The 70,654-nt window shown below is 38.2% G+C and overlaps 5 protein-coding genes and 3 long non-coding RNA genes across 17 annotated transcripts; 3 read left to right on the top strand and 5 right to left on the bottom strand.

Annotated features, from left to right (window-relative positions):
• Positions 1 to 3,713: 3,713 nt before the first annotated feature.
• Positions 3,714 to 5,521, bottom strand: LOC108266979 (cartilage intermediate layer protein 1). 2 transcript variants are annotated; one of them, XM_017470824.3, is made up of 6 exons: positions 5,403 to 5,521; positions 5,274 to 5,313; positions 4,910 to 4,943; positions 4,779 to 4,802; positions 4,451 to 4,625; positions 3,714 to 4,114 (listed from the first exon to the last, which is right to left on the bottom strand). In XM_017470824.3, the coding sequence occupies exons 2-6, from the start codon at positions 5,283 to 5,285 to the stop codon at positions 3,946 to 3,948; spliced, it is 414 nt and encodes a 137-aa protein (XP_017326313.1). In that variant the 5' UTR covers positions 5,286 to 5,313; positions 5,403 to 5,521; the 3' UTR covers positions 3,714 to 3,945. The 2 variants fall into 2 exon arrangements, with proteins under 2 accessions (XP_017326313.1, XP_017326314.1); XM_017470825.2 differs by having other exon boundaries at positions 4,451 to 4,622; positions 5,403 to 5,511.
• Positions 5,522 to 9,484: 3,963 nt separating this feature from the next.
• On the top strand, positions 9,485 to 11,221 carry LOC108266982 (uncharacterized). Of its 5 annotated transcripts, none has more exons than XR_001812996.3 (5): positions 9,485 to 9,707; positions 10,136 to 10,162; positions 10,276 to 10,336; positions 10,613 to 10,717; positions 10,936 to 11,221. It is a non-coding gene; the product is annotated as an uncharacterized LOC108266982 (long non-coding RNA). The 5 variants fall into 5 exon arrangements; XR_008396602.1 differs by lacking the exon at positions 9,485 to 9,707 and adding an exon at positions 9,804 to 9,837; XR_008396603.1 differs by lacking the exon at positions 10,136 to 10,162 and having other exon boundaries at positions 9,689 to 9,707.
• Positions 11,222 to 26,893: 15,672 nt separating this feature from the next.
• Positions 26,894 to 29,161, bottom strand: LOC108266980 (cartilage intermediate layer protein 1-like). The gene is made up of 6 exons (XM_017470826.3): positions 29,109 to 29,161; positions 28,980 to 29,019; positions 28,625 to 28,658; positions 28,481 to 28,516; positions 28,153 to 28,324; positions 26,894 to 27,400 (listed from the first exon to the last, which is right to left on the bottom strand). Exons 2-6 carry the CDS (start codon positions 28,989 to 28,991, stop codon positions 27,277 to 27,279), a joined length of 378 nt encoding a protein of 125 aa, XP_017326315.1. The 5' UTR covers positions 28,992 to 29,019; positions 29,109 to 29,161; the 3' UTR covers positions 26,894 to 27,276.
• Positions 29,162 to 37,741: 8,580 nt separating this feature from the next.
• On the bottom strand, positions 37,742 to 39,438 carry LOC128632931 (cartilage intermediate layer protein 1-like). 3 transcript variants are annotated; one of them, XM_053681110.1, is made up of 6 exons: positions 39,375 to 39,438; positions 39,246 to 39,285; positions 38,887 to 38,920; positions 38,762 to 38,785; positions 38,434 to 38,608; positions 37,742 to 38,174 (listed from the first exon to the last, which is right to left on the bottom strand). In XM_053681110.1, the coding sequence occupies exons 2-6, from the start codon at positions 39,255 to 39,257 to the stop codon at positions 38,048 to 38,050; spliced, it is 372 nt and encodes a 123-aa protein (XP_053537085.1). In that variant the 5' UTR covers positions 39,258 to 39,285; positions 39,375 to 39,438; the 3' UTR covers positions 37,742 to 38,047. The 3 variants fall into 3 exon arrangements, with proteins under 3 accessions (XP_053537085.1, XP_053537084.1, XP_053537086.1); XM_053681109.1 differs by lacking the exon at positions 39,375 to 39,438 and having other exon boundaries at positions 39,246 to 39,373; XM_053681111.1 differs by lacking the exon at positions 39,375 to 39,438 and having other exon boundaries at positions 38,434 to 38,605; positions 39,246 to 39,367.
• A 1,616-nt stretch (positions 39,439 to 41,054) lies between these two features.
• On the top strand, positions 41,055 to 41,770 carry LOC128632932 (uncharacterized). Its single transcript, XR_008396605.1, has 2 exons — positions 41,055 to 41,266; positions 41,485 to 41,770. It is a non-coding gene; the product is annotated as an uncharacterized LOC128632932 (long non-coding RNA).
• A 1,547-nt stretch (positions 41,771 to 43,317) lies between these two features.
• LOC108276650 (uncharacterized) lies at positions 43,318 to 54,381 on the bottom strand. Its single transcript, XM_053680617.1, has 10 exons — positions 54,296 to 54,381; positions 53,939 to 53,972; positions 53,808 to 53,831; positions 53,480 to 53,657; positions 52,469 to 52,591; positions 45,322 to 45,343; positions 44,958 to 44,991; positions 44,833 to 44,856; positions 44,505 to 44,679; positions 43,318 to 43,757 (listed from the first exon to the last, which is right to left on the bottom strand). The coding sequence occupies exons 1-10, from the start codon at positions 54,305 to 54,307 to the stop codon at positions 43,640 to 43,642; spliced, it is 744 nt and encodes a 247-aa protein (XP_053536592.1). The 5' UTR covers positions 54,308 to 54,381; the 3' UTR covers positions 43,318 to 43,639.
• Positions 54,382 to 60,548: 6,167 nt separating this feature from the next.
• Positions 60,549 to 61,401, top strand: LOC108276589 (uncharacterized). The gene is made up of 3 exons (XR_008396604.1): positions 60,549 to 60,680; positions 60,793 to 60,897; positions 61,116 to 61,401. It is a non-coding gene; the product is annotated as an uncharacterized LOC108276589 (long non-coding RNA).
• A 1,409-nt stretch (positions 61,402 to 62,810) lies between these two features.
• On the bottom strand, positions 62,811 to 65,014 carry LOC128632930 (cartilage intermediate layer protein 1). 3 transcript variants are annotated; one of them, XM_053681107.1, is made up of 6 exons: positions 64,943 to 65,014; positions 64,814 to 64,853; positions 64,458 to 64,491; positions 64,326 to 64,349; positions 63,998 to 64,169; positions 62,811 to 63,269 (listed from the first exon to the last, which is right to left on the bottom strand). In XM_053681107.1, exons 2-6 carry the CDS (start codon positions 64,823 to 64,825, stop codon positions 63,143 to 63,145), a joined length of 369 nt encoding a protein of 122 aa, XP_053537082.1. In that variant the 5' UTR covers positions 64,826 to 64,853; positions 64,943 to 65,014; the 3' UTR covers positions 62,811 to 63,142. The 3 variants fall into 3 exon arrangements, with proteins under 3 accessions (XP_053537082.1, XP_053537081.1, XP_053537080.1); XM_053681106.1 differs by having other exon boundaries at positions 62,812 to 63,269; positions 63,998 to 64,172; positions 64,943 to 65,012; XM_053681105.1 differs by having other exon boundaries at positions 62,812 to 63,269; positions 63,998 to 64,175; positions 64,943 to 65,011.
• Positions 65,015 to 70,654: the final 5,640 nt, after the last annotated feature.

Genomic DNA, 70,654 nt, shown 5'->3' with positions numbered 1-70,654 from the left:
GTTTCATCAGCATGAAAGTGATAATGAAGGCAGAGCGATCGCAGCAGACGTCCAATTGGAGATAAATAATATTGAAAAGTAAAGGGCGTAAAACTGATCCCTGAGGAACACCAGTGAGTTCAGAGTTAATGTCAGACCTGTAACCACTCATAGAAATAAACTGGGAACGGTCAGTAAAATAGGATTTAAGCCAGTTTTAAACTGTCCCTGACAAAAAAAAAAAAAAAAAAAAAAAAAAGGGAAGTAAATCTAATACAGGCGGCTACAGGAAGCCAGTGGAGGGATCGTAGCAATGGGGTGGTGCGGGAGAACTTAGGAAGGTTGAAAACAAGTCGAGCAGCTGCATTCTGGATCAGTTGCAGAGGTTGAATGGTGCTCAGAGGAAGACCTGCTAGGAGTGAGATGCAGTAGTTCAATCTCAAAATGACAAGAGAATGAACCAGCACCCAAGTGGCCTGCATGAATAGAAATGGATGAGTCCTTCTGATGTTGTAAAGGAGAAATTGCAGATTAGCAATGTGAGAGGAAAAGGACAGTTGATTGTCCATGGTTACCCCAAGGTTTTGTGCAGTAACCGAAGGTGGGATCAGAGAGTTGTCCAGGGAGATCACAAGATCCTGACATGGTGAGGAATCACCCTGGATGAACAGTAGTTTAGTTTTGCTGGGATTAAATTTCAGCTGATGAGCTGCCATCCATGATTAGATGTCTGGCAGACATGCTGAGATCTGAGCAGAAACAAGAGGATCTGAGGGAGGGAAGGAGAGGATGAGTTGAGGGTATCCGCATAGTAGTTGTATGAGAACCCATGTGATGATAAGACCTCACCAAGAGATTGAGTATAAAGAGAGAACAGAAGAAGACCAAGTACTCAGCTTTGTTGGACACCAGTAGAGAGTCTGCAGGGAGCAGATGTGGATCCCCTCCATGTCACATGGTATGAGCAACCTTCCAGGTAGGAAGCAAACCACTGCCATACTGCACCATGAATTCCGAGATTCATGAGGGGGGACAAAAGAGTCTTGTGGTTGACTGTGTCAAACGCTGCTGAAAGGTCCAGGAGGATGAGGACTAATGACAGTTTGGCATGTAATTTCTCAGTGACAGCCAAAAGGGCAGTTTCTGTGGAATGTGGCGCTTTGAAGCCAGACTGGTTAGTATATTGGAGGTTGTTCTGTGAGAGATCGAGAGACAATTGATTGTAGACAGTGCTTCCAAGGATTTTAGAAAGACAGTTCTCTCTTAGTGATACCGCTCGGTAGTTGCCAATGTCAGAGGGATCCAGAGTGGGTTTCTTCAGGATGGGAATAACCCTTCCTCTATTACATCATCAGAACTATGACATTTGTGTTCAATTTCAGACAGATGTCATAAAATTAAGCATTTCAATGCATGGTGCACACATAAAGAAGTGAATATCTATAGAGTATTGCTGATCACGTTCCAAAAATATATATTCACAAAAATTGTGACCCTATAATATTTGCTGCTATCACAGATGCCATGCTTATTATGAAGTTCAGAGATTGGTTTGGCATGATTATGTTAAATGAGTAAGCTCATTGGAGTGGTTACTGTTGATAAGACTAAGGAAATGTACAAGCTTCATCTTGAATCAATTAACCCTCCATTTAATAAATATTCTTACATTCAGTGCACACATCGTCCCACAATGTAATTTTAACTGGTACTACCACCCTGCTATGTCTACAATTATTTCAGGAGTAAGGGTCTGTTGTTGTTTTTTTCACAGTGTGTGGAGACAAGTACAAACATCTGGAATATCATGCTGAACAGATTCACAGATGCTATTACTTGCACAGTGTTTCACTTTACAGCTTTTAAATGCAACTGGCCTTTTTAGGAAAATCTTTAGAGAATTGTTTCTCATTTATGCAGCCAGTAAATATTTTTTAAAAATTGTACTGTACACATGCGTCAATCAAAATGAAAGCCTCCATGATGTGCTTCCAAACCAAGCTCCACAAAACAAACTCACATTTTAAGAGGGATGTGGTTTCTAGCTGCTGGATTTTTATACATCTAAGTCAATCCTAAAATCGTTTTTTTTTTTTTTTTTTATACTAACTTGTGCCCTGGTGTATGAGTGCATTATGCAGCCTAGTGAGGGCTAGTGGACTCAGATATACTCACAGTATAACCTTTAAAATGTGCTTGTTACAGTGCAGCTGTTGAATTTTGAGTATTTATCCCCAAAGAAGAGGGCCCTAGGCCTCTACAGCTGTTCCTCTTCTCTTTTTAGGCCCACAGCTGCAGCCTGCTGAATAGAATCTGGTTGTAGCTGGTTCTCCTCCATTAAAAAACAGATTAATCATTTTTCCAACCATCAATAAGAGAGGATTTTTGAGCATGTCCAACAGAAGTGGACACTCATAACATTCTGCCATGTTATGTTTGCGGTAGTTTGAGGAAACATTAACAATGTTGATTTTTTTAAGCCTGTTTAATACTGGTGTGTACATGTGGACCTAACATTGTACACATATTGTATAAAAGCTGAATCTAACTAGAATGAGCATAAAAGTGCTCCTTGTGGTTCGACCAGCACTCGACATTCTGCTTCTAAACTGCTGAAAAGTCAAAGCATTTAACCACATCATACTTAATGGAGAGAACAAAGCCAAACCAGTAAATAAATCACTCTTCATGAGAGTTCACAAGAGAAAACAAGACCTAAAGCATCAATGGTCAGAGATTTATGATAGCTGTTCTATGGTTTTCTCTGTTCTCTTAGTTCCTTAAGGGTTTCCTAATTGCCATTCTCATTGGGGTCCCAGGCAACCTATAGCCTCCAAGCTTGGTGCCAAGCAAAACAGATAATTAAAAACATAAATTAATATGTGTATAATTTATATTTACAGCATTTGGCAGACACCCCTTTAAGGAGTGATGTTTATATAACTGCGGGTTAAGGGCCTTGCTCAAGGACTCCGCAGCAGGAGCAGCTTGGCAGTGCTGGGATTTGAACACACAACCTTTTTTTTTATTAACAAGAAAACTATGTAAACCATAAGCTATTGTCTTCACAGTCACCAGATCTCAACCCATTTGAGCACCAGTGAGAGAATTTGGACTGACATGTTAGAAAAACCATTAACAAAACACCAACTGAGGAAATATCTTTTGGAAGAGTAGCGTTAGTCCCTCAGGTACAGTTTCAAACACTTATAAATATCAATAACAAGTCACATTGAAGATATCCTTGCAGCTTGTGGTGGCCCAAAACATTTTTTTCCTTTAAATTGTCATCCATATTGTATATATATTATGTACCATATTACACACACACACACACACACACACACACACACACACACACACACACACACGTTTGTCTCACTGTCCTTGTAAGGGCCGTTCTTTGACATGTTTATTAATACAGCTAATTAATGCTTTGCCTGCACCTAAACCTAACCATAACTTTAGTATACAAAAGGGAAAAAAAATATATTTTTATTGTTGCTGCAAAAAAAACATTTCCCTCATAAGGACCAGCTAAATGTCCCCACAAAGTCAAAAATGTCTCATATTCCTATCCTTCTGGGTACATCCCTAGCAAGATATAAAAACATAAGCTCCCCAGCCACACACATACCCCTATACTTATCAAAACTTGGGAAAAAAATGTATAAAGCACTGACACTTCCATTAATCAAACTATAGTTTTGCAGAGTAACTGGCTAGATAAGGTATGCTTTAAATCCCATATGTTTACATTCTTTAATTCATAACAAGAACAGCATACAAAGAACATGCTACAGTCAATAACCTAATCACCAAGTGTCTAAGAAAACAAGTGAAAAAGTTAATCATCTCAAAAACAAGAAACACTCAGTGACATTTTAGACATTTTAAAAAAGAAAAACAGCCTTTTAAATTGTATAATAAAATGGCTGAAGAAACAAGCATGCATGTGTGCAGTATCTAAGTAAAAGTTGTATTTGGCTGGGCTGGGATCTCCTCCACTGCAAACAATATAGGCTTGACTATGGGCCAAGGGCATGGGCATCCAAAACGCACCTTATAGTCCAAGCAGCATTCTCCATTCTTTTGTTGAGAATTGACACAGGCAAATCCAGAAACTGTGTCATACCTGATGGAGACAGAGAATTCAGTGACAGAGAAAGATTTGGGAAAACCCAAACTAATTAATCAAATAAATCAATTATCAAAATATTTTAATATGAAAGTTTTATGATTTAGAAGGTGTTTAATTGTTGTTGTTTTGTTTATATATATATATATATATATATATATATATATATATATATATATATATATATATATATATATATATATATATATATATATATATATATATATATATATATATATATATATAAAATCTAGTATCCAGCATGTCTGTTGTTTTATTTCTTAATTTATTCATATTGGTACAAATCTACTGCACAATGCATTCTAGACTTACACTTGAAACACTTGTCCAATGCTTTCTGCAGGAACTCCAGTGAGTGTTGCAGCCTGAATGGTCAGAGGTTTGGAACAGATCTTTTTTGGATACTCTGCTCTCAAGTCGTTCAAGGTTTCATAATCTCCATTCCCAGTGGGATTGTCCCGGTCAAACCACTGAGTGTAACAAACTGCTACAAGAGGAAGTCAATAAAAAGAAAGCCTTCAAGTCTTTTTCAAGTAATAGTCAGATGCATCATATTCCATATATGCATTATGTGAAAGCGCTTTACTCCCTGCATATATGTAACAGACACTGTGATGTCAAGCCATCTTGTAAAACTTACGCCTTTTTTCCAGATCTTGGGCTCCTTGAGAAATAAAAGTAAAAATCAAAAAGTAGATAAAAGTAGAAAAAAATTAATATCATTTCAGGTTCAGTTGATGAGACTAATTACGTACTCTTCATCTTGCTTACCAGCATGTGTAGCAATCAAAATCACACCAAAGATCTATGACGAAATCCAATGACATTATTCAGTTAGTAAAGTGAGTAAACACACCATTAAAACATTACATTTTAGGACCAGTAATATACAGTACTGTGCAAAAGCACATGTAAAGAAATGCTGGAAAGATGTCGTCAAATATATTGAAATTAAACATTTCTACATAAAAAAATCTACTATAAAGTGCAGTGAACAGTAATAAACTAAACAAAGTGGATATTTGGTGTAACAGACCTTTGCTTTTTTTTAAAAAAAAAAATGCATCAGTAGTCTCAGGTATATATATAAAAGACAAACAATGTGTTAATGTGGAAGTGAAAAAATGAGACTTACCAAAAGCTTCATGTTGCCTGTAAGTTAGAATCGAAAGCTCCTGGGAAAACACATACACAAACAAATGTACAGTGCAGTTTAAGAGGGCTTGTTGGAGTCACTACTTTAAAAGATGGTATTTGTGCTTACCAATGCTGTAAATACACTGGAAAGTTTGCAGTCTGTCTTATGTCTGTAGAATAACAAGTCTACTGAGGCTTTTCTTATATACCTGTGAAGGGACAAAAGGCTCCACATTCTCCACACCCACCACATTCACATGGAATATTTCAGTTGTCAGTAACAACACAAACACTTTTTACTGGGTCTAAATTAAGTACAAACAGTACCATAAAGGTACCATTAATTTAGCCTAAAGCAAAGTGAATATGATCTCCTTTTTTCCATGTCATTTTAGGGCTTTCTTTTCAAAGTTCACAATCAGGAAGTAAAATGATCTGTGATGTCTGAACAATGGTCAGGAATAAGACTTAAAACCCATTCATCTGTTCATTTTTCACTCCCAGAAACATTAGACACATGGTTATGGTTACCAAAGATTTCTAAGAACACAGCATACACTCTTAAAACAGATGTGTTAAAAAAATAACACATCATGTGTACATTTTTAAAGCACCCGCATGTCTAGTTATGGACAATACATTTTGTGTTGCTTTCAACACAATCAGTGTGCTAGTACATTTAACACGTGCTGTGTGTTAGTACATTTCCACACAAAGATGTGTTCAAATTAACACAAAATAATATAGAGATGTGTTGTTTATATTTTCTTGCCTACAATTATCCTAAAATGCTATTTGTTTGAATGCTAAAATTCTACTAAAATGCTCACAAAATAAACAAACAATTAAATGAAATACAGGTGACATTTATTGAATTCATAAAAACATTTAACAGATATAAGACTTGGAGTTGATTCATCTTCTTACCAATCTCCCTGCCATCTGGGAAGACAAGAGTCCCAATCCCTTCCATTTGAAAAGCAAAACGAGTGTTGGTTAGTTATTAAAATTGGTTACCTACAAAATATGGAAAAGTGTCTTCAACTGTGGAAATGTGTTACAGAATCCCAAATTGTGTAATTTTGGAAAAGTGACCTCCACTGACCTAAAGAATGAAATGGTGCTGTAGCATCACCAGGAAAATCTAGCTAACTTGAGAACATTTATTCGCACAACCTAATTAAGTCAACCAACATTACAGAGATAGTGGAAAGCATTACAACTTAAACCTCAACCTCTCTTTTTGTCACATTAACCTTGGGAAGAACTTTTGACCTCAACATTACTGAGCTAGCTAAGTTCTGTTAGCTACTGACTATCTGCACCTGTTAACCAGCATTAACATTCACCCAATACATGAAGAAATACGGCTCTAATCGATCCTCTTAATGCTAATTACTACAGCTTGCCTTCTCCAAAATGCTTGCTAAATGTAGTTAACGTTAACCCACTCTCTGTATTACATCATGGTGAATAGCTGTAATGCTATGTTATTGTTAATCTGCAAAAAGGTCATGGGAATATCTGCTACCACTGGTGTGTGAGTGTGTGTGTGTGTGAATGCGTGAATGAGAACCAGTGTAAAGCACTTTGGAGCCACTAAGGTTAAAAAAGCGTTATATAAGTGCAGACCATAAGACCAATATCTAACATTACCGGGAGCTGTATGCTAAAGTAATGTTATCAGCTCAGGTGAGTATCTATGTTAGCATCACTCATCCCTACTGTGATTGGTGACAGCTTCCAGACAGCTAACCCTAGCTCGGAGCCTCAGTTAAGATGCAGACCCAGAGAATTATAGAATAATAGTCCATATTTCACAGCCAACCTAAACACATGACACTAGTAGCATAACGCCGGCATGGAGGAAGCAGTACATGATATTCACTATTGAAGCCGTTGTGATGGGTAAAGTTAATTATCACTCGCTGAGTTACTGTTTTACAGTGAATACATTTTTGAGAACTCTCTGCCTAAATATCACAAACTCGGCCAGGCATTTTCAGCAGAATTAATGCTAAATATTGATGAATGCCAACTTATAATAAGTACTGAACTCGTCAACATTTTTTTCCAGTAAATATATTTCCAATGAGGCTATTTACATGAAATTTTCAACAGACATCAGTATTAGCTCAAGGAATCCACACATATAAAGAAATCCAAACATTAAAGTCCATAAATGAAGTTATATGCAACAAAGAGGAATGACACAGGAAAAAAGTATTGAACTGAAATTTATTTAATACTTAATGAGAGGCCTTTGTTTGTAATGACAGCTTCAAGATTCTTCCTGTATGAAGAAATTAATCGGCTGCAGTATTCCGGTGTGATTTTGGCCCATTCTTCTACACATATTGTCTTTGAATCTTGTTCAATTTGATTCAAGTCATGTGATTGACTGGGCCATTCCAATGCCTTGATTGTTTTTCTCTGAAACCAACTGAGAGTTTCCTTTGCTGTATGCTTTGGATCGTTGTCCTGCTGGAAGGTCCACCCACATCTCATCTTCATCATCCTGGTGGATGGCAGCAGATTCTTTTCATGAATCTCCCAGTAAAGGGCTCCATTCACTGTTACTTCAATTATATGAAGTCTGCCAGGACCATGCACTGAAAAACAGCCACACACCATGATGCTTCCACCTCCAAACTTCACAGCTGGTATAATTTTCTTAGGGTGATGTGCAGTGCCATTTCTTCTCCAAACATGGTGTGTAGTATGACAGCCAAAAAGTTCAATTTTGCTCTCGTCTGACCAGACTACACTCCCAGTATTTCATAGGCTAGTCCAAACGAGTTGTAGCAAACTTTAAACGAGCTTCAACATGCCTTTTCTTTAGTAATGGAGTCTTGTGGGGTGAGCGTGAGTAGTGGAGTGCATTGCCTATTGTTTTCTCGGTGATGATGGCACCTGCTGCCTCTAAGTGTTTCTGGAGCTCTTTCTGAGTGGTCCTTGGTTCTTGGGCTACTCTTCTGACTATTCTTTTGACTCCCTGGTCAGAAATCTTGAGGAGCTCCTGTGCGTGGCCGATTGATGACGGAGTGATGTTGCTTCCACTTGCGGATAATGGCCCCAATGGTGCTTACTGGAAGATTCAGAAGTTTTGAAATACGTCTGTATTCGATTCCATCAATATGTTTCACAACAATAAGGTTGTGAAGGTCTTGGGAGAGATCTTTCCATTTTACCCATCATGAGATGTTTCATGTGTGACATCTTGGTAATGAAAAGTCTTTTTATAGACCATCAATTTACTAACCCAGCTGATATTAATTTGCACAGATGGGGGTATAATTACTTATGGATTTCAGCTGGTTCCTTGCCTTACCTTGCCTTTGAGAACTGCTTTTTCTTAGCGTGTTAAATACTTTTTTCCTGTGTCATTCCAGTTTATTACACATGACTTTATTTATGGATGCAACTTTAATGTTCTTGTTACGAAACGGGACTGGAGGCGGATGCAGGTGCAGGTCACAGTCTTTATTAGACACAAGCTCAAGGTTAGAGTAAACGCGGTCTTCACCGGGAAACGAGAACATTCAAGGGATGGGAAAACAAACGCAACTACTGATCCAAACAATACTCACAAGGATCAACCAAAGACACGGTATAATACTGAGCGAAGTGCTCAGTCACCCAGGCATTTAAATAAAGAACATCATTAACTCAAAGCATGGACACCTGGGGCAAATTAAAGTCACTTAACACAAAATGCTCAATCAGGAAGCGAGCGAACAAAAAACTAGCGAACGTGAATTGTCCGGAGCCGAGCCAGTGCCCTCTGCTGGCCGTGGCGTAACAGTTGTGAATTCTTTATATTTCTGGATTTCTTGAGTTAATACTGATGTCTGGTGAAACTTTCATGTGAATAACCTCATTGGAAATATATTTACTGAAATTATAATTACATTAAATTATATATGTTAAAATACTTATTTCCACCACTATACCTGTGGTCATTTCATTTCCTCACACCAGGACTCCGACTCTACTTTCACAATCAAAAGGTCAACAAACATTCACTTTGAAGCGAGTTCAGAGTTGAATGATGACATCGGCAGCGCAGTCCGCAACATGATTGGACAGTAAATTAACACGTGTGTTGGTCACTTGTTTTTCTTTTTTTTAACACATTTATTGGATAATTTAACACAACATGTGTAGAAATAGACCAAGCCTTGAGACCAAGCCTTGAGACCTTATTAGTTGAGTCTGGATTTTGACTTTTCTTGTTTTCAACCTCATCTTTTTGCCAGTCGTTTGGATTGTTTGCCTGATCGCCTGACCTCTGCCTGTCTGTTTATTGATTTCTGCCTGACCCTTTGGACTTGCTCTTTTAGGTTTAAATTATTAACTTGCACTTGCTTCCATCTCAGCCTCTGTTACGTGACAGGCTTGTTGTGTGAGAAAGCATAAGGGAGGCATAGAGGTATGACTACTCCATCGGGACTGATTTAAGACACCTGCAGGATATGAAATTACGGTCATGTCTTGTTATGTATGATGTATATAATAGGCTTGTGACCTGAAGTTGAAATGAAGTAGTTCTCACAGTGCTGGTATTACAGTAGATTTTCATCATATATGTATTTCCTTTCCTGTTAATCATGTGATCATTTATGATAATTCATGTTAATTTTATCTTTATTTGACCAATAATCGTGAAGTCCTTTGCTTACCTATAACCAATCACGAAACACAAGCTCTGTGCAGTGAACTATTTAATTGCATGAAACACTTGTTGGAGTTGGTTGTTGGAGTTCTTATCTCCAGCTGTTACAATAATACTCTGTTGTTACATATTACTCTGGGGTCGACTTTGTCTCTGTGAGTTTAACTTTTATTTCTCTTCCAAAGGTAACATTTTCCACCACAGCTACTTAGGTAGAACCATTCATATTAGAAATGTGATACTTTGCTAATGTTAAAAAATACTTTGACTACTAATGTGAGAGGTGAGTTTACTGATTTAAAGTTATGTTTCTTTCTCTTTTTAGGGATCATAAAAAATGAAGGCGATTTTCAGTTGTCTGGTTGTCTTACTCTTTATAAATTACAGTAGGTTATTAAACTCATGTTATGGATGTGTTGGAAAAGGCTGTTCAGGTAGACAAGAGAAATGTGGCTCTGGTTGTCTGGTTGTCTTACTCTTCATAAATTACTATAAATTAACATAACATTATATTTTATAATAATTAATTAATATAAATTATTATAAAAGTTGGTTATTTAACTCACAGTCTATCAATTTTTTTTTCTAATTAGATATTTTTGTATTATTAAGTACTGAAATGCAAAAATCCTCCAGCTGCTCTTGTATTTGGTCTGTTTCAGGTGAGGCTTTGAGGTGTTATGGATGTGTTGGAAAAGGCTGTTCAGGTAGACAAGAGAAATGTGGCTCTCTTTTGCGAAATCCTGTCTGTGCCACCATAGATGCCCGTAAGAACTTTTAGTATAATATTCTCAATCGAAGAAAAATATGACTTATAAAACATGAACCTGCAAATATATATCTCAATGTTTTAAACACCCAGGTCTTTTTAATAACCCACTGATTCATGAAACCATCCTAGGATGCATGGGCACTCTGATAATTCAGTTGTGGGAATAAAAACACCACATTTTTATTTATAACAATTTTATTTGTCTTCCAACAGCAAGATTTTATATGAAAGGATGCATGAGTGAGTACATCTGTAGGGAGCAACAGCAGGCTCCCGGTACCACTGCTACCTGCTGCAGTAACGACTTCTGCAACCGCTAAGAAGGACATCACCCATGGTCCCTTTATGACCATCACTAGCCAAGATGTGAAAATCCATTAATCATTCATATTTCATCTGTATAAAATATAATGTGTACATTTCAGGCATCTGCATTAATTGATTTGTTTTGTTAAATAATGGGAATTTTTATTTCCATTAAATAAAAGAATTAACTGCAGCTGTTAGAAATTCCAGTTTGTTTTATCTAGCACTGTTATAAAAGAAATTCAATAAGACATAAATGAATTTAATAAGACATCACCAATATAAGATATGTCTTTATCTAAATTTCTTCATTAGTGATTATTTTATTTGTGGTAATGATTTTCACAGAAAAGGCAGATTAAAGGTAGTTTTCTTTTTTCTTTTTTAATTAAAAATGTAATGAAAACCTGTCTTTTTTTCATAGGGCAGTTTTACTTGCACCAATGAAAATCTTTCAAATTGAGTTATCTGCAGAAATCAGGTCAAATATTAAATTACTGACAGACGTGTTTGTTTCCTGAATACAAGGGATTTCTAAGAACACAGCTTACTCACCTGTCATTAAATTTCAACATTACCATATCAGTATAATGCAGTAGTGGTGTAGTTTGTGAGAAATTGCTTACATTGTGGAACTCAAAACAGGGTTATTAAACTTCACAAAACCTTTACTTTTGTCATGTGGATAGAACCCTTAACAACCAAACAGTATTTGATGATGTAGAATGATTCAGTTCTATCTGTGTTGTATTTAACAGAGTTTTGATAGCTGGATTATTAAAACATTGATGTTCCCTATCTCAAAATGGCTCTTCACCCAGATAGAAACTTATAATACTGAGCTCACAATTTTTCAACTATTTCACCAGAACCACGATGAATGTGAAAGTATTAAGTATTGTCTGCATAAGAGTTGCTGGTGAATTTGCTGTTTTGGTTGTATGATAGGCCTAAAAATAAAGTAAAAATAATTAGGCCTACAGTATGTAGGATTTGTTTGTATAGTGGGCCTAATAATAGGTATATCACCAGCAGCTTCACACAGATCATTTAAAATCTGAAATGAGAAATTGAGCATGCAGGCTTCTGTTCAATAGCCCCAGTGTTTAGTAACCCCCATAATTTCCGTTTCTGCCATTTACAGGTCAAGTAATGTGCATGGCTTTTAACTGCCAAAATGAAATATCATGTTGTCTTGGCCAACCTGTAACTGTTCCCACACTTCCTGTCCTTCCAAACAAGGTACACAAAGAACAACACTCTGTCCACAGCTTCCCCTCCAGACTAACAGTGGATCCTGTTGTTCCAGGTTATAGTGACAAAGGAGACCCAGACAAAGAGGCATTTCATGTGAAGAGCAGACAGTAGCTGACTAACTTTAGTTTAAACAAAAGCTTTCCAGTGTGACAAGAGTTACTCAAAAGCTTGGTCACTGAACATTTAATGGCCATCATCAAATCTCTACAAACTGATTCAGAGAAAATAACTATTGTTATAGAGGCATTTCATTTCAGGCAAAAAATGTGTTTGTCAAATAAGTTTGCAAACTCAAGGACATTTTAACGTCTATTTCCACTCCTTCTTTAAAATAACTGGTGAATCATTGGGTGCGGTAGTAATTACCAGAAGCAGAAGACATGTCACTGCTCCACATCTACCGAAACATAGCCACGTACCAAATTCCTTGTGCATTACCCTCACCAAAGACCAAAGACTTCCTCGTTTTGTTCGCATTTCATCTGAAGAACTTCAGATATGGTTTTTCTCAATGACCATGTGGTTATGTGGTCATGCTGCACTTTTCCTTCTGTTCAGGTCAGAAATTATAGATCCTTTAAATAAGTATGTAACTGTGATTTATACATTTTTTTTTTTCAGTTAGTAAGCCACAGTTTCCTTTGATCTTTGTCAGTAAACACACAAAAAGGCTTACATAAAAACTAATGCAACTAAATTAATGTGCAGTGTAGTCAGTAACAAAGAAAACAGGCAGCGCTGTCCTAATGTCACCTTCTCCTTTTTTTCCCCCTCATGTCTGTACACAGAGGGGAAAATCTTTTACATTAACTTCTTCCAACTTTTCCTAATAGATAGTCAGGTAAAATGCTTCAGGTTTCTATGTAAGTGAGCACAGTCTGGAAAGTGGAACATAAAAGCCAAGCTCTAGGAGACAAGATAATTGAAACTAATCTGCATCAGTGTGCTTCCTTAATTCCTTATTTAGCCAGGAATTATTGAGAGAAGGCTTCCAGCTTCCAGTATTTAGTTAACCATAGCCAACATAAACAGATCGTTTGTTTCGCCAGACTTTGGAGTGTGTGAAGGGTAACCCAAATAGATTTAAAGTACATGCTGGGAACAAAGTGAGTCAATTGGCCAAAGATCATATGGTGAAAGCATTTCAGCTTGGCATAAAAATATTTACTTTTGTCTCTAATATCTCTGAATAGATTACAAAAATCCCAATCATCTGAACAAAATCCAAATAAGTAAACTAGCACTAGGTTTCAGATTAAGGATATAGCCAGAGTCACCGTAAAAATAAAAAAAAAAAGTTAATTTAAAGCTAAGGAATTCTTCTTTGGTGCCCTACTAACTTTAATCCTTCTCTGAAAGCCTTTTAATATTCATGTCTGCAGAGAAAACTTGATTTGTAATTTTATTACTAATACTTTTTTTTTTGTTCTGCCTAATATGTTGCAAATACAGTTCCCATATAATAGAGGCTCAAACAGTCATTAGCTTCCGTGAATTGTATCCATTTGTAATTTACAATGTGTTTAAGGGGCTTGGTCGATAGACACTTCTATTTGAGTTAATGAACTAAAACCATGGGAAGGATCTCTGAAGAATGCTGTAACCTTTTCATAGGCATTGAGCTTTACACATTATCATTTTGTACAGAAAACCCTTGTGTTCATTACTAAAGACAATGTCTTCAGCACAGAACTGAAGGCCATGAAAAAAATTCTGTCTACATTGTGGGACTGAGCATGCTGGAATGTTTTGAGATATGCTCAAATAACATCCATCATTTTTGTGTCTACATTGTCATATTATTTGACTTAATAGAACCATTCTGTATAATGCTTTCTGTACATAAATAGCCTACATTTGACTATAAATACCTGTGAGTCATTAGTTTTAAGTGTCATTTGGGGTGTTTTTCTTTTCCTGTCTCATGTTGAGTTCACCTATAAAACTTGTTGCTGCCATAGGCTTGTGTGATTCCAGGCTGTGCTGAGGTCCTGAACCTGACATCATCATTCAGGCATGAATAAGCTAGCCTGTATATCTGGGAGATAAAATGTTGCAATGCTGAAAAAAATATTAGCACTTTAAAATAAATAAATAAATAAATAAATAAATAAATTTGGCATGTACTGCTGATGTAAGCACAGTCTAGAGAACAGAATAGAAACTGCAGAATCACACTGACTATTATTCTGATAATGAACATCGTTTCAACACACTTGGTACTGTTTTACTTTACAGTATATAGCTGAGGAAGAGTAATGATTTATAATCCCACTATCACCCAGAAGAAGATCTGTTCTTTTTTGAGTCTGGTTTGAGTCTTATGTTCCTAGTGTTGTCTTACAGGGATCTAAATCTACACCTAAGCTCTGCAAAGCTAGTTTGTGACAGTATCTATTTTTTGTTGTTTTTTAAAAAAGAATTATATAAATAAAATGAATTGAACTGAACATTATATTTAATGTATTCTGTCATGATATTACTGTGCAGTTTTAGGAACTATTATTATTATTATTATTATTATTATTATTATTATTATTATTATTATTATTATTATTATTATTTTACTTCAGCCCATGTGCTACCACTATAAGTTTAGATGCATGTGAGACTTGGTCCAAGTCTCCAGATTAACATCCCAAACCCAAAACATGGTTTAAAGAGGGAAAAATAGATTTAAACAATAATTTATAGTTTCCATGTCCAAGAAATTGTTTATATGTAGTCTAAAATGTGATGTGTTTACAATGTGATAAAAAGAAACTTTCCTCTGTTGCCAAACAGCTACCAGATTCCAGTGCCCACTAGTGGCATATCAGTAACCTTGGATAAAGGTCAAATTATGTAGGTATATATTGAGGGGAACATTGGATTAAGCAAAATGTGGAACAGCCAGTGTGAAAACACATTGATAAATCTGTTAAGATGTCAGTTCATTTTTAAACAACTCCAATAATAATAATAATGCATGTTAATGATGCATGTATGGAAAATGATTTGATTTCATACCTGTACTAATGAGTTAATCATTTAATCTGTTATTTATTTCTTTATTACCATTAATTAATCCCTCATTACTCCATAGTCCCACATTTATGTGGGTAAACAGAATTCTACTGCATTTGATTCTTGCTGTTTAGGCTTGTTGTGTGAGAAAGCATAAGGGAGGCATAGAGGTATGACTACTCCATCGGGACTGATTTAAGACACCTGCAGGATATGAAATTACGGTCATGTCTTGTTATGTATGATGTATATAATAGGCTTGTGACCTGAAGTTGAAATGAAGTAGTTCTCACAGTGCTGGTATTACAGTAGATTTTCACCACATATGTATTTCTTTTCCTGTTAATCATGTGATCATTTATGATAATTCATGTTAATTTTATCTTTATTTGACCAATAATCATGAACATTTCAGGCTACTGTAAGGTATGTGGGGCATATAATGATTAGATTTCATCTTAAAACACTTTGATTTGTCCTTATATTAAAATTGACATAGAAATCAGAATTTCTTAAACCTAAGACTGATGTAAAAACATTATTTTCTTTTAGCTTATGCGATACACTAGGACATGTTACACACATTTTACATACATACATACACATTTCCAAACCTCCCACAAAATAAAAATCAATTAAAATAGTGCCACAATACCAACCATGCGAATAATACCAGCATATATATACACAGTATCTCACAAAAGTGAGTACACTCCTCACATTTTTGTAAATATTTGATTGTATCTTTTCATGAGACAACACTGAAGAAATGACACTTTGCTACAATGTAAAGTAGTGAGTGTACAGCTTGTGTAACAGTGTAAATTTGCTGTCCCCTCAAAATAACTCAACACACAGGCATTAATGTCTAAACCGCTGGCAATAAAAGTGAGTACACCCCTAAGTGAAAATGTCAATATTTTGTGTGGCCACCATTATTTTCCAGTACTGCCTTAACCCTCTTGGGCATGCAGTTCACCAGCGCTTCACAGGTTGCCACTGGAGTCCTCTTCCACTCCTCCATGACGGCATCACAGAGCTGGTGGATGTTAGAGAACTTGTGCTCCTCTACCTTCTGTTTGATGATGCCCCACAGATACTCAATAGGGTTTAGGTCTGGAGACATGCTTGGCCAGTCCATCACCTTCACCCTCAGCTTCTTTAGCAAGGCAGTGGTCGTCTTGGAGGTGTGTTTGGGGTCGTTATCATGCTGGAATACTGCCCTGCGGCCCAGTCTCCGAAGGCATTCCGAAGTACATGTTGGCATTCATGGTTCCCTCAATGAACTGTAGCTCCCCAATGCCGGCAGCACTCATGCAGCCCCAGACCATGACACTCCCACCACCATGCTTGACTGTAGGCAAGACACGCTTGTCTTTGTACTCCTCACCTGGTTGCCACCACACATGCTTGACACCATCTGAACCAAATAAGTTTATCTTGGTCTCATCAGACCACAGGACATGGTTCCAGTAATCCATGTCCTTAGTCTGCTTGTCTTCAGCAATCTGCTTGCGGGCTTTCTTGTGCATCATCTTTAGAAGAGGCTTCCTCTGCGACGACAGCCATGCAGACCAATTTGATGCAGTGTGCAGCATATGGTCTGAGCACTGACAGGCTGACACCCCACCCCTTCAACCTCTGCAGCAATGCTGACAGCACTCATACGTCTATTTCCCAAAGACAACCTCTGGATATGATGCTGAGCAAGTGCATTCAACTTCTTTAGTCGACCATGGCGAGGCCTGTTCTGAATGGAACCTGTCCTGTTAAACTGCTGTATGGTCTTGGCCACCGTGCTGCAGCTCAGTGTCAGGGTCTTGGCAATCTTCTTATAGCCTAGGCCATCTTTATGTAGAGCAGCAATTCTTTTTTTTCCCGCATCAAGTTCAAGGCTCTGATGCTCACCTACAAGATCTTGTCAGGAACAGCACCCTCCTACCTCAACTCCCTCCTGAAGGCCTACGTTCCCTCTTGCAATCTGCGATCGATTAGCGACCGACGTTTAGCAGTTCCAACTCAGCGTGGCATAAGGTCCCTTTCCAGAACCTTCACACTAACTGTTCCTCAGTGGTGGATTGCACTTCCAATCTCAATCCGGACCGCAGAATCTCTCACCATGTTCAAAAAACAGCTAAAGACCCATCTCTTCTATGAACACCTAACCAACTCATAAAAAAAAAAAAAAAAAAAAAAAAAAAACACTTACACCTCTACTCTGCACTTTGCTTCTTCTGGAATTCAATTAATAGATCTTGTATGGTAGCACTTCTTGTATTGTTCTCTGCTTGATATATCACTTTGCTTGTATCTTTCTCATTTGTAAGTCGCTTTGAATAAAAGCGTCTGCTAAGTGAATAAATGTAATGTAATGTTTTAGGATCTTGGAAGATGTTTAGACGGACCTTGAACAGAAGAACATGTTTGTGTCTCTGTAAGCAGATAAACATTCTGTACTGATCTCAGTGACATGACATGGCCTTCTTAGGCGTTATCCTCACATGAGAATGAAACAGAACAAGAACAAACTTATTACCAAGTAAAAATGAGTAATTTCCCTCACTACTACTAATGTGAGGGGTGAGTTTACTGATTTAAAGTTATGTTTCTTTCTCTTTTTAGGTATCATAAAAAAATGAAGGCGATTTTCAGTTGTCTGGTTGTCTTACTCTTCATAAATTACAGTAGGTTATTAAACTCATGTTATGGATGTGTTGGAAAAGGGTGTTCAGGTAGACAAGAGAAATGTGGCTCTCTTTTGCAAAATCCTGTCTGTGCCATCATAGATGCCCGTAAGAACTTTTAGTATGATATTCTCAATTGAAGAAAAATATGACTTATAAAATATGAACCTGCAAATATATATCTCAATGTTTTAAACACCCAGGTCTTTTGAATAACCCACTGATTCATGAACCCATCCTAGGATGCATGGGCACTCTGATAATTCAGTTGTGGGAATAAAAACACCACATTTTTATTTATAACAATTTTATTTGTCTTCCAACGGTGAGATTTTATATGAAAGGATGCATGAGTGAGTAAATCTGTAGGGAGCAACAGCAGGCTCCCGGTACCACTGCTACCTGCTGCAGTACCGACTTCTGCAACCACTAAGGACATCACCCATGGTCCCTTTATGACCATCACTAGCCAAGAAGTTAAAATCCATTAATCATTCATATTTCATCTGTGTAAAATATAATGTGTACATTTCAGGCATCTGCATTAATTGATTTATTTTGTTGAATAATGGGAATTTTTGTTTCAATTAAATAAAAGAATTAACTGCAGCCGTTAGAAATTCCAGTTTGTTTTATCTAGCCCTATTATAAAAGAAATTCAATAAGACATAAATGAATTTAATAAGACATCACCAATATAAGATATGTCTTTATCTAAATATCTTCATTAGTGATTATTTTACTTGTGGTAATGATTTTCACAGAAAAGGCAGATTAAAGGTAGTTTTCTTTTTTTTCTTTTTTAATTAAAAATGTAATGAAAACCTGTCTTTTTTTCATGTAACCCTGTTCCCTGAGAAGGGAACGAGATGTTGCATTTAGTATAACAGTATGGGAGCGCCCTTGCGCGCGTGACCGGTATCTGAAGCTTGTGTAAAATCATGCCTCTATTTATAGGCCTGCCATGATCAGGTGACGAAGCAATTAAGCGCCTGTGAACCATGCCGCCAGCCTCTATTATCTGAAGCGAAGACGCAATTCACAGGTCTGCCCTGGTATGACAAAGCTATGCAACGTCTCGTTCCCTTCTCAGGGAACAGGGTTACATGCATAACCCCAACGTTCCCTTTCAAAGGGAACTTTGACGTTGCATTTAGCATAACAGTATGGGAACGGGAATACCCACCCTGTCATACAGAGGGTACGGCCTGTTCAAAAAGACCCAAGCCCAACGGTCACTGCAAGACACTCGAGGCCGGGGTGGAATGAATATCCAGGCTGTAATAATGGATGAATATGTGTGGCATATACCATCCTGCAGCAGCAGACACATCCTGCAAGGATATCCCTTTGGACAAAGCCTTCAAGGAGGCGACCGCCCTAGTGGAATGAGCTCTTATGCCCAGAGGCGTGGCAAGACCGCGCGCCTCATAAGTCATAGAGATTGCTTCCACTATCCAATTAGAGTTGCGCTGCTTTGACACAGCATCACCTTTACTGTCACCACAAAAAGCAGACCAGCAGCTGCTCCGACTTACTCCACTGGCCGGAGCGGTGGACGTAAGTACAGAGAGCCCTTACTGGACACAGCAGGTGCAGCCTTTCTTGTTCCGGTGTGAGGAATGGAGGAGGGCAGAAAGTCTGCAACACCACAGGGTGAGTAGCCGATGTAGGCACTTTAGGAATACAATCCGGCCTAGGATACAGGAAGGCCTTGGCTAATCCAGGAGCAAAGTCAAGGCAGGAAGGGGCAACAGAGAGAGCTTGTAGATCTCCCACTCGCTTGAGAGATGTCAGGGCCAGTAGAAGAGCTACCTTTAGAGTCAGAAGCTTCTCAGAGGCTGACTCTAAGGGCTCAAATGGGGCCCCTGACAGACCTTCCAAGACCACAGAAAGGTCCCAGGAAGGTATGCGTGGCCTGCAGATGGGCCTCAGCCATCTGACACCACGCATGAAGCTTGAAGTTAGAGGATGTTGCCCCAAAGAGGCTCCATCAACAGGGGCGTGGCTGGCCGAAACGGCGGCCACGTAAACCCTGATTGTAGAAGGAGCCAACCCTGCTAAGAAACGTTCTTGTAAGAACTCCAGGACTGTAGCTATTGCGCAGTTCACTGGGTCTAGCTGATGTTCCTCACACCACAAGACAAAAAGCCACCACTTGAGCGCATACAATTTCCTTGTGGATGGTGCTCTAACGTTTAACATGGTCTTTACAGCCTCAGGAGTGAGGGCGAACCACAGCAGCCAGTGTGTCGTCTCCTCGGAGGCGAGCACATCCACTTCTGCTTGTCCAAACCTCCGCCATATGGACTCCACCACTTGTGGATGGAGCCTACAACCCTTGGGCCTCAGCCCCTCCCTCGACAGGATGCCTGCACCTACATTCTGGCTGCCCGGAATGTACATTGCACTCACTGACAAGAACTTTCCCTCTGCCCAGAGAAGGATTAGTTGCACCTGCCTGAACAGGGGGTGTGAACATAACCCTCCCTGGTGGTTGATATATGAGACCACTGCTGTGTTGTCTGACACAACTAGCACATGGTGACCTCTCAACTGAGGAAGAAATAATTTCAGTGCTAGGAATATGGCCCGCATCTCTAGGCGTTTTATATGCCACTCCAGATGAGGGCTGCTCCAAAGACCATGAGCTGGACAGCCATTTAAGACTGCACCCCAGCCTGTTAGGGATTCGTCTGTCATTACCATCTTGCGGTAAGGAGACACCCCTAGAGTGTGACCCGAGGCTAGAAACTGCGGGAACCTCCAAATACTCAGAGCACGTAGGCATCACCACGTGACACTGATTACTCTGAGAGGTTTCATGCTCAGATGAAACCCCCGACTTTTCAGCCACCACTGAAACGGTCTCATGTGCAATAGGCCCAACGGTATGACGTTAGCTGCTGCTGCCATAAGGCCCAACAGTCTCTCATAGAGACTGGAGGGGATGCCCAGACCTAGCTTTATCTTGCTTAAAGTTGATAGGATCGATCCTATGCGTGTTGGGGATAGAAACGCCCTCATCGTAGTAGAATCCCATATAACACCTAGAAAAGTTGTCCTCTGCACTGGAGAAAGCATACTTTTCTTGAGGTTCAACCTGAGCCCCAAGCTCCTCACGTGGGCGAGAACAACATCTCAATGTTGAACCGCCTGTTCCCTGGATTGTGTTACAATTAACCAGTAGTCCAGGTAGTTTAGTACATGGTTGCCCTGGAGTCACAAGGGAGCCAGAGCAGCATCCATGCCCTTTGTGAAGGTGTGAGGGGATAAAGCTAGCCCGAAGGGAAGAACCTGAAATTGGTATGTGTTATCTACAAATGCAAACCTCAGGAACTTCCTGGGACTGGGTGATGTTCCTATGTGGAAATATGCATCTTTCAGATCTATCGTCACAAACCAGTACTCGGACTGAATCTGTGGCATGATAAGTTTGAGCGTCAGCATCTTGAACCTGTATGTCTGAAGAGTACGGTTCAGATGACGCAGATCTAAAATCGGCCACATACTCCCATCTTTTTTGCGGACCAGGAAATAACGGCTGTAAAACCTCCCTCTTTTAGGGAACGGGGTACAAGTTCTATGGCCCCTTTGTCCAAAAGGGAACCTACTTCCTGCGCTAACATTGGGCTCTGCTCTGTGCTGACAACTGTGGTGAGCACACCTCTGAACTTGGGGGTCAAGCTCTGAACTGGATCTGGTAACCCTTTTCTATGGTAGACAGAACCCATGGAGACACAGTTGGCAGTAGTTTCCATGCTGCCAAATGGTCTTTCAGTGATGTTAGCTTTTCCATATTTCGTTGGAGGGAAAGCATCAGATTTCTGTCTCCCTGTGACAGCTCGCTGACCAGAGATGGCTGAAAATGTGGGATGGCTAGGGCAGGCCCTACAGTAGCACTGGGGGCTAACTGCCCTAACAACCTCATGTCCCCTGATACGTCCCTCTGTGGCCGATCATGACCGTTCCTTCCTAGCCTGCTTTGCTTTTATGATCATTCTTAGATCAGGCCTCTTAGCAGGCTGTGGCTGTGGCCGCCCGATCCCCCTGGATTTCTGCGGGGGTAGGCGAGCCGCCACACTCGCCTTCTGCGCCTACCTTGCACTAGCACTGGCCCGGGCTCCACTCGTGGAGACCCGGGTGAACTCTACATGACGGGGAAGGAACTGGCTAGATGCCGCCATTTGCAGTTTTGCCTCGTGACACCTGTTGGCGATGGCATTAACCGTGCCGCCAAACAGGCCGGAAGTTTTAACAGGGGCGTTCAGCAAGGAGACCTTATCTTTGTCCCCCATCCCTGAGAGGTTGAGCCATAGGTGCCTCTCCGCCACAAGCAGGCTACCCATTGAACGGCTGATATGATGGGCCGTTTGTTTGGTCACCCGGAGAGATAAATCTGTGGCGCGGCGCAGCACTGCCACTGCCTCGGGCCCAGTATCGAGCTCACTCAGGAGGTCTGCTTGGTAGGCCTGCAACAATGCCATTGTATGCAGTGACCTACAAGCAAGACCTGCTGCCACATAGGCTTTACCCACCAATGCCGAGGTGGCCTTACATGACTTAGAAGGTAAAGTTGGCCTCCCTAAATTACCTGCCATTGATGGAGAGAGGTGGCTCGCAAGCACCTCCTCCACCTTTGGTATCGCTAAATAGCCGTGCTGCTCACTCCCCATGATGGCTGAGTAATCAGACATCACAGGGTTATAAACACGGCTAGTGTATGGTGTTCTCCAGAAGCTTGATATCTCATCATGCACTTCCGGAAAAAAGGGGAGTTTTCTGCGGTGCGAGGGAGCTTTATATTTATTTTTACTGGAGAGGAAGTGCTCATCCAGCCTGCTATGAGCCACTTCCTCTTCCCCGGGCCAGTCTATATTCAATTTTTCAACTGCCCTAGTGATCACCTCAAGCAGCTCATTATATGCTTGAGAGCTGCTGTCGGTTTTTGGTGTAATGGCACCCTTTACCGACTCCTTGGAGTCAGCAAGGGTGTTTTGGCTTTCCATAGGGTCCATAGGAGAGCCAGACCCAGAAGACAGAGCAAGAGATCTCCGGCTCCACTTCCAGATCCATACAAGAATCCCACGACCTTAGCCGGCTGGCTGCCTTGGCAGCGGCTAGCCCAGATCCACGAGGCTCTGAAACTCAACTCCCTTTGGACAAGAAGAGAGCGAGCCGAGAGCGTAGCTACCTAATCGTGAAATGTGCACAATGCTGACAGTCAGAAACCTCAAGGGCTGCTGTAACTACAGCATGGAAACTACTCCAGGTCAAACACTTCACACAGAAAGCGTGTCCGTCTCCTCCTGCGATGAAACGGGAGCAAGGCATAAGACACTTTCTGAAATCTTTTTTGCTCATTATTTCGCTCTACAAAAGGGATAGAAAAGTTTAGAGATTTTGAAAAAATATAGAGTAGAAATGAAGCGATTTTTGTCATACAAACAACAAACATGCAGTTTTGCTGAAGATAATAAGGCTGGTGGCGTGGTTCACAGGTGCCATATATATATCATGCGACGCGCTTAATTGCCACGTCACCTGATCATTGCAGGCCTATAAGTAGAGGCATGATTTTACACAAGCTTCAGATACCGGTCACGCACACAAGGGCGCTCCCATACTGTTATGCTAAATGCAACAGCGAAGTTCCCTTTGAAAGGGAACTCTTTCAAATTGAGTTATCGGCAGAAATCAGGTCCAATAGTAAACTATTGACAGACGTGTTTGTTTCCTGAAAAGGTTAATATAAGGGATTTCTAAGAACACAGCATACTCATGATCGATCAATGACCGACGCTTAGTAGTGCCTACTCAGTGTGGCTCAAGGTCCCTTTCCAGAACCTTCACACTAACTGTTCCTCAGTGGTGGAATGAACTTCCAACCTCAATCCGGACCACAGAATCTGTCACTATCTTCAAAAAACAGCCTAAGACCCACCTCTTCCGTGAACATCTTTAAAAAACCCTAAAAAAAAAATAAAAAAATAAAAAAATAAACCTACTCTGGCACTTACACCTCTACTCTGTGCACTTTACTTCTTCTAGAACTCAATTAATAGATCTTGTAAAGTAGCATTACTTGTATTGTTCTCTGCTTGATATGTCGCTTTGCTTGTATTTTCTCATTTGTAAGTTGCTTTAGATAAAAGCATTTGATAAATGAATAAATTTATGTATGTATAAATGTATCTATCTATCTGTCAAAAACATATCATAGATCAGGTTATATATAGACAAATTGTATATAGAATATAGATCATCATTATACCTGGTCTCCTCCAATATGGGGGGAGAGGCATCCCAAAGGATAGGGGAGGCCTGGGGAGGTAGTTACTGGGTTGCTGTAGTTACAAAAGGTTGAGAAGCACTGGTCTAGAGGATACAAAATGTGATGCATTGCTAAAGAAAAATATTATCACTTTAACCATTTGCACATACAGATGATGTAAACAGTCTAGAGACCAAAGAAACTAGAAACTGTAGAATCACACTGACTATGACTATGACTACGGGGTTGTCCATTAATTGTAGGGTTGCCAGTTCGATTCCCGGCCCACATGACTCCACTTAGCCCAAGTGTCCTTGGGCAACACACTGAACCCCAAGTTGCTCCCGATGGCAAGTTAGCGCTTTGCATGGCAGCTCTGCTACCATTGGTGTAGCACTGGCTTAGCACTCCCTTAGCACTAGCTATGTACCTAAATCGGTTAAATTAGCAGTTATTAAACCCCTGCTTAAAAAACTCGACCTTGACCCCTCTCAACTGTCCAGCTATAGACCTATATCAAATCTCCCCTTCATCTCCAAGATCTTAGAAAAGGTTATTAGCACAGCAGTTATGGTCATACTTACATAAGAATAACATTGATGAAAAGTATCAGTCAGGATTTAGACCTCATCATAGCACAGAGACAGCGCTGGTTATAGTAGTAAACGACCTACTACTGGCCTCTGATCAGGGTTGTGTCTTGCTCCTTGTGTTACTTGACCTTAGTGCAGTTTTTGATACTATAGATCATACTATTCTCCTTGACAGATTAGAAAATGTTGTTGGCATTAAGGGAACAGTCCTCTCCTGGTTCAGGTCTTATTTGACCGATCATTATCAGTTTGTAGATGTAAATGGAGACTTCTCAACACATACCGAGGTAAATTTTGGTGTTCCACAAGGTTCTGTTTTTGGCCCACTGCTTTTTACTTTATATATGCTACGTCTAGGTCAAATTATTCGTAAACATGGAATTAGCTTCCACTGTTATGCTGATGATTCACAGTTTTATGTTTCAGCAAAGCCAGAGGACAGACAGCAACTTAATAAAGTTGAGGAATGTGTAAAGGACATTAGATGTTGGATGCTAATTAACTTTCTTTTACCTAATTCTGATAAGACAGAAGTACTTGGATTAGGACCACGTGTAAATAGAAGTAAGCTTTCTGATCACATGGTTACTCTGGATGGTCATTCTCTTTCATCATATGCAGCAGTAAAAGACCTTGGTGTGATTATTGACTCCAGCCTATCTTTCGATGCTCATGTAGATAATATTACTAGGATAGCCTTCTTTCATCTCAGAAATATTTCTAAGATAAGAAATATATTGTCATTACTTGATGCAGAAATATTAGTTCATGTTTTCGTCACCTCTAGACTAGATTACAGTAATGCTTTACTGTCTGGATGTTCCAGTAGGTGCATAAACAAACTCCAGTTAGACCAGAATGCAGCTGCTAGAGTCCTAACTAGAACCAGAAGATACAACCACATCACCCCGATCTTATCAACACCGCATGGGCTCCCAGTCAAATCTCGCATTGATTATTAAAGTACTATTATTAACATATAAAACACTAAATGGTCTCGCGCCACAGTATCTAAGCGACCTTTTGGTTTTCTATGATCCGCCACGCCTACTTAGATCAAAAGATGCAGGCTATTTGACAGTACCTCGAATAGCGAAGGCTACAGCACAGGGAAGAGCTTTCTCTTATAGAGCCCCACAGTTATGGAACAGTCTTCCAATTAGTGTTCGGGACTCAGACACAGTCTCAGTGTTTAAGTCTAGGCTTCAAACGCATTTGTTTACTCAAGCCTACCATGACTAGACTTTCTGTTATGCTAAGCACAGTCCTAATAATCTTTTCTCTCCCTCTCTCCTTATGTCGAGCCACACATGATTTTATGGAGATACTAGAGATCCTGATCCTTTCTGCTCTCCGGACCTGCCTGATCCGTTTCAGATGTCCTACCTCTGGACGGAGCTCTCATCTACACCAATTCTAGATTGCTGGGACTACGGCTGCTTCTAGGGCCAAACAGACTTCATATAAAACCACAATTAACTTTTTCACACTAACTGTTGTTACCCAGATGAGGATGGGTTCCCTTCTGAGTCTAGTTCCTCTCAAGGTTTCTTCCGCTTAACATCTTATGGAGTTTTTCCTTGCCACCGTCACCAGCGGCTTGCTCGATTGGGATAAATTCAAACTTTTAATATCTGTATACCGTGTTTATATATTTCTATAAAGCTGCTTTGAGACAATGTCTATTGTAAAAAGCGCTATACAAATAAAATTGAATTGAATTGGTGTGTGAGTGTGTGTGTGTGAATGGGTGAATGAGACACAGTGTAAAGCACTTTGGATAAAAGTTCTATATAAGTGCAGTCCATTTACTATGATGCTGATACTGAACATCCTTTCAGCACACTTAGTACTGTTTGATTTTAAGGTATATAATGTGGACAAGTAACGATTTATAATCCCAATATCTGTTCACACAGAATAGGATGTGTTCCCTTTCAAAGTTGATTCTTCTCATTGTTTTAAATTCTTATTGTCTCAGGGAGTTGTAATGCCACTGTTGTAGCAAGATAAAAACATAAGCTGCCCTGCCACACACACACACACACACACACACACACACACACACATACACACACACACACTATACTTATCAAAACCAGAAAAAAATTATAAAGCACTGACACTTCCATTAATTAAAACTATAGTTTTGAAAAGTAACTGACTAGATAAAGTTGATTTAAATCCCATATGTTTGCATTCTTTAATTCGTAATGAGAAAAGCATACAAAGAACATGCTACAGTCAATAACCTAATCACCAAGTGTCTAAGAATACAAGTGAAAAAGTTAATCATCTCAAAAACAAGATATACTCAGTGACATTTTAGACATTTTTAAAAGAAAAACAGCCTTTTAAATTGTATAATAAAATGGCTGAAGAAACAAGCATGCATGTGTGCAGTATCTAGGCAAAAGTTCTAGTCTGGGATCTACTACACATCAGTCATGTCTGAGGGCCAAAAGCATGGGCATCCAAAGCGCACCTTATAGTCCAAGCAGCATTCTCCATTCTTTTGTTGAGAATTGACACAGACAAATCCAGAAACTGTGTCATACCTGATGGAGACAGAGAAAGATGGGGAAATGCCAAACTAATGAATCAAATAAATCACTTTTCAAAATATTTTAATATGAAAATTTTATGATTTAGAAGGTGTTTAATTGTTGTTTTTTTATAACAGCAACTTTATATAATAGTTCCAGCTCCAAGGTCCTAATACATTATTATTTCAATACATTATTTCTATGGACTCCCTACATAAACAGATTTTTTTCATAATTGTTGGTATGGAGAGATTTTCTGTGAGGAGACTTAATATAGCAGAGTCTGCAGTGTCATCATTTGTTACAGTCAGGAGTAAATCTCTAACTTTATATTTTCTAACAGGAAAGTCTTCAATACAGAGGGCTTAACAGCTGTATCTCAATTATGTCACAAGAAGTGTTTGTTTTTTTTTGTCTTTTTTTGACAAAAAGGGAGGCAGAAGAGACACTGACAGTTTATTGCTATTGTAAGTGGCAGCAGGAATTAACTAACTTACTAAAAACTCAATAATAAAAAAATAGAGTTAAATTTATGTGGCATTAGAGGACCAAAACACTTTGGGACATGCTGTTATTGGAAAAGAATTAGCTTTCGGTGGTAACAGTAACGCCACTTCACATTTAACTGCATCAAATGACCTTGTTGTATACTGTGTGTGTATGTATATATATATATAATCTAGTATCCAGCATGTCTGTTGTGTTTTATTTCTTAATTTATTCACATTGGTGAAGATCTACTGCACAATGCATTCTAGACTTACACTTCAAACACTTGTCCAATGCGTTCTGCAGGAACTTCAGTGAGTGTTGCAGCCTGAATGGTCAGAGGTTCGGAACAGATGTTTTTTGGATACTCTGCTCTCAAGTCTTGCAAGGTTTCGTTATCTCCATTCCCATTGGGATTGTCCAGGTCAAACCACTGAGTGTAACAAACTGCAACAAGAGGAAGTCAATAAAAAGAAAGCCTTCAAGTCTTTTTCAGGTAATAGTCGCATGCATCATACTCCATATATGCAGAATGTGAAAGGGCTTTACTCCCTGCATATATGTAACAGACACTGTGATGTCATGCCATCTTGTAAAACTTACGCTTTCTTCCCGGACCTTGGACCAGATCTTCGGCTCCTTGAGAAATAAAAGTAAAAATAGAAAATTAGATAAAAGTAGAAAAAAACTAAATATCATTTCAGGTTCAGTTGATGAGACTAATTACATACTCTTCATCTTGCTTACCAGTATGTGTAGCAATCAGAATCACACCAAAGATCTATGACAAAATCCAATGACATTATTCAGTTAGTAAAGTGAGTAAACACACCATTAAAACATTACATTTTAGGACCAGTAATATACAGTACTGTGCAAAAGCACATGTAAAGAAATGCTGGAAAGATGCGTCAAATATATTGAAATTAAACATTTCTACATAAGAAAATCTACTGTAAACAGCAGTGAACAGTAATAAACTAAACAAAGTGGATATTTGGTGTAACAGACCTTTGCTTTAAAAAAAAAATGCATCAGTAGTCTCAGGTATATATAAAAGACAAACAATGTGTTAATGTGGAAGTGAAAAAATGAGACTTACCAAAAGCTTCATGTTGCCTGTAAGTTAGAATCGAAAGCTCCTGGGAAAAAACATACATAAACAAATGTACAGTGCAATTTAAGAGGGCTTGTTGGAGACACTACATTAAAAAATGGTATTTGTGCTTACCAATGCTGTAAATACACTGGAAAGTTTGCAGTCTGTCTTATGTCTGTAGAATGACAAGTCTACTGAGGCTTCTCTTATATACCTGTGAAGGGACAAAAGGCTCCACATTCACCACACCCACCACATTCACATGGAATATTTCAGAGGTCATTAACAACACGGACCCTTTTTACTGGGTCTAAATAAGTACAAACAGTACCATAAAGGTACCATTAATTTAGTAATAAGACTTATAACCCATTCATCTGTTCCTTTTTCACTATCAGAAATGCTCACAAAATAAACAAAAAATTTAATGAAATACAGGTGACATTTATTGAATTCATAAAAATATTTAACAGATATAAGAATTGGAGTTGATTTATCTTCTTACCAATCTCCCTGCCATCTGGGAAGACAAGAGTCCCAATCCCTTCCATTTGAAAAGCAAAAAGAGTGTTGGTTAGTCACTAAAATTGGTTAGCTACAAAATATGGAAAAGTGTCTTCAACTGTGGAAATGTGTTACAGAATCCCAAACTGTGTAATTTTGGAAAAGTGACCTCCACTGATCTAAAGAATGAAATGGTGCTATAGCCTCACCAGGAAAATCTAGCTTACTTGCGAACATTTATTCGCACAACCTAATTAAGTCAGCCAACTTTACAGAGATCGTGGAAAGCATTACAACCTAAACCTCAACCTCTCTTTTTGTCACATTAACCTTGTGAAGAACTTTTGACCTCAACAGATACTAACATATCTGCACCTGTTAACCAGCATTAACATTCATCTAATACATGATGAAACACGGCTCTAACCGATCCTCTTAATGCTAATTACTACAGCTTGCCTTCTCCAAAATGCTTGCTAAATGTAGTTAACGTTAACCCACTCTCTGTATTACATCATGGTGAATAATGGCCCCAATGGTGCTTACTGGAAGATTCAGAAGTTTTGAAATACGTCTGTATTTGATTCCATCAATATGTTTCACAACAATTAGGTTGTGAAGGTCTTGGGAGAGCTCTTTGTATTTCACCCATCATGAGATGTTTCATGTGTGACATCTTGGTAATGAAAAGCCTTTTTATAGACCATCAATTTACTAACCCAGCTGATATTAATTTGCACAGATGGGGGTGTAATTACTTATGGACCACTCATACGTCTATTTCCCAACCTCTGGATATGATGCTGAGCAGGTGCACTCAACTTCTTTGGTCGATCATGGCGAGGCCTGTTCTGAGTGGAACCTGTCCTGTTAAACCACTGTATGGTCTTGGCCACCGTGCTGCAGCTCAGTGTCAGGGTCTTGGCAATCTTCTTATAGCCTAGGCCATCTTTATGTAGAGCAACAATTCTTTTTTTCAGATCCTCAGAGAGTTCTTTGCCATGCAGTGCCGTGTTGAACTTCCAGTGACCAGTATGACACCAGGGAGGGAAAATGGCTAATTGGGCTCAATTTGGACATTTTCACTTAAGGGTGTACTCACTTTTGTTGCCAGTGGTTTAGACATTAATGGCTGTGTGTTGAGTTATTTTGAGGGGACAGCAAATCTACACTGTTACACAAGCTGTACACTCACTACTTTACATTGCAGCAAAGTGTCATTTCTTCAGTTTTGTCACATGAAAAGATACAATCAAATATTTATAAAAATGTGAGGGGTGTACTCACTTTTGTGAGATACTGTATATGAAACGCAGAGCATGACATAATTCTGTGTATTGCTAAGAAGCAATTTGAGGCAGTTCAAACAGGCTTTGTTTTAGGATCTTGGAAGATGTTTAGACGGACTTTGAACAGAAGAACATGTTTGTGTCTCTCTAAGCAGATAAACATTCTGTACTGATCTCAGTGACATGACATGGCCTTCTTAGTGTTATCCTCACATGAGAATGAAACAGAACAAGAACAAACTTATGACAAAGTAAAAATGAGTACTTTCCCTCACAACTACTATTGTGAGAGGTGAGTTTCTGATTTAAAGTTATGTTTCTTTCTCTTTTGAGTTATCTTGAAAAAATGAAGGCGATTTTCAGGTTGTCTTACTTTTCATAAATTACACCTCCAGGGTCCGGTGTTCGAGTCCCACTGGGGCCCTGTGTGTGTGGAGTTTGCGTGTTCTCCCCGTGCTGTGGGGGTTTCCTCCGGGTACTCCGGTTTCCTCACCCAGTCCAAAGACATGCATGGTAGGCTGATTGACGTGTCCAAAGTGTCCGTAGTGTATGAATGGGTGTGTGAGTGTGTATGTGATTGTGCCCTGCGATGGACTGGCACCCTTTCCAGGGTGTAACCCGCCTTGTGCCCGATGCTGCCTGGGATAGGCTCCAGGTTCCCCGTGACCCTGAAAAGGAATAAGTGGTAGAAGATGGATGGATGGATGGATGGATGGATGGATGGATGGATTAATAGAATAATCATTATGTGTCTGTGTGACAAGGGGACGTGTGACGTTGTGTGGGTAGCCCTGTTGGCAATGATTCTTATGAAAAAAGGCGATACAGAACGATTTTCAGAGGCGGCCAATATCTTGGCATACGTGCTTTTAAATACTAATTATCGTCCAATCTGGAGCAATAGTCTACTAAAGAACTTTGCGGGCTTATGTGGGACCTATATAAATCACGTCGCTTTAGGCACTTAATCCCGTCACCACGATCAGCTAAATACCACGTTTGTGTAAAAGTGTGTGCGTCATGCACTCTTTCTGCTTTCTGCTGCATCTTGTTTTAGACTTTGTTTTAGGATCTTGGAAGATGTTTAGACGGACCTTGAACAAAAGAACATGTTTGTGTCTCTGTAAGCAGATAAACATTCTGTACTGATCTCAGTGACATGACATGGCCTTCTTAGGCGTTATCCTCACATGAGAATGAAACAGAACAAGAACAAACTGATTACAAAGTAAAAATGAGTAATTTCCCTCACAACTACTAATGTGAGAGGTGAGTTTCTGATTTAAAGTTATGTTTCTTTCTCTTTTTAGGTATCTTGAAAAAATGAAGGCGATTTTCAGGTTGTCTTACTTTTATAAATTACAGTAGATTATTAAACTCATAGTCTATGATTTTTTTTTCTAATTAGATAATTTTGTATTATTAAGTACTGAAATGCAAAAATCCTCCAGGTGTTCTTGTATTTGGTCTGTTTCAGGTGAGGCTTTGAGGTGTTATGGATGTGTTGGAAAAGGCTGTTCAGGTAGACAAGAGAAATGTGGCTCTCTTTTACAAAATCCTTTCTGTGCCATCATAGAATCCCGTAAGAACTTTTAGTATAGTATTCTCAATCAAGGAAAAATATGACTTATAAAATATGAACCTGCAAATATATATCTCAATGTTTTAAACACCCAGGTCTTTTTAATAACCCACTGATTCATGAACCCATCCTAGGATGCATGGGCACTCTGCTAATTCAGTTGTGGGAATAAAAACACCACTTTTTTTATTTATAACAATTTTATTTGTCTTCACATGCACAGCTGTTCAACGAAACCTCAATACCTCAGCCCAGGATGGTCCTATCTCCTTGAAACAAAAACTGATGTCTAGAGCACATTAGAAGGTACATGGACATATACAAACATTTTGCACATTCTTGTTCCTTAGACTTAGAACGTAAGTCCAAATCTAATGTTCTAGATTGCTCACAGTTCCACATTTAGGGTCAATTTATACTGGGAAGGGTTCGAGTCTCATGCTTAATTTTTTTAGGAGGTACCTAGGGAAAGTATAGTGTGTATGCAGAACATTTCTTGTTTGAGACTTCTCTTATTTATTTTTTTATGTGGGTGAAAAAGTGCAATTTAAAAAAAAAAAAAAATCCCTGATTTTCGGGTTAAATATCTCTGGTGGGGGATCAGATACACACCTGAAACTCTTTAGTAGCATTCTGCTCTAAAAATTGTGAGTTTGAGATTGGAGGTAAACTCTGCAGGACAGTGGAACATGAAGGCCAGATTTGAGGAACCAGCCTGATCTACCATTTTGGTACAGGTGTACAGTTAGTATACATGAATGTATTTTATCCAAATATGTAATTACAGTGTTCAGTTGGGTGTTTTACAAATGAACAGATGATGATTTTACATGATTTTACAAATGAACTGTGGTGATGTTTCTCCTGTGATAAAAGCAATAAGTGACTAAAGCCTAGAAGATATGTACTGCTTTTAACACAAGAGAAACAACACCACAGCTCTGTTTATGACAATGTTCATTTGTAAAAGAAGAAGAAGAAGAAGAAGAGGAGGAGAAGTCTCAAACCTGAAATGTTTTGCATGCACACAATACTTACCTAGGTACCCCCTTGTATATAAATTAGAACTGAGACTGAGACTCCCATTATAAATTGACCCTAAATGTGTAACTGTGAGCAACACAGTTGTTCTTGTAATGTGCTCTAGAGGTCAGTTTTGTTCCAAGGAGGTTCCAGTGGGTAATAACCCATTGTTTCATAACCTGTCTAAAGGTGCCATTTTTATTTGTCTTCCAACAGTGAGATTTTCTATGCATGAGTGAGTACATCTGTAGGGAGCAACAGCAGGCTCCTTCTTTGAAAGTTTCAGTCCAGACTAAATTTGTGAAATATATCTCCTACAGAGAAAACTTGGATGGCGATTTCATTACCAAATTTTGGTATTTTTGTTCTGCCTGAAGGTCCAAAATATGTTGCAGACACAATTCCCACATAAGAGAGGCTCAGACAATCATTAGCTTTTGGGAACTGTGTGCATCTGCCACTTTAAAATGGCTTTAGGGGGTTTGCTTGAGAGCCGCTCCTATTTGAGACAATGAATTCAAAAGAAAGGAACGACCTTTGAAGAATGCTGTAACCTTTTCATAGGCATCGCCCTTCACACTTTGTTATTTGACACAGACAACAGTTGTGTCCATTGCCAGGACAATGTCTTCAACAAATAAGTAAAGGCTACAAACAGAGACATTTGCTTTTAATACCATGAAAAAAACCTTCTGTCTGCATTGTGGGACTGAGCGTGCTGAAATCTACAGGTACATCTCAAAAATGAGAACATCGTGGAAAAGTTAATTTTTTCGGAAATTTAATTCAAAAAGTGGAACTTTCATGTTCTATATTCATTACACATAAAGATAAATATTTCAAGCCTTGTTTTTGTTTTAATCTCGATGATTATGGCTTACACCTCATGAAAATCAAAAATCCAGTATCTCAAAATGTTAGAGTAAAAAATGTATCATGCAGAAATGTTGACCTGAGAAGAGCTCTAAACAGCTAATTAACTCAAAACACCTGCAAAGATTTCCTGAGCGTTTCAAGTTGCTTGAAGTCCAGTGTGAAGTTTCGATAGTCAGTGATGATTTGGGGTGCCATGTCATCTACTGGTGTTGGTCCACTGTGTTTTCTCAAGACGAGAGTTAATGCAGAATCTACCGGGAGATTTTAGAGCACTCCATGCTTCCATCTGCTGACGAGCTTTATGGAGATGCTGATTTCCTTTTCCAGCAGGACAAAACTACTAGTAACTGGTTTATTGACCATGGTATTACTGTGCTTGATTGGACAGCCAACTCGCCTGACCTGAATCCCATAGAGAGACACCAGACCCAACAATACAGACGAGCTGAAGGCCGCTATCAAAGCAACCTGGTCTTCCAGAACACATCGGCAGTGCCACAGGCTGATTGCCTCCATGCCATGCCACACTGATGCAGAAATTCCTGCAAAAGGTTTAAAGCCCCGACCAAGTACTGAATCCATAAAATAACATACTTTTCAGAAGGTCGACATTTCTGTATTACAAATTCTTTATTCTAATATTTTGAGATATTGGATTTTTGATTTCCATGTGCTGTAAGCCATAAGCATTGAGATTAAAACAAAAAAGGCTTGAAATATTTCACTTTATGTGTAATGAATCTAGAATATATAAAAGTTTCACTTTTTGAATTAAATTATGCGGGAAAAAAATTAACTTTTCCATGAAAACCTTTAAAAAAATGTTTAGATGCACCTGTATGTTTCAAGATTTATGCATGGTCAAATATATGCATTTTTCCCATGTGATATTTGTTGTCCTAGTGAATTTTCAACATTCTTTTTATAAGATTATCAGATGTCCCTGTTGTTTAAACCAAGTCTCTTCACCAGTCCACACAAAAACACACCCACCAGATGGAGGTCATCATAACTGCTGAGTTTACATAGTCATATTATTTGCCATGAACACATTCTATATAATTCTTTCTGTATATTAATAGCCTACTCCTGACTATAAATACTAGGAGTCATTACTTTAAATGTCTTCAAAAACTTTTTGGGTGTTTTTCTTTTCTTGTCTCAGTCTCAAGTTGAGTTTACCTATAAATCTTGTTGCTACCATATGCCTGTGGGATACCATCTCATGCTGTGCTGAGGTCCTGACCCTGACACCAACTTTCAGTCATGAATAACGTAGTCTGTGTGTCTAGTGCAGTGCTTCTCAACCTGGGGGGCGTGGAGAGATCGGAAGGATGCGCGATTTGTTTTCAAGAAAAAAAACACAGACAGGGCATTATTTGGAGACTTGGTGTATTTGATTGCTTTTCAAATAGAATGTGCATAAATGAAAAAACTTTGCGTTCCCTCTCTATTTGTATTTTCCTTTTGCTGGGGAGAGGCAGAGCTTAGCTTGCCTTTTATCTAGCTGTCAGTTCAGACCAGTGTTGCCAACTTAGTGACTTTTCAGATCCCTTCAGTGGCTTTTTTGCAAAAAAAAAGAAAAAGAAAAAGAAAAAGCCACTTAGCGACAAATCTAGCGACTTTTTGGACAAACCTTAGCAACTTTCCAAATATCTCCATTACTGTCCTGCAAGCATGAGGTCTTGCTTTCCTGCTGCACTCTCACCTCTCTGTGTCTGCATAGAATGTAAGATGAATGGAATAATAATAATGGTAATGATAATGAGTCTTTATTGGTCACATATACATTACAGCACAGTGAAATTCTTTTCTTTGCATACCCCAGCATGTTAGAAAGTTGGGGTCATGTAAAATAGTACACGTTATTGCAGCCTAGATCTCTTGTTCAAAGTAGTTATAGTGTTCAGAAACATTTTTGATAATTCATGTTCCATACCAGTCCATTATATAGTTTTAAAAGTTATTTAAAAATGAATAAAAGTTATAAAAAGTTATTTTAAAAAGTACAAAAACACAAAGTAAAAAAAATCTATCTGTCAACCTCGTCTTCAACCAGCCCAAGAGAACCCATGTCACACTCCTCTTCATCTCCCTCCACTGGCTTCCTGTAGCTGCCTGCATCAAATTCAAGGCCTTGTTGCTCACCTACAAGACCTTGTCTGGAACAGCACCCTCCTACCTCAACTCTCTCCTGAAGTCTTAGGTTCCCTCACGCAATCTGCGATCGATCAATGACCGACGCTTAGTAGTGCCTACTCAGTGTGGTTCAACGCCCCTTTCCAGAACATTCAAACTAACTGTTCCTCAGTGGTAGAATGAACTTCCAACCTCAATCCGGACCACAGAATCTGTCACTATCTTCAAAAAACAGCTAAAGACCCACCTCTTCCATGAACATCAACCTCTATTTAATAAAAAAATAAAATAAAAATAAAAAAAACCTGCTCTGGCACTTACACCTCTACTCTGAGCACTTTGCTTCTTCTAGAACTCAATTAATAGATATTGTATAGTAGCACTACTTGTATTGTTCTCTGCTTGATATATCGCTTTGCTTGTATTTTCTCATCTGTAAGTCGATTTGGATAAAAGCATCTGCTAAATGAATAAATGTATGTATAAATGTATCTATCTATCAAAAACATATTATAGATCAGGTTATAGATTGTATATTGAATAAAGATCATCATTATACCTGCTCTCCTCCAATATGGGGGGGAGGGGTATGCCACATGATAGGGGAGGCTTGGGGGGGTGCTGTAGTTACAAAAGGTTGAGAAGCACTGGTCTAGAGGATACAAAATGTGGTGCATTGCTAAAGAAAAATGTTATCACTTTAACCATTTACACATACAGTTGATGTAAACAGTCTAGAGACCGAAGAAACTACAAACTGCAGAATCACACTGACTATGACTACGACTACGCGGTTGTCCACTAATCGTAGGGTTGGCACTTTGATTCCCGGCCCACATGACTCCACATAGTCCAAGTGACCTTGGGCAAGACACTGAACCCAAGTTGCTCCCGATGGCAAGTTAGCTCTTTGAATGGCAGCTCTGCTACCATTGGTGTGTGAGTGTGTGTGTGTGAATGGGTTAATGAGACACAGTGTAAAGCACTTTGGATAAAAGCGCTATATAAGTGCAGACCATTTACTATGATGCTGATACTGAACATCCTTTCAACACACCTAGTACTGTTTGATTTTAAGGTATATAATGTGGACGAGTAACGATTTATAATCCCAATATCTGTTCACACCGAATAGGATGTGTTCCCTTTCAAAGTTGGTTTCTCTCATTATTTTAACTTCAAGTTGCCTTGCCATTGTTGTAGCAAGATATAAAAACATAATCTGCCCTGCCACACACACACACACACACACACACACACCTTATCAAAACCAGAAAAAAAAATTTATTTATATATATATATATATATATATATATATATATATATATATATATATATATAAAGCACTCACACTTCTATTAATTAAACTATAGTTTTGAAAAGTAACTGGCTAGATAAAGTATGATTTAAATCCCATATGTTTGCATTCTTTAATTCGTAATGAGAAAAGCATACAAAGAACATGCTACAGTCAATAACCTAATCACCAAGTGTCTAAGAATACAAGTGAAAAAGTTAATCATCTCAAAAACAAGATATACTCAGTGACATTTTAGACATTTTAAAAAGAAAAACAGCCTTTTAAATTGTTTAATAAAATGGCTGAAGAAACAAGCGTGCATGTGTGCAGTATCTAAGTAAACGTTCTAGGCTGGGATCTACTCCACTTCAGGCTTGATTGGGGGCCAAGGGCATCGGCATCCAAAGCGCACCTTATAGTCCAAGCAGCATTCGTCATTCTTTTGATCAGAATTGACACAGGAAAATCCAAAAACTGTGTCATACCTGATGGAGACAGAGAAAGATGGGGGAAGTCCAAACTAATGAATCAAATAAATCACTTTTCAAAATATTTTAATATGTAAATTTTATGATTAAGAAGGTGTTTAATTGTTTGGGGTTTTTTTTAACAGTTATATATATATATATATATATATATATACACACACACACCCACACACACTATACAGCATTTCGCTTGTATTTTATTCCTTAATTTATTCACATTGGTGAAGATCTACTGCACAATGCATTCTAGACTTACACTTCAAACACTTGTCCAATGCTTTCTGCAGGAACTCCAGTGAGTGTTGCAGCCTGAATGGTCAGAGGTTTGGAGCAGATCTTTTTTGGATACTCTGCTCTCAGTTCATTCATGGTTTCATAATCTCCATTCCCATTGGGATTGTCCCGGTCAAACCACTGAGTGTAACAAACTGCAACAAGAGGAAGTCAATAAAAAGAAAGCCTTCAAGTCTTTTTCAGGTAATAGTCGCGTGCATCATATTACATATATGCAGTATGTGAAAGCGCTTTACTCCCTGTATATATGTAAAAGACATTGTGATGTCATGCCATCTTGTAAAACTTACGCCTTTTTTCCAGATCTTGGGCTCCTTGAGAAATAAAAATAGAAAAGTAGATAAAAGTAGAAAAAACTAAATATCATTTCAGGTTCAGTTGATGAGACTAATTACGTACTCTTCATCTTGCTTACCAGTATGTGTAGCAATCAAAATCACACCAAAGATCTATGACAAAATCCAATGACATTATTCAGTTAGTAAAGTGAGTAAACACACCATTAAAACATTACATTTTAGGACCAGTAATATACAGTACTGTGCAAAAGCACATGTAAAGAAATGCTGGAAAGATGTCGTCAAATATATTGAAATTAAACATTTCTACATAAAAAAAATCTACTATAAAGAGCAGTGAACAGTAAAACACTAAACAAAGTGGATATTTGGTGTAACAGACCTTTGCTTTTAAAAAAAAAAAATCATCAGTAGTCTCAAGTATATATAAAAGACAAACAATGTGTTAACGTGGAAGTGAAAAAATGAGACTTACCAAAAGCTTCATGTTGCCTGTAAGTTAGAATCGAAAGCTCCTGGGAAAACACATACACAAACAAATGTACAGTGCAATTTAAGAGGGCTTGTTGGAGTCACTACATTAAAAAATGGTATTTGTGCTTACCAATGCTGTAAATAGACTGAAAAGTTTGCAGTCTGTCTAATGTCTGTAGAATAACAAGTCTACTGAGCTTCTCTTATATACCTGTGAAGGGACAAATGGCTCCACATTCACCACACCCACCACATTCACATGGAATATGTCAGTACGTTATCGTTAACCTGCAAAAAGGTCATGGGAATATCTTCTATCATTGGTGTGTGAGTGTGTATGTGTGAATGGGTGAATGAGAACCAGTGTAAAGCACTTTGGATCAACTAAGGTTAAAAAAGCGTTATATAAGTACAGAACATAAGACCAATATCTAGCATTACAGCGAGCAATATGCTAAAGTAATGTTATCAGCTCAGGTGAGTGTCTATGTTAGCATCACGCATCACTACTGTGATTGGTGACAGCGTCCAGCTAGCTAACCCTAGTTCGGAGCCTCAGATAAGATGCATACCCCGAGAATTATAGAATAATAGTCCATATTTCACAGCCAACAAAAACACATGACACCAGTATCGTAACGGCAACACTGAGGATAACAGATGATATGCAGACCAATTTGATGCAGTGTGCGGCATATGGTCTGAGCACTGACAGGCTGACACCCCACCCCTTCAACCTCTGCAGCAATGCTGGCAGCACTCACACGTCTATTTCCCAAAGACAACCTCTGGATATGACGCTGAGCACATGCATTCAACTTCTTTGGTCGACCATGGCGAGGCGTTTTCTGAGTGGAACCTGTCCAGTTAAACCACTGTATGGTCTTGGCCACCGTGCTGCAGCTCAGTGTCAGGGTCTTGGCAATCTTCACCAGCCTAGGCCATCTTTATGTCACCTTTTATGGCCACCTAGGCCATCTTTATGTAGAGCAACAATTCTTTTTTTCAGATGCTCAGAGAGTTCTTTGCCATGAGGTGCCATGTTGAACTTCCAGTGACCAGTATGAGGGAGTATGAGAGCGATGACACCAAATTTAACACACCTGATCCCCATTCACACCTTAGACCTTGTAACGCTAACAAGTCACATGACACCAGGGAGGGAAAAAGGCTAATTGGGCCCAATTTGGACGTTTTCACTTAAGGGTATACTCACTTTTGTTGCCATCGGTTTAGACATTAATGGCTGTGTGTTGAGTTATTTTGAGGGGACAGGAAATGTACACTGTTATACAAGCTGTACACTCACTACTTTACATTGTAGCAAAGTGTCATTTCTTCAGTGTTGTCACATGAAAAGAAATAATCGAATATTGACAAAAATGTGAGTTGTGTATTCACTTTTGTGAGATACTGTATATGAAACGCAGAGCATGACATAATTCTGTGTACCGATAAGAAGCAATTTGAGGCAGTTCAAACAGGCTTTGTTTTAGGATCTTGGAAGATGTTTAGACGGACCTTGAACAGAAGAACATGTTTGTGTCTCTGTAAGCAGATAAACATTCTGTACTGATCTCAGTGACATGACATGGCCTTCTTAGGCGTTATCCTCACATGAGAATGAAACAGAACAAGAACAAACTTATTACCAAGTAAAAATGAGTAATTTCCCTCACTACTACTAATGTGAGGGGTGAGTTTACTGATTTAAAGTTATGTTTCTTTCTCTTTTTAGGTATCATAAAAAAAAATGAAGGTGATTTTCAGTTGTCTGGTTGTCTTACTCTTCATAAATAAGACAGTAGGTTATTAAACTCATAGTCTATGAATTTTTCTTCTAATTACATATTTTTGTATTATTAAGTACTGAAATGCAAAAATCCTCCAGCTGCTCTTGTATTTGGTCTGTTTCAGGTGAGGCTTTGAGGTGTTATGGATGTGTTGGAAAAGACTGTTCAGGTAGACAAGAGAAATGTGGCTCTCTTTTGGAAAATCCTGTCTGTGCCATCATAGATGCCCGTAAGAACTTTTAGTATAATATTCTCAATCAAAGAAAAATATGACTTATAAAATATGAACCTGCAAATATATATCTCAATGTTTTAAACACCCAGGTCTTTTTAATAACCCACTGATTCATGAACCCATCCTAGGATGCATGGGCACTCTGCTAATTCAGTTGTGGGAATAAAAACACCACTTTTTTATTCATAACAATTTTATTTGTCTTCCAACAGCAAGATTTTCTATGAAAGGATGCATGAGTGAGTACATCTGTAGGGAGCAACAGCAGGCTCCCGGTACCACTGCTACCTGCTGCAGTACCGACTTCTGCAACCGCTAAGAAGGACATCACCCATGGTCCCTTTATGACCATCACTAGCCGAGATGTTAAAATCCATTAATCATTCATATTTCATCTGTATAAAATATAATGTGTACATTTCAGGCATCTGCATTAATTGATTTGTTTTGTTAAATAATGGGAATTTTTATTTCCATTAAATAAAAGAATTAACTGCAGCCGTTAGAAATTCCAGTTTGTTTTATCTAGCACTGTTATAAAAGAAATTCAATAAGACATAAATTAATTTAATAAGACATCACCAATATAAGATATGTCTTTATCTAAATTTCTTCATTAGTGATTATTTTATTTGTGGTAATGATTTTCATAGAAAAAGCAGATTAAAGGTAGTTTTCTTTTTTCTTTTTTAATTAAAAATGTAATGAAAACCTGTCTTTTTTTCACAGGGCAGTTTTACTTGCACCAATGTAAAATCTTTCAAATTGAGTTATCTGCAGAAATCAGGTCCAATATTAAATTACTGACAGATGTGTTTGCTTCCTGAAAAGGTTAATACAAGGGATTTGTATTAACTGTGTAATTGTAAAAATAAAGTACGTTAATTGTATGTGTAATACATACACATAGATGCTTACACACTGACACAAACAAAGACTTGAATAAAATTACACTAACTGCATAATTCTTAAACACATTTCCAAACTTCCCACAAAATAAAAATCAATTAAAATAGTGCCACAATACCAACCATGCAAACAATATATATATATATATATATATATATATATATATATATATATATATATATATATATATATATATATATATATATATATATATATATCCATCTTCTATACTGCTTATCCTTTTCAGGGTCACAGGGAATCTGGACCCTATTCCAGGGAGCATCGGGCACAAGGTGGGGTACACTCTGGACAGGGTGCCAATCCATCACAGGGCACACAATCACACACACACACTCCCATTCATACTCTACAGACATTTTAGACACGCCAATCAACCTACCATGCATGTCTTTGGACTGGGGCAGGAAACCGGAGTACCCGAAGGAAACCAGCACAGCACGGGGAGAACATGCAAACTCCGCACGCACAGGGCCACGGTGGGAATCGAACCCCGACCCTGGAGTTGTGAGGCGAACAGGCTACCTTTAAATCTTGTTGCTACCATATGCCTGTGGGATACCATCTCATTCTGTGCTGAGGTCCTGAACCTGACACCAACTTTCAGTCATGAATAGGGTAGTCTGTGTGTCTAGCGCAGTGCTTCTCAACCTGGGGGGCGTGGAGGGATCGGAAGGGGGCGCGAATTGTTTTCAAGAAAAAAAACACGGACAGGGCATTATTTGGGGTCTCAGTGTATTTGATTGCTTTTAAAATAGAATGTGCATAAATGAAAAAAATGAGTGAATGAGACACAGTGTAAAGCACTTTGGATAAAAGCACTATATAAGTGCAGACCATTTACTATGATGCTGATACTGAACATCCTTTCAACACACCTAGTACTGTTTGATTTTAAGGTATATAATGTGGACGAGTAACGATTTATAATCCCAATATCTGTTCACACAGAATAGGATGTGTTCCCTTTCAAAGTTGGTTTCTCTCATTATTTTAACTTCTAGTTGTCTTGCCACTGTTGTAGCAAGATATAAAAACATATAAAAACATAATTTGCCCTGCCACACACACACACACACACACAATACTTGTCAAAACCAGAAAAAAATTTGAAAACACTGACACTTCTATTAATTAAACTATAGTTTTGAAAAGTAACTGGCTAGATAAAGTATGATTTAAATCCCATATGTTTGCATTCTTTAATTTGTAATGAGAAAAGCATACAAAGAACATGCTACAGTCAATAACCTAATCACCAAGTGTCTAAGAATACAAGTGAAAAAGTTAATCATCTCAAAAACAAGATATACTCAGTGACATTTTAGACATTTTTAAAAGAAAAACAGCCTTTTAAATTGTTTAATAAAATGGCTGAAGAAACAAGCATGCATGTGTGCAGTATCTAAGTAAACGTTCTAGGCTGGGATCACATCCACTTCAGGCTTGAGTTGGGGGCCAAGGGCATGGGCATCCAAAGCGCACCTTATAGTCCAAGCAGCATTCTCCATTCTTTTGTTGAGAATTGACACAGACAAATCCAAGAACTGTGTCATACCTGATGGAGACAGAGAAAGATGGGGGAAGTCCAAACTAATGAATCAAATAAATCACTTTTCAAAATATTTTAATATGAAAATTTTATGATTTAGAAGGTGTTTAATTGTTTGTTTTTTTATATAACAGCAACGTTTATAATAGTTCCAGCTCCAAGGTCCTAATACTATATTTCTATAGTAATAACTTACACAGGGACTTGTAGAACTTTAGATTTTCAAATAGGAAATTCTTCAATACAGAGGGCTTAACAGCTGTATCTCAATTGTTAACAGTTAACAAGCTGAGATTAGGAGCACTCCCTTTAAGAGTGTGCTCCTAATCTCAGCTCGTTACCTGTATAAAAGACACCGGGGAGCCAGAAATCTTTCTGATAGAGAGGGGGTCAAATACTTATTTCAAATACTCATTAAAATGCAAATCAATTTATAACATTTTTGACATGCGTTTTTCTGGATTTTCTTGTTGTTATTCTGTTTCTCACTGTTCAAATAAACCTACCATTAAAATTATAGACTGATCATTTCTTTGTCAGTGGGCAAACGCACAAAATCAGCAGGGGATCAAAGACTTTTTTCCGTAACTATATATATATATATATATATATATATATATATATATATATATATATATATATATATATATATATATATATATAGTATCCAGCATGTCTGTTGTGTTTTATTTCGTAATTTATTAATTTATTCACATTGGTGAAGATCTACTGCACAATGCATTCTAGACTTACACTTGAAACACTTGTCCAATGCTTTCTGCAGGAACTCCAGTGAGTGTTGCAGCCTGAATGGTCAGAGGTTTGGAGCAGATCTTTTTTGGATACTCTGCTCTCAAGTCTTTCATGGTTTCATAATCTCCATTCCCATTGGGATTGTCCCGGTCAAACCACTGAGTGTAACAAACTGCTGCTAGAGGAAGTCAATAAAAAGAAAGCCTTCAAGTCTTTTTCAGGTAATAATCGCATGTATCATATTCCATTTATGCAGTATGTGAAAGCGCTTTACTCCCTGCATATATGTAACAGACATTGTGATGTCATGCCATCTTGTAAAACTTACGCTTTTTTTCCAGATCTTGGGCTCCTTGAGAAATAAAAATAGAAAAGTAGATAAAAGTAGAAAAAACTAAATATCATTTCAGGTTCAGTTGATGAGACTAATTACGTACTCTTCATCTTGCTTACCAGTATGTGTAGCAATCAGAATCACACCAAAGATCTATGACAAAATCCAATGACATTATTCAGTTAGTAAATTGAGTAAACACACCATTAAAACATTACATTTTAGGACCAGTAATATACAGTACTGTGCAAAAGCACATGTAAAGAAATGCTGGAAAGATGTCATGAAATATATTGAAATTAAACATTTCTACATAAAAAAAATCTACTATAAACAGCAGTGAACAGTAATAAACTAAACAAAGTGGATATTTGGTGTAACAGACCTTTGCTTTTTAAAAAAAAAAAAAAATGCATCAGTAGTCTCAGGTATATATAAAAGACAAACAATGTGTTAATGTGGAAGTGAAAAAATGAGACTTACCAAAAGCTTCATGTTGCCTGTAAGTTAGAATCGAAAGCTCCTGGGAAAACACATACACAAACAAATGTACAGTGCAATTTAAGAGGGCTTGTTGGAGTCACTACTTTTAAAAAAAAAAATGGTATTTGTGCTTACCAATGCTGTAAATAGACTGGAAAGTTTGCAGTCTGTCTTATGTCTGTAGAATAACAAGTCTACTGAGGCTTCTCTTATATACCTGTGAAGGGACAAAACGCTCCACATTCACCACACCCACCACATTCACATGGAATATTTCAGAGGTCATTAACAACACGGACCCTTTTTACTGGGTCTAAATTAAGTACAAACAATACCATTAAAGGTACCATTAATTTAGGAATAAGACTTATAACCCATTCATCTGTTCCTTTTTCACTCCCAGAAATGCTCACAAAATAAACAAAAAATTTCATGAACTACAGGTGACATTTATTGAATTCATAAAAATATTTAACAGATATGAGAATTGGAGTTGATTTATCTTCTTACCAATCTCCCTGCCATCTGGGAAGACAAGAGTCCCAATCCCTTCCATTTGAAAAGCAAAAAGAGTGTTGGTTAGTTATTAAAATTGGTTAGCTACAAAATATGGAAAAGTGTCTTCAACTTACAGAATCCCAAACTGTGCAATTTTGGAAAAGTGACCTCCACTGATCTAAAGAATGAAATGGTGCTATAGCCTCACCAGGAAAATCTAGCTTACTTGCGAACATTTATTCGCATAACCTAATTAAGTCAACCAACATTACAGAGATCGTGGAAAGCATTACAACCTAAACCTCAACCTCTCCTTTTGTCACATTAACCTTGTGAAGAACTTTTGACCTCAACAGATACTAACATATCTGCACCTGTTAACCAGCACTAAAATTCATCCAATACATGAAGAAACACGGCTCTAACCGATCCTCTTAATGCTAATTACTACAGCTTGCCTTCTCCAAAATGCTTGCTAAATGTAGTTAACGTTAACCCACTCTCTGTATTACATCATGGTGAATAGCTGTAATGCTATGTTATTGTTAACCTGCAAAAAGGTCATGGAAATATCTGCTACCACTGGTGTGTGAGTGTGTGTGTGTGAATGGGTGAATGAGAAGCAGTGTAAAGCACTTTGGAACCACTAAGGTTAAAAAAGCGTTATATAAGTGCAGACCATAAGACCAATATCTAACATTACCGGGAGCTGTATGCTAAAGTAATGTTATCAGCTCAGGTGAGTATCTACGTTAGCATCACTCATCCCTACTGTAATTGGTGACAGCTTCCAGCTAGCTAACCCTAGCTTGGAGCCTCAGATAAGATGCAGACCCAGAGAATTATAGAATAATAGTCCATATTTCACAGCCAACCTAAACACATGACACTAGTAGTGTAACTCCAACATGGAGGAAGCAGTACATGATATTCACTATTGAAGCCGTTGTGATGGGTAAAGTTAATTATCACTCGCTGAGTTACTGTTTTACAGTGAATACATTTTCGAGAGATCCCTGCCTAAATATCACAAACTCGGCCAGGCATTTTCAGCAGCATTAACGCTAAATATTGATGAATGACAACTTACAATAAGTACTGAACTCGTCAACATTTTTTTTCCAGTAAATATATTTCCAATGAAGCTATTTACATGAAATTTTCACCAGACATCAGTATTAGCTCAAGAAATCCAAACATATAAAGAAATCCAAACATTGAAGTCCATAAATGAAATTATGTGCAATAAAGAGGAATGACACAGGAAAAAAGTTTTGAATTGAAATTTATTTAATACTTAATGAGAAGCCTTTGTTTGTAATGACAGCTTCATGACACTTCCTCTTTGAAGAAATTAATCAGCCGCAGTATTCAGGTGTGATTTTGGTCGTTCTTCTACACATATTGTCTTTGAATCTTGTTCAATTTGATTCAAGTCATGTGATTGACTGGGCCATTCCAATGCCTTGATTGTTTTTCTCTGAAACCAATTGAGAGTTTCCTTTGCTGTATGCTTTGAATCGTTGTCTTGCTGGAAGGTCCACCCACATCTCATCTTCATCATCCTGGTGGATGGCAGCAGATTCTTCTCATGAATCTCCCAGTAAAGGGCTCCATTCATTGTTACTTCAATTATATGAAGTCTGCCAGGACCATGCACTGAAAAACAGCCGCACACCATGATGCTTCCGCCTCCAAACTTCACTGTTGGCATAGTGTTTTTAGGGTGATGTGCAGTGCCATTTCATCTCCAAACATGGTGTTTAGTACGACAGCCAAAAAGTTAAATTTTGCTCTCGTCTGACTAGACTACACTCCCAGTATTTCATAGGCTTGTCCACATGAGTTGTAGAAAACTTTAAACAAACTTCAACATGCCTTTTCTTTAGTAATGGAGTCTTGCGGGGTGAGCGTGAGTAGTGGAGTTCACTGCCTATTGTTTTCTCTGTGACGATTGCACCTGCTGCCTTCAAGTGTTTCTGGAGCTCTTTCTGAGTGGTCCTTGGCTCTTGGGCTACTCTTCTGACTATTCTTCTGACTCCCTGGTCAGAAATCTTGAGGAGCTCCTGTGCGTGGCCGATTGATGATGGAGTGATGTTGCTTCCACTTGCGTTTAATGGCCCCAATGGTGCTTACTGTAAGATTCAGAAGTTTTGAAATACGTCTGTATCCGATTCCATCAATATGTTTCACAACAATTAGGTTGTGAAGGTCTTGGGAGAGCTCTTTGCATTTTACCCATCATGATATGTTTCATGTGATATCTTGGTAATGAAAAGCCTTTTTATAGACCATCAATTTACTAACCCAGCTGATATTAATTTGCACAGATGGGGGTATAATTACTTATGGACCACTCATACGTCTATTTCCCAAAGACAACCTCTGGATATGATGCTGAGCATGTGCACTCAACTTCTTTGGTCGACCATGGCGAGGCCTTTTCTGAGTGGAACCTGTCCAGTTAAACCACTGTATGGTCTTGGCCACCGTGCTGCAGCTCAGTGTCAGGGTCTTGGCAATCTTCTTATAGCCTAGGCCATCTTTATGTAGAGCAACAATTCTTTTTTTCAGATCCTCAGAGAGTTCTTTGCCATTAGGGGCCATGTTCAACTTCCAGTGAGCAGTATGACACCGGGGAGGGAAAATAGCTAATTGGGCCCAATTTGGACATTTTCACTTAGGGGTGTCCTCACTTTTGTTGCCAGTGGTTTAGACATTAATGGCTGTGTGTTGAGTTATTTCCAGGGAATAGCAAATTTACACTGTTACACAAGCTGTACACTCACTACTTTACATTGTAGCAAAGTGTCATTTCTTCAGTGTTGTCACATGAAAAGATATAATCAAATATTGACAAAAATGTGAGGGGTGTACTCACTTTTGTGAGATATTGTATATGAAACACAGAGCATGACATAATTCTGTGTACCGATAAGAAGCAATTTGAGGCAGTTCAAACAGGCTTTGTTTTAGGATCTTGGAAGATGTTTAGACGGATCTTGAACAGAAGAACATGTTTGTGTCTCTGTAAGCAGATAAACATTCTGTACTGATCTCAGTGACATGACATGGCCTTCTTAGGCGTTATCCTCACATGAGAATGAAACAGAACAAGAACAAACTTATTACCAAGTAAAAATGAGTAATTTCCCTCACATTTCCCCCATTTTATAATTACAAAATATGATAACTAAAATTAACAGAGAAATTACAATGCTGTGAATAAATCGGAACTTCAGAATGTTCTTGCAGATATAAAGTATCCTGTAGTCAAGCAAGATCATTTAGGGTGAAATGAGAATCGTCATCGTCAAAGGAATATTTACAATAGGTGTGAAATGGATGTCAATGGGTCGTCATCGTCAGTGTCGCTGTGAGAATCTGATACCCAGTCAGGTTTAGGATACGAGTCAGGTTGGTCATCATAGGCATAGTAATCAGTCTTTGTCAACATCAGCGTTTGGTCATTAGTGATTTCCACGAGTGTGAGAGACTGCTCAGAACGAGAGAAACAATACAAGGCAAAATGAGCAAAACAAGAAGAATTACTGTATAATTACAAATTATCAATTTTAATTAATAGAATAATCATTATGTGTCAGCGTGACGAGGGAATGTGTGACATTGTGTGGGTAGCACTGTTGGCAATGATTCTTATGACAAAAGGCGATACAGAACGATTTACAGAGGCGGCCAATATCTTGGCATACAGGCTTTTAAATACTAACTGTCGTCCAATCTGCAGCAATAGTCTACTAAAGAACTTTGCGGGCTTATGTGGGGCCTATAGAAATCACGTCACTTTAGGCACTTAGTCCCGTCACCACGATCAGCTAAATACCAAGTTTGTGTAAAAGTGTGTGTGTCATGCACTCTTTCTGCTTTCTGCTGCATCTTGTTTTAGACTTTGTTTTAGGATCTTGGAAGATGTTTAGACGGACCTTGCACAGAAGAACATGTTTGTGTCTCTGTAAGCAGATAAACATTCTGTACTGATCTCAGTGACATGACATGGCCTTCTTAGGCGTTATCCTCACATGAGAATGAAACAGAACAAGAACAAACTTATTACAAAGTAAAAATGAGTAATTTCCCTCACAACTACTAATGTGAGAGGTGAGTTTACTGATTTAAAGTTATGTTTCTTTCTCTTTTTAGGTATCATAAAAAAAAATGAAGGCGATTTTCAGGTTGTCTTACTCTTTGTAAATTACAGTAGATTATTAAACTCATAGTCTATGAATTTTTTTTAATTAGATATTTTTGTATTATTAAGTACTGAAATGAAAAAATCCTCCAGCTGCTCTTGTATTTGGTCTGTTTCAGGTGAGGCTTTGAGGTGTTATGGATGTGTTGGAAAAGGCTGTTCAGGTAGACAAGAGAAATGTGGCTCTCTTTTGCAAAATCCTGTCTGTGACATCATAGATGCCCGTAAGAACTTTTAGTATAATATTCTCAATCGAAGAAAAATATGACTTATAAAATATGTACCTGCAAATATATATCTCAATGTTTTAAACACCCAGGTCTTTTTAATAACCCACTGATTCATGCACCCATCCTAGGATGCATGGGCACTCTGCTACTTCAGTTGTGGGAATAAAAACACCAAATTTTTATTTATAAAAATTTTATTTGTCTTCCAACAGCAAGATTTTCTATGAAAGGATGCATGAGTGAGTACATCTGTAGGGAGCAACAGCAGGCTCCCGGTACCACTGCTACCTGCTGCAGTACCGACTTCTGCAACCGCTAAGAAGGACATCACCCATGGACATCAGCCTTTATGACCATCACTAGCCAAGAAGTTAAAATCCAGTACTCATTTATATTTCGTCTGTATAAAATATAATCTGTACATTTCAGGCATGTGCATTAACTGATTTGTTAAATAGTGGGAATTTTTATTCAATTAAAAAAATAATAAACTGCAGCTTTAAAAAATTCCAGTATGTTTATTTCTAGCCCTAGTATAAAAGAAATTTAATAAGACATAAAATAATTGAATAAGACATCACCAATAGTTTAGTTCAACTTTATTGTCCCTCTGTTTGTCACAGAGCGGAAATTTGTCTTTGACACTGGTATCATACATATATATATATATATATATATATATATATATATATATATATATATATATATATATATATATATATATATATATATATATATAAATACAAATATAAATATAAATACATAAATACATACACATAGATGCTTACACATTGACACAAACAAAGACTTGAATAAAATTACACTAACTGCATAATTCTTAAACACATCTCCAAACCTCCCACAAAATAAAAATCAATTAAAATAGTGCCACAATAACAAACATGCAAATAATATCTATATATATCCATCCATCTTCTATACCGCTTATCCTTTTCAGGTTCACAGGGAATCTGGAGCCTATCCCAGGGAGCATCAGGCACAAGGTGGGGTACACTCTGGACAGGGTGCCGAACCATCGCAGGGCACACACACACTCACACCCATTCATACTCTACAGATACTTTGCACATGCTAATCAACCTACCATGCATGTGTTTGGACTGGGGGAGGAAACCGGAGTACCCGGAGGAAACCCCCACAGCACGGGGAGAACATGCAAACTCCGCACGCACAGGGCCACGGTGGGAATCGAACCCCGACCCTGGAGTTGTGAGGCGAACAGGCTACCTTTAAATCTTGTTGCTACCATATGCCTGTGGGATACCATCTCATTCTGTGCTGAGGTCCTGAACCTGACACCAACTTTCAGTCATGAATAAGGTAGTCTGTGTGTCTAGTGCAGTGCTTCTCAACCTGGGGGGCGTGGAGGGATCGGAGGGGGGCGTGGAGGGATCGGAGGGGGGCGTGGAGGGATCGGAAGGGGGCGCGAATTGTTTTCAAGAAAAAAAACACAGACAGGGCATTATTTGGGGTCTTGGTGTATTTTATTGCTTTTAAAATAGAATGTGCATAAATTTAAAAAATGGGTGAATGAGACACAGTGTAAAGCACTTTAGATAAAAGCACTATATAAGTGCAGACCATTTACTATGATGCTGATACTGAACATCCTTTCAACACACCTAGTACTGTTTGATTTTAAGGTATATAATGTGGACGAGTAACGATTTATAATCCCAATATCTGTTCACACAGAATAGGATGTGTTCCCTTTCAAAGTTGCTTTCTCTCATTATTTTAACTTCTAGTTGTCTTGCCACTGCTGTAGCAAGATATAAAAACATATAAAAACATAATTTGCCCTGCCACACACACACACACACACACACACACACACAATACTTGTCAAAACCAGAAAAAAATTTGAAAACACTGACACTTCTATTAATTAAACTATAGTTTTGAAAAGTAACTGGCTAGATAAAGTATGATTTAAATCCCATATGTTTGCATTCTTTAATTCGTAATGAGAAAAGCATACAAAGGACATGCTACAGTCAATAACCTAATCACCAAGTGTCTAAGAATACAAGTGAAAAAGTTAATCATCTCAAAAACAAGATATACTCAGTGACATTTTAGACATTTTTAAAAGAAAAACAGCCTTTTAAATTGTTTAATAAAATGGCTGAAGAAACAAGCATGCATGTGTGCAGTATCTAAGTAAACGTTCTAGGCTGGGATCTACTCCACTTCAGGCTTGATTGGGGGCCAAGGGCATGGGCATCCAAAACGCACCTTATAGTCCAAGCAGCATTCGTCATTCTTTTGTTGAGAATTGACACAGGCAAATCCAAGAACTGTGTCATACCTGATGGAGACATAGAAAGATGGGGGAAGTCCAAACTAATGAATCAAATAAATCACTTTTCAAAATATTTTAATATGAAAATTTTATGATTTAGAAGGTGTTTAATTGTTTGGTTTTTTATATAACAGCAACGTTTTTAATAGTTCCAGCTCCAAGGTCCTAATACATTATTATTTCTATAGTAACAACTTACACAGGGACTTGTATGGTGGACTCCCTACATAAACAGATTTTTTTTTAAATTGTTGGTATGGAGAGATTTTCTGTGAGGAGACTTTATATAGCAGAGTCTGCAGTGTCATCATTTGTTACAGTCAGGCGTAAATCTCTAACCTTAGATTTTCTAACAGGAAAGTCTTCAATACAGAGGGCTTAACAGCTGTATCTCAATTATATCACAAGAAGCGTTTTTGTTGTTGTTGTTGTCTTTAATTTTGACAAAAAGAGAGGCAGAAGAGACACTGACAGTTTATTGCTATTGTAAGTGACAGCAGGAATTAACTAACTAACTAAAAACGCAATAAAAAAAATATACGTAAATTTATGTGGCATTAGAGGACCAAAACACTTTGGGACATGCTGTTATTGGAAAAGAATTAGCTTTGGGTGGTAACAATAATGCCACTTCACATTTAACTGCATCAAATGACCTTGTTGTATACTGTATACTGTGTGTGTGTGTGTGTGTGTGTGTGTGTGTGTGTGTACGTGTGTGCATAATATATATATATATATATATATATATATATATATATATATATATATATATATATATATATATATATATATATATATATATATATATAGTATCCAGCATGTCTGTTGTGTTTTATTTCTTAATTTATTCACATTGGTGAAGATCTACTGCACAATGCATTCTAGACTTACACTTGAAACACTTGTCCAATGCTTTCTGCAGGAACTCCAGTGAGTGTTGCAGCCTGAATGGTCAGAGGTTTGGAACAGATCTTTTTTGGATACTCTGCTCTCAAGTCTTTCAAGGTTTCATAATCTCCATTCCCAGTGGGATTGTCCCGGTCAAACCACTGAGTGTAACAAACAGCTGCTAGAGGAAGTCAATAAAAAGAAAGCCTTCAAGTCTTTTTCAGGTAATAGTCGCATGCATAATATTCCATATATGCAGTATGTGAAAGCGCTTTACTCCCTGCATATATGTAACAGACATTGTGATGTCATGCCATCTTGTAAAACTTACGCCTTTTTTCCAGATCTTGGGCTCCTTGAGAAATAAAAGTAAAAATAGAAAATTAGATGAAAGTAGAAAAAAAAATAAATCATTTCAGATTCAGTTGATGAGACTAATTATGTACTCTTCATCTTGCTTACCAGTATGTGTAGCAATCAGAATCACACCAAAGATCTATGACAAAATCCAATGACATTATTCAGTTAGTAAAGTGAGTAAACACACCATTAAAACATTACATTTTAGGACCAGTAATATACAGTACTGTGCAAAAGCACATGTAAAGAAATGCTGGAAAGATGCCATGAAATATATTGAAATTAAACATTTCTACATAAAAAAAATCTACTATAAACAGCAGTGAACAGTAATAAAATAAATAAAGTGGATATTTGGTGCAACAGACCTATGCTTTAAATAAAAAATGCATCTGTAGTCTCAGGTATATATAAAAGACAAACAATGTGTTAATGTGGAAGTGAAAAAATGAGACTTACCAAAAGCTTCATGTTGCCTGTAAGTTAGAATCGAAAGCTCCTGGGAAAACACATACACAAACAAATGTACAGTGCAATTTAAGAGGGCTTGTTGGAGTCATTACATTAAAAAATGGTATTTGTGCTTACCAATGCTGTAAATAGACTGAAAAGTTTGCAGTCTGTCTAATGTCTGTAGAATAACAAGTCTACTGAGCTTCTCTTATATACCTGTGAAGGGACAAACGGCTCCACATTCACCACACCCACCACATTCACATGGAATATTTCAGTATGTCGGTAACAACACGGACCCTTTTTACTGGGTCTAAATTAGTACAAACAGTACCATAAAGGTACCATTAATTTAGTAATAAGACTTATAACCCATTCATCTGTTCCTTTTTCACTCCCAGAAATGATCACAAAATAAACAAAAAATTTAATGAAATACAGGTGACATTTATTGAATTCATAAAAATATTTAACAGATATGAGAATTGGAGTTGATTTATCTTCTTACCAATCTCCCTGCCATCTGGGAAGACAAGAGTCCCAATCCCTTCCATTTGAAAAGCAAAAAGAGTGTTGGTTAGTTATTAAAATTGATTAGCTACAAAATATGGAAAAGTGTCTTCAACTGTGGAAATGTGTTACAGAATCCCAAACTGTGTAATTTTGGAAAAGTGACCTCCACTGATCTAAAGAATGAAATGGTGCTATAGCCTCACCAGGAAAATCTAGCTAACTTGCGAACTTTTATTCGCACAACCTACAGTGAGGGAAAAAAGTATTTGATCCCCTGCTGATTTTGTACGTTTGCCCACTGACAAAGAAATGATCAGTCTATAATTTTAATGGTAGTTGTATTTGAACAGTGAGAGACAGAATAACAACAAAAAAATCCAGAAAAACGCATGTCAAAAATTTTATAAATTAATTTGCATTTTAATGAGAAAAAATGGAAAAAAGTATTTGACCCCTTCTCAATCAGAAAGATTTCTGGCTCCCAGGTGTCTTTTATACAGGTAACGAGCTGAGATTAGGAGCACACTCTTAAAGGGAGTGCTCCTAATATCAGTTTGTTACCTGTATAAAAGACACCTGTCCACAGAAGCAATCAATCAATCAGATTCCAAACTCTCCACCATGGCCAAGACCAAAGAGCTCTCCAAGGATGTCAGGGACAAGATTGTAGACCTACACAAGTCTGGAATGGGCTACAAGACCATTGCCAAGCAGCTTGGTGAGGAGGGGACAACAGTTGGTGCGATTATTCGCAAATGGAAGAAACACAAAAGAACTGTCAATCTCCCTTGGCCTGGGGCTTCATGCAAGATCTCACCTCGTGGAGTTGCATTGATCATGAGAACAGTGAGGAATCAGCCCAGAACTACACGGGAGAATCTTGTCAATGATCTCAAGGCAGTTGGGACCATAGTCACCAAGAAAACAATTGGTAACACACTATGCCGTGAAGGACTGAAATCCTGCAGCGCGCGCAAGGTCCGCTGCTCAAGAAATCACATATACATGCCCGTCTGAAGTTTGCCAATGAACATCTGAATGATTCAGAGGACAACTGGGTGAAAGTGTTGAGGTCAGATGAGACCAAAATGGTGCTCTTTGGCATCAACTTAACTCGCCGTGTTTGGAGGAGGAGGAATGCTGCCTATGACCCCTGGAACACCATCCCCACCGTCAAACGTGGAGGTGGAAACATTATGCTTTGGGGGTTTTTTTCTGCTAAGGGGACAGGACAACTTCACCGCATCAAAGGGACGATGGACGGGGCCATGTACCGTCAAATCTTGGATGAAAACCTCCTTCCCTCAGACAGGGCTTTGAAAATGGTTCGTGGATGGATATTCCAGCATGACAATGACCCAAAACACACGGCCAAGGCAACAAAGGAGTGGCTCAAGAAGAAGCACATTAAGGTCCTGGAGTGACCTAGGCAGTCTCCAGACCTAAATCCCATAGAAAATCTGTGGAGAGAGCTGAAGGTTCGAGTTGCCAAACGTCAGCCTCGAAACCTTAATGATTTGGAGAAGATCTGCAAAGAGGAGTGGGACAAAATCCCTCCTGAGATGTGTGCAAACCTGGTGGCCAACTACAAGAAACGTCTGACCTCTGTGATTGCCAACAAGGGTTTTTCCACCAAGTACTAAGTCATGTTTTGCAGAGGGGTCAAATACTTATTTCCCTCATTAAAATGCAAATCAATTTATAACATTTTTGACGTGCGTTTTTCTAGATTTTTTTGTTGTTATTCTGTCTCTCACTGTTCAAATAAATCTACCATTAAAATTATAGACTGCTCATTTCTTTGTCAGTGGACAAACGTACAAAATCAGCAGGGGATCAAATACTTTTTTCCTTCACTGTAATTAAGTCAACCAACATTACATGGAAAGCATTACAACCTAAACCTCAACCTCTCCTTTTGTCACATTAACCTTGTGAAGAACTTTTGACCTCAACAGATACTAACATATCTGCACCTGTTAACCAGCATTAACATTCATCCAATACATGAAGAAACACGGCTCTAACCGATCCTCTTAATGCTAATTACTACAGCTTGCCTTCTCCAAAATGCTTGCTAAATGTAGTTAACGTTAACCCACTCTCTGTATTACATCATGGTGAATAGCTGTAATGCTATGTTATTGTTAACCTGCAAAAAGGTCATGGGAATATCTGCTACCACTGGTGTGTGAGTGTGTGTGTGTGAATGGGTGAATGAGAACCAGTGTAAAGCACTTTGGAGCCACTAAGGTTAAAAAAGCGTTATATAAGTGCAGACCATAAGACCAATATCTAACATTACCGGGAGCTGTATGCTAAAGTAATGTTATCAGCTCAGGTGAGTATGTATGTTAGCATCACTCATCCCTACTGTAATTGGTGACAGCATCCAGCTAGCTAACGCTAGCTTGGAGCCTCAGATAAGATGCAGACCCAGAGAATTATAGAATAATAGTCCATATTTCACAGCCAACCTAAACACATGACACTAGTAGCATAACGCCGGCATGGAGGAAGCAGTACATGATATTCACTATTGAAGCCGTTGTGATGGGTAAAGTTAATTATCACTCGCTGAGTTACTGTTTTACAGTGAATACATTTTCGAGAACTCTCTGCCTAAATATCACAAACTCGGCCAGGCATTTTCAGCAGAATTAACGCTAAATATTGATGAATGCCAACTTACAATAAGTACTGAACTCGTCAACATTTTTTTTCCAGTAAATATATTTCCAATGAAGCTATTTACATGAAATTTTCACCAGACATCAGTATTAGCTCAAGAAATCCACACATATAAAGAAATCCAAACATTGAAGTCCATAAATGAAGTTATGTGCAATAAAGAGGAATGACACAGGAAAAAAGTATTGAATTGAAATTTATTTAATACTTAATGAGAAGCCTTTGTTTGTAATGACAGCTTCAAGATGCTTCCTGTTTGAAGAAATTAATCGGCCGCAGTATTCAGGTGTGATTTTGGCCGTTCTTCTACACATATTGTCTTTGAATCTTGTTCAATTTGATTCAAGTCATGTGACTGACTGGGCCATTCCAATGCCTTGATTGTTTTTCTCTGAAACCAATTGAGAGTTTCCTTTGCTGTATGCTTTGGATCGTTGTCTTGCTGGAAGGTCCACCCACATCTCATCTTCATCATCCTGGTGGATGGCAGCAGATTCTTCTCATGAATCTCCCAGTAAAGGGCTCCATTCATTGTTACTTCAATTATATGCAGTCTGCCAGGACCATGCACTGAAAAACAGCCACACACCATGATGCTTCCACCTCCAAACTTCACTGTTGGCATAATGTTTTTAGGGTGATGTGCAGTGCCATTTCTTCTCCAAACATGGTGTGTAGTATGACAACCAAAAAGTTCAATTTTGCTCTCGTCTGACCAGACTACACTCCCAGTATTTCATAGGCTTGTCCACATGAGTTGTAGCAAACTTTATACGAGCTTCAACATGCCTTTTCTTTAGTAATGGGGTCTTGTGGGGTGAGCGTGAGTAGTGGAGTGCATTGACTATTGTTTTCTCTGTGAGAATGGCACCTGCTGCCTTCAAGTGTTTCTGGAGCTCTTTCTGAGTAGTCCTTGGTTCTTGGGCTACTCTTCTGACTATTCTTCTGACTCCCTGGTCAGAAATCTTGCAAGGAGCTCCTGTGCGTGGCCGATTGATGATGGAGTGATGTTGCTTCCACTTGCGTTTAATGGCCCCAATGGTGCTTACTGTAAGATTCAGAAGTTTTGAAATACGTCTGTATCCGATTCCATCAATATGTTTCACAACAATTAGGTTGTGAAGGTCTTGGGAGAGCTCTTTGCATTTTACCCATCATGATATGTTTCATGTGAAATCTTGGTAATGAAAAGCCTTTTTATAGACCATCAATTTACTAACCCAGCTGATATTAATTTGCACAGATGGGGGTATAATTACTTAGGGACCACTCATACATCTATTTCCCAAAGACAACCTCTGGATATGATGCTGAGCAGGTGCACTCAACTTCTTTGGTCGACCATGGTGAGGCCTGTTCTGAGTGGAACCTGTCCTGTTAAACCACTGTATGTTCTTGGCCACCGTGCTGCAGGTCAGTGTCAGGGTCTTTTCAATCTTCTTATAGCCTAGGCCATCTTTATGTAGAGCAACAATTCATTTTTTCAGATCCTCAGAGAGTTCTTTGCCATTAGGGGCCATGTTCAACTTCCAGTGAGCAGTATGACACCCGGGGAGGGAAAATAGCTAATTGGGCCCAATTTGGACATTTTCACTTAGGGGTGTCCTCACTTTTGTTGCCAGCGGTTTAGACATTAATGGCTGTGTGTTGAGTTATTTTGAGGGGACAGGAAATGTACACTGTTATACAAGCTGTACACTCACTACTTTACATTGTAGCAAAGTGTCATTTCTTCAGTGTTGTCACATGAAAAGAAATAATCAAATATTGACAAAAATGTGAGGAGTGTATTCACTTTTGTGAGATACTGTATATGAAACGCAGAGCATGACATAATTCTGTGTACCGATAAGAAGCAATTTGAGGCAGTTCAAATAGGCTTTCTTTTAGGATCTTGGAAGATGTTTAGACGGACCTTGAACAGAAGAACATGTTTGTGTCTCTGTAAGCAGATAAACATTCTGTACTGATCTCAGTGACATGACATGGCCTTCTTAGGCGTTATCCTCACATGAGAATGAAAGAGAACAAGAACAAACTTATTACCAAGTAAAAATGAGTAATTTCCCTCACATTTCCCCCATTTTATAATTACAAAATATGATAACTAAAATTAACAGAGAAATTACAATGCTGTGAATACATCAGAACTTCAGAATCCTTTCACGGTTCAACTGAATTCAACATGATACGGACATAATGAAGGTGCTAAGGCTGTTCTTGCAGATATAAAGTATCCTGTAGTCAAGCAAGATCATTTAGGGTGAAATGAGAATCGTCATCGTCAAAGGAATATTTACAATAGGTGTGAAATGGATGTCAATGGGTCGTCATCGTCAGTGTCGCTGTGAGAATCTGATACCCAGTCAGGTTTAGGATACGAGTCAGGTTGGTCATCATAGGCATAGTAATCAGTCTTTGTCAACATCAGCGTTTGGTCATTAGTGATTTCCACGAGTGTGAGAGACTGCTCAGAACGAGAGAAACAATACAAGGCAAAATGAGCAAAACAAGAAGAATTACTGTATAATTACAAATTATCAATTTTAATTAATAGAATAATCATTATGTGTCAGCGTGACGAGGGGACGTGTGACGTTGTGTGGGTAGCCCTGTTGGCAATGATTCTTATGACAAAAGGCGATACAGAACGATTTTCAGAGGCGGCCAATATCTTGGCATACAGGCTTTTAAATACTAACTGTCGTCCAATCTGCAGCAATAGTCTACTAAAGAACTTTGCGGGCTTATGTGGGGCCTATAGAAATCACGTCACTTTAGGCACTTAGTCCCGTCACCACGATCAGCTAAATACCAAGTTTGTGTAAAAGTGTGTGTGTCATGCACTCTTTCTGCTTTCTGCTGCATCTTGTTTTAGACTTTGTTTTAGGATCTTGGAAGATGTTTAGACGAACCTTGCACAGAAGAACATGTTTGTGTCTCTGTAAGCAGATAAACATTCTGTACTGATCTCAGTGACATGACATGGCCTTCTTAGGCGTTATCCTCACATGAGAATGAAACAGAACAAGAACAAACTTATTACAAAGTAAAAATGAGTAATTTCCCTCACAACTACTAATGTGAGGGGTGAGTTTACTGATTTAAAGTTATGTTTCTTTCTCTTTTTAGGTATCATAAAGAAATGAAGGCGATTTTCAGGTTGTCTTACTCTTTGTAAATTACAGTAGATTATTAAACTCATAGTCTATGATTTTTTTTTTAATTAGATATTTTTGTATTATTAAGTACTGAAATGCAAAAATCCTCCAGCTGCTCTTGTATTTGGTCTGTTTCAGGTGAGGCTTTGAGGTGTTATGGATGTGTTGGAAAAGGCTGTTCAGGTAGACAAGAGAAATGTGGCTCTCTTTTGCGAAATCCTGTCTGTGCCATCATAGATGCCCGTAAGAACTTTTAGTATAATATTCTCAATCGAAGAAAAATATGACTTATAAAATATGAACCTGCAAATATATATCTCAATGTTTTAAACACCCAGGTCTTTTTAATAACCCACTGATTCATGCAGCCATCCTAGGATGCATGGGCACTCTGCTACTTGAGTTGTGGGAATAAAAACACCAAATTTTTATTTATAACAATTTTATTTGTCTTCCAACAGCAAGATTTTCTATGAAAGGATGCATGAGTGAGTACCTCTGTAGGGAGCAACAGCAGGCTCCCGCTACCACTGCTACCTGCTGCAGTACCGACTTCTGCAACCACTAAGAAGGACATCACCCATGGTCCCTTTATGACCATCACTAGCCGAGATGTTAAAATCCATTAATCATTCATATTTCATCTGTATAAAATATAATGTGTACATTTCAGGCATCTGCATTAATTGATTTGTTTTGTTAAATAATGGGAATTTTTATTTCCATTAAATAAAAGAATTAACTGCAGCCGTTAGAAATTCCAGTTTGTTTTATCTAGCACTGTTATAAAAGAAATTCAATAAGACATAAATGAATTTAATAAGACATCACCAATATAAGATATGTCTTTATCTAAATTTCTTCATTAGTGATTATTTTATTTTTGGTAATGATTTTCATAGAAAAAGCAGATTAAAGGTAGTTTTCTTTTTTCTTTTTTAATTAAAAATGTAATGAAAACCTGTCTTTTTTTCACAGGGCAGTTTTACTTGCACCAATGTAAAATCTTTCAAATTGAGTTATCTGCAGAAATCAGGTCCAATATTAAATTACTGACAGATGTGTTTGTTTCCTGAAAAGGTTAATACAAGGGATTTGTATTAACTGTGTAATTGTAAAAATAAAATACGTTAATTGTATGTGTAATACATACACATAGATGCTTACACACTGACACAAACAAAGACTTGAATAAAATTACACTAACTGCATAATTCTTAAACACATTTCCAAACTTCCCACAAAATAAAAATCAATTAAAATAGTGCCACAATAGAACCATGCAAATAATATCTATATATATTTCCATCCATCTTCTATAGCGCTTATCCTTTTCAGGGTCACAGGGAATCTGGACCCTATTCCAGGGAGCATCGGGCACAAGGTGGGGTACACTCTGGACAGGGTGCCAACCCCTTAACAGGGCACACAAACACACACACTCACACACCCATTCATACTCTACAGACATTTTAGACACGCCAATCAACCTACCATGCATGTCTTTGGACTGGGGGAGGAAACCGGAGTACCCGAAGGAAACCAGCACAGCACGGGGACAACATGCAAACTCCTTTAAATCTTGTTGCTACCATATGCCTGTGGGATACCATCTCATTCTGTGCTGAGGTCCTGAACCTGACACCAACTTTCAGTCATGAATAAGGTAGTCTGTGTGTCTAGTGCAGTGCTTCTCAACCTGGGGGGCGTGGAGGGATCGGAAGGGGGCGTGAATTGTTTTCAAGAAAAAAAACACAGACAGGGCATTATTTGGGGTCTTGGTGTATTTTATTGCTTTTTAAATAGAATGTGCATAAATTTAAAAAATGGGTGAATGAGACACAGTGTAAAGCACTTTAGATAAAAGCACTATATAAGTGCAGACCATTTACTATGATGCTGATACTGAACATCCTTTCAACACACCTAGTACTGTTTGATTTTAAGGTATATAATGTGGACGAGTAACGATTTATAATCCCAATATCTGTTCACACAGAATAGGATGTGTTCCCTTTCAAAGTTGCTTTCTCTCATTATTTTAACTTCTAGTTGTCTTGCCACTGTTGTAGCAAGATATAAAAACATATAAAAACATAATTTGCCCTGCCACACACACACACACACACACACACACACACAATACTTGTCAAAACCAGAAAAAAATTTGAAAACACTGACACTTCTATTAATTAAACTATAGTTTTGAAAAGTAACTGGCTAGATAAAGTATGATTTAAATCCCATATGTTTGCATTCTTTAATTCGTAATGAGAAAAGCATACAAAGGACATGCTACAGTCAATAACCTAATCACCAATTGTCTAAGAATACAAGTGAAAAAGTTAATCATCTCAAAAACAAGATATACTCAGTGACATTTTAGACATTTTTAAAAGAAAAACAGCCTTTTAAATTGTTTAATAAAATGGCTGAAGAAACAAGCATGCATGTGTGCAGTATCTAAGTAAACGTTCTAGGCTGGGATCTACTCCACTTCAGGCTTGATTGGGGGCCAAGGGCATGGGCATCCAAAGCGCACCTTATAGTCCAAGCAGCATTCGTCATTCTTTTGTTGAGAATTGACACAGGCAAATCCAAGAACTGTGTCATACCTGATGGAGACATAGAAAGATGGGGGAAGTCCAAACTAATGAATCAAATAAATCACTTTTCAAAATATTTTAATATGAAAATTTTATGATTTAGAAGGTGTTTAATTGTTTGGTTTTTTATATAACAGCAACGTTTTTAATAGTTCCAGCTCCAAGGTCCTAATACTATATTTCTATAGTAATAACTTACACAGGGACTTTAGATTTTCTAATAGGAAATTCTTCAATACAGAGGGCTTAACAGCTGTATCTCAATTGTTAACAGTTAACAAACTGAGATTAGGAGCATTCCCTTTAAGAGTGTGCTCCTAATCTCAGCTCATTAGCTGTATAAAAGACACCTGGGAGCCAGAAATCTTTCTGATTGAGAGGGGGTCAAATACTTATTTCAAATACTCATTAAAATGCAAATCAATTTATAACATTTTTGACATGCGTTTTTCTGGATTTTCTTGTTGTTATTCTGTCTCTCACTGTTCAAATAAACCTACCATTAAAATTATAGACTGATCATTTCTTTGTCAGTGGGCAAACGCACAAAATCAGCAGGGGATCAAAGACTTTTTTCCGTAACTATATATATATATATATATATATATATATATATATATATATATATATATATATATATATATATATATATATAGTATCCAGCATGTCTGTTGTGTTTTATTTCTTAATTTATTCACATTGGTGAAGATCTACTGCACAATGCATTCTAGACTTACACTTGAAACACTTGTCCAATGCTTTCTGCAGGAACTCCAGTGAGTGTTGCAGCCTGAATGGTCAGAGGTTTGGAACAGATCTTTTTTGGATACTCTGCTCTCAAGTCTTTCAAGGTTTCATAATCTCCATTCCCAGTGGGATTGTCCCGGTCAAACCACTGAGTGTAACAAACTGCTGCTAGAGGAAGTCAATAAAAAGAAAGCCTTCAAGTCTTTTTCAGGTAATAGTCGCATGCATAATATTCCATATATGCAGTATGTGAAAGCGCTTTACTCCCTGCATATATGTAACAGACATTGTGATGTCATGCCATCTTGTAAAACTTACGCCTTTTTTCCAGATCTTGGGCTCCTTGAGAAATAAAAGTAAAAATAGAAAATTAGATGAAAGTAGAAAAAAAAAATAAATCATTTCAGGTTCAGTTGATGAGACTAATTATGTACTCTTCATCTTGCTTACCAGTATGTGTAGCAATCAGAATCACACCAAAGATCTATGACAAAATCCAATGACATTATTCAGTTAGTAAAGTGAGTAAACACACCATTAAAACATTACATTTTAGGACCAGTAATATACAGTACTGTGCAAAAGCACATGTAAAGAAATGCTGGAAAGATGCCATGAAATATATTGAAATTAAACATTTCTACATAAAAAAATCTACTATAAAGAGCAGTGAACAGTAAAACACTAAACAAAGTGGATATTTGGTGTAACAGACCTATGCTTTTAAAAAAAAATGCATCAGTAGTCTCAGGTATATATAAAAGACAAACAATGTGTTAATGTGGAAGTGAAAAAATGAGACTTACCAAAAGCTTCATGTTGCCTGTAAGTTAGAATCGAAAGCTCCTGGGAAAACACATACACAAACAAATGTACAGTGCAGTTTAAGAGGGCTTGTTGGAGTCACTACATTAAAAAATGGTATTTGTGCTTACCAATGCTGTAAATACACTGGAAAGTTTGCAGTCTGTCTTATGTCTGTAGAATAACAAGTCTACTGAGGCTTCTCTTATATACCTGTGAAGGGACAAAAGGCTCCACATTCACCACACCCACCACATTCACATGGAATATTTCAGTATGTCGGTAACAACACGGACCCTTTTAACTGGGTCTAAATTAAGTACAAACAATACCATTAAAGGTACCATTAATTTAGGAATAAGACTTATAACCCATTCATCTGTTCCTTTTTCACTCCCAGAAATGCTCACAAAATAAACAAAAAATTTAATGAAATACAGGTGACATTTATTGAATTCATAAAAATATTTAACAGATATAAGAATTGGAGTTGATTTATCTTCTGACCAATCTCCCTGCCATCTGGGAAGACGAGAGTCCCAATCCCTTCCATTTGAAAAGCAAAAAGAGTGTTGGTTAGTTATTAAAATTGATTAGCTACAAAATATGGAAAAGTGTCTTCAACTGTGGAAATGTGTTACAGAATCCCAAACTGTGTAATTTTGGAAAAGTGTCCTCCACTGACCTAAAGAATGAAATGGTGCTATAGCCTCACCAGGAAAATCTAGCTAACTTGCGAACATTTATTCGCACAACCTAATTAAGTCAACCAACATTACCGAGATCGTGGAAAGCATTACAACCTAAACCTCAACCTCTCTTTTTGTCACATTAACCTTGTGAAGAACTTTTGACCTCAACAGATACTAACATATCTGCACCTGTTAACCAGCATTAACATTCATCTAATACATGAAGAAACACAGCTCTAACCGATCCTCTTAATGCTAATTACTACAGCTTGCCTTCTCCAAAATGCTTGCTAAATGTAGTTAACGTTAACCCACTCTCTGTATTACATCATGGTGAATAGCTGTAATGCTATGTTATTGTTAACCTGCAAAAAGGTCATGGGAATATCTGCTACCACTGGTGTGTGAGTGTGTGTGTGTGTGTGTGTGAATGGGTGAATGATAACCAGTGTAAAGCACTTTGGAGCCACTAAGGTTAAAAAAGCGTTATATAAGTGCAGACCATAAGACCAATATCTAACATTACCGGGAGCTGTATGCTAAAGTAATGTTATCAGCTCAGGTGAGTATCTATGTTAGCATCACTCATCCCTACTGTGATTGGTGACAGCATCCAGCTAGCTAACACTAGCTTGGAGCCTCAGATAAGATGCAGACCCAGAGAATTATAGAATAATAGTCCATATTTCACAGCCAACCTAAACACATGACACTAGTAGCATAACGCCGGCATGGAGGAAGCAGTACATGATATTCACTATTGAAGCCGTTGTGATGGGTAAAGTTAATTATCACTCGCTGAGTTACTGTTTTACAGTGAATACATTTTCGAGAGCTCCCTGCCTAAATATCACAAACTCGGCCAGGCATTTTCAGCAGCATTAACGCTAAATATTGATGAATGCCAACGTACAATAAGTACTGAACTCGTCAACATTTTTTTTCCAGTAAATATATTTCCAATGAAGCTATTTACATGAAATTTTCACCAGACATCAGTATTAGCTCAAGAAATCCACACATATAAAGAAATCCAAACATTGAAGTCCATAAATGAAATTATGTGCAATAAAGAGGAATGACACAGGGAAAAAGTATTGAATTGAAATTTATTTTATACTTAATGAGAAGCCTTTGTTTGTAATGACAGCTTCAAGATGCTTCCTGTTTGAAGAAATTAATCGGCCGCAGTACTCAGGTGTGATTTTGGCCGTTCTTCTACACATATTGTCTTTGAATCTTGTTCAATTTGATTCAAGTCATGTGATTGACTGGGCCATTCCAATGCCTTGATTGTTTTTCTCTGAAACCAATTGAGAGTTTCCTTTGCTGTATGCTTTGGATCGTTGTCCTGCTGGAAGGTCCACCCACATCTCATCTTCATCATCCTGGTGGATGGCAGCAGATTCTTCTCATGAATCTCCCAGTAAAGAGCTCCATTCACTGTTACTTCAATTATATGAAGTCTGCCAGGACCATGCACTGAAAAACAGCCACACACCATGATGCTTCCATCTCCAAACTTCACTGTTGGCATAATGTTTTTGGGGTGTTTGCTGTGCCATTTCTTTTTCAAACATTGTGTGTAGTATGACAACCAAAAAGTTCAATTTTGCTCTCGTCTGACCAGACTACACTCCCAGTATTTCATAGGCTTGTCCACATGAGTTGTAGCAAACTTTAAACGAACTTCAACATGCCTTTTCTTTAGTAATGGGGTCTTGTGGGGTGAGCGTGAGTAGTGGAGTGCACTGCCTATTGTTTTCTCTGTGACAATGGCACCTGCTGCCTCCAAGTGTTTCTGGAGCTCTTTCTGAGTAGTCCTTGGTTCTTGGGCTACTCTTCTGACTATTCTTCTGACTCCCTGGTCAGAAATCTTGCAAGGAGCTCCTGTGTGTGGCTGATTGATGATGAAGTGATGTTGCTTCCACTTGCGGATAATGGCCCCAATGGTGCTTACTGTAAGATTCAGAAGTTTTGAAATACGTCTGTATTTGATTCCATCAATATGTTTCACAACAATTAGGTTGTGAAGGTCTTGGGAGAGCTCTTTGCATTTCACCCATCATGAGATGTTTCATGTGTGACATCTTGGTAATGAAAAGCCTTTTTATAGACCATCAATTTACTAACCCAGCTGATATTAATTTGCACAGATGGGGGTGTAATTACTTATGGACCACTCATACGTCTATTTCCCAAAGACAACCTCTGGATATGATGCTGAGCAGGTGCACTCAACTTCTTTGGTCGATCATGGCGAGGCCTGTTCTGAGTGGAACCTGTCCTGTTATACCGCTGTATGGTCTTGGCCACCGTGCTGCAGCTCAGTGTCAGAGTCTTGGCAATCTTCGTATAGCCTAGGCCATCTTTATGTAGAGCAACAATTCTTTTTTTCAGATCCTCAGAGAGTTCTTTGCCATGCGGTGCCGTGTTGAACTTCCAGTGACCAGTATGACACCAGGGAGGGAAAATGGCTAATTGGGCTCAATTTGGACATTTTCACTTAAGGGTGTCCTCACTTTTGTTGCCAGTGGTTTAGACATTAATGGCTGTGTGTTGAGTTATTTTGAGGGGACAGCAAATCTACACTGTTACACAAGCTGTACACTCACTACTTTACATTGCAGCAAAGTGTCATTTCTTCAGTTTTGTCACATGAAAAGATACAATCAAATATTTATAAAAATGTGAGGGGTGTACTCACTTTTGTGAGATACTGTATATGAAACGCAGAGCATGACATAATTCTGTGTACTGCTAAGAAGCAATTTGAGGCAGTTCAAACAGGCTTTGTTTTAGGATCTTGGAAGATGTTTAGACGGACCTTGAACAGAAGAACATGTTTGTGTCTCTGTAAGCAGATAAACATTCTGTACTGATCTCAGTGACATGACATGGCCTTCTTAGTGTTATCCTCACATGAGAATGAAACAGAACAAGAACAAACTTATGACAAAGTAAAAATGAGTACTTTCCCTCACAACTACTATTGTGAGAGGTGAGTTTCTGATTTAAAGTTATGTTTCTTTCTCTTTTGAGATATCTTGAAAAAATGAAGGCGATTTTCAGGTTGTCTTACTTTTCATAAATTACACCTCCAGGGTCCGGGGTTCGAGTCCCACTGGGGCCCTGTGTGTGTGGAGTTTGCGTGTTCTCCCCGTGCTGCGGGGGTTTCCTCCGGGTACTCCGGTTTCCTCACCCAGTCCAAAGACATGCATGGTAGGCTGATTGACGTGTCCAAAGTGTCCGTAGTGTATGAATGGGTGTGTGAGTGCGTATGTGATTGTGCCCTGCGATGGACTGGCACCCTGTCCAGGGTGTAACCCGCCTTGTGCCCGATGCTGCCTGGGATAGGCTCCAGGTTCCCCGTGACCCTGAAAAGGAATAAGTGGTAGAAGATGGATGGATGGATGGATGGATTAATAGAATAATCATTATGTGTCTGCGTGACAAGGGGACGTGTGACGTTGTGTGGGTAGCCCTGTTGGCAATGATTCTTATGAAAAAAGGCGATACAGAACGATTTACAGAGGCGGCCAATATCTTGGCATACGTGCTTTTAAATACTAATTATCGTCCAATCTGCAGCAATAGTCTACTAAAGAACTTTGCGGGCTTATGTGGGACCTATAGAAATCACGTCGCTTTAGGCACTTAATCCCGTCACCACGATCAGCTAAATGCCAAGTTTGTGTAAAAGTGTGTGTGTCATGCGCTCTTTCTGCTTTCTGCTGCATCTTGTTTTAGACTTTGTTTTAGGATCTTGGAAGATGTTTAGACGGACCTTGAACAAAAGAACATGTTTGTGTCTCTGTAAGTAGATAAACATTCTGTACTGATCTCAGTGACATGACATGGCCTTCTTAGGCGTTATCCTCACATGAGAATGAAACAGAACAAGAACAAACTTATTACAAAGTAAAAATGAGTAATTTCCCTCACAACTACTAATGTGAGAGGTGAGTTTACTGATTTAAAGTTATGTTTCTTTCTCTTTTTAGGTATCTTGAAAAAATGAAGGCGATTTTCAGGTTGTCTTACTTTTCATAAATTACAGTAGATTATTAAACTCATAGTCTATGATTTTTTTTTCTAATTAGATAATTTTGTATTATTAAGTACTGAAATGCAAAAATCCTCCAGGTGTTCTTGTATTTGGTCTGTTTCAGGTGAGGCTTTGAGGTGTTATGGATGTGTTGGAAAAGGCTGTTCAGGTAGACAAGAGAAATGTGGCTGTCTTTTACAAAATCCTGTCTGTGCCACCATAGAATCCCGTAAGAACTTTTAGTATAGTATTCTCAATCAAGGAAAAATATGACTTATAAAATATGAACCTGCAAATATATATCTCAATGTTTTAAACACCCAGGTCTTTTTAATAACCCACTGATTCATGAACCCATCCTAGGATGCATGGGCACTCTGCTAATTCAGTTGTGGGAATAAAAACACCACTTTTTTTATTTATAACAATTTTATTTGTCTTCACATGCACAGCTGTTCAACGAAACCTCAATACCTCAGCCCAGGATGGTCCTATCTCCTTGAAACAAAAACTGATCTCTAGAGCACATTAGAAGGTACATGGACATATACAAACATTTTGCACATTCTTGTTCCTTAGACTTAGAACGTAAGTCCAAATCTAATGTTCTAGATTGCTCACAGTTCCACATTTAGGGTCAATTTATACTGGGAAGGGTTCGAGTCTCATGCTTAATTTTTTTAGGAGGTACCTAGGGAAAGTATAGTGTGTATGCAGAACATTTCTTGTTTGAGACTTCTCTTATTTATTTTTTTATGTGGGTGAAAAAGTGCAATTTAAAAAAAAAAAAAAAATCCCTGATTTTCGGGTTAAATATCTCTGGTGGGGGATCAGATACACACCTGAAACTCTTTAGTAGCATTCTGCTCTAAAAATTGTGAGTTTGAGATTGGAGGTAAACTCTGCAGGACAGTGGAACATGAAGGCCAGATTTGAGGAACCAGCCTGATCTACCATTTTGGTACAGGTGTACAGTTGGTATACATGAATGTATTTTATCCAAATATGTAATTACAGTGTTCAGTTGGGTGTTTTACAAATGAACAGATGATGATTTTACATGATTTTACAAATGAACTGTGGTGATGTTTCTCCTGTGATAA

The sequence above is a fragment of the Ictalurus punctatus genome, chromosome 6, assembly GCF_001660625.3.
Source record: "Ictalurus punctatus breed USDA103 chromosome 6, Coco_2.0, whole genome shotgun sequence".
NCBI lineage: Eukaryota > Metazoa > Chordata > Actinopteri > Siluriformes > Ictaluridae > Ictalurus > Ictalurus punctatus.
This window is presented reverse-complemented; position numbering and strand designations above follow the sequence as displayed.

What these genes read in the sequence shown, in the direction of transcription:
- LOC108266979 (XM_017470824.3), bottom strand. An exon ending in TTTGATTGCTACACATGCTG is followed by an intron (nt 4,803 to 4,909) that starts GTAAGCAAGATG and finishes TTATTTCTCAAG; the next exon opens with GAGCCCAAGATCTGGAAAAA. An exon ending in CCAAGATCTGGAAAAAAGGC is followed by an intron (nt 4,626 to 4,778) that starts GTAAGTTTTACA and finishes TTCCTCTTGTAG; the next exon opens with CAGTTTGTTACACTCAGTGG.
- LOC108266980 (XM_017470826.3), bottom strand. An exon ending in CCAAGGTCCGGGAAGAAAGC is followed by an intron (nt 28,325 to 28,480) that starts GTAAGTTTTACA and finishes CTCTTGTTGCAG; the next exon opens with TTTGTTACACTCAGTGGTTT. An exon ending in ATTGGACAAGTGTTTGAAGT is followed by an intron (nt 27,401 to 28,152) that starts GTAAGTCTAGAA and finishes TGTCTCCATCAG; the next exon opens with GTATGACACAGTTTCTGGAT.
- LOC128632931 (XM_053681110.1), bottom strand. An exon ending in CCAAGATCTGGAAAAAAGGC is followed by an intron (nt 38,609 to 38,761) that starts GTAAGTTTTACA and finishes TTCCTCTTGTTG; the next exon opens with CAGTTTGTTACACTCAGTGG. An exon ending in ATTGGACAAGTGTTTGAAGT is followed by an intron (nt 38,175 to 38,433) that starts GTAAGTCTAGAA and finishes TGTCTCCATCAG; the next exon opens with GTATGACACAGTTTTTGGAT.
- LOC128632930 (XM_053681105.1), bottom strand. An exon ending in TCTGATTGCTACACATACTG is followed by an intron (nt 64,350 to 64,457) that starts GTAAGCAAGATG and finishes TTATTTCTCAAG; the next exon opens with GAGCCCAAGATCTGGAAAAA. An exon ending in ATTGGACAAGTGTTTCAAGT is followed by an intron (nt 63,270 to 63,997) that starts GTAAGTCTAGAA and finishes TGTCTCCATCAG; the next exon opens with GTATGACACAGTTCTTGGAT.
- LOC108276650 (XM_053680617.1), bottom strand. An exon ending in TCTGATTGCTACACATACTG is followed by an intron (nt 53,832 to 53,938) that starts GTAAGCAAGATG and finishes TTATTTCTCAAG; the next exon opens with GAGCCCAAGATCTGGAAAAA. An exon ending in CCAATCAAGCCTGAAGTGGA is followed by an intron (nt 45,344 to 52,468) that starts GTAGATCCCAGC and finishes TCGATTCTAACT; the next exon opens with TACAGGCAACATGAAGCTTT.